Raw genomic sequence first — 72,089 nt, 5'->3', positions numbered from 1 at the left:
CATAATTCTTCATCGTCATCAGTCGTCCCATCAAGAAACTGCACATAATGCCTTAAAGATGGTACCTCGCTTCTCCGCAGAATGACGAGTAATGTCGGGGTGGGTGCTTCCAACTTCACAAAAATTATCGTTTGTGGCGTAGTGGGTACGTTGCTCGTGTAGTTGTATTAGCAGCCACAAGAGAGTTTATAACGGGCTCTAGAAATACCACTCTTCGAGCTTTCGCTGTGACTGTGCTGCGCTTTCCGCGCAGGCCTGGCGTTTTTTTTTAGGGGCGAAGCTCCTTAAGACTTAGCCTTGTCCGCCTTCCGCGTCCGTCACGGTACACGACACCGAAACAGAAAAAAATATCTGTGAAAAAAAATTACATGAGACGGTGCATCGAGAACTCGAAAAAAAACACATCTGTGAAAAAAATAGACGAGTGGTCGCACCGAAAACCGAACAAAAATTGAAACTGCAATAACAAAAAAAACGTGGTTGATCCCTCCGACATAGGAATCGGAATAACATGAAAGTAAAGCGTGCCCTTACAGATGTAACTGATTGTTGACTGCACATTGATATAAGAGAGTTTGCACAATGTTGGGGTCTGGCAGCTAACCATTTAACGTGGATGTGCCCACTTTGATGATTGGTGGTACATCTCCATCCCGACGACTAACGTCACTGCTAAATGCTTAAACAAACCCTCGTGGTAGCTGTAGCAGTTAACGGTGAAAGCGTAATCAGAGAACTAGGTGTGATAGCCAGAAGAGCGTCGCGTATTGGACGCAGAACTTGGTTGCCATCCCGCGGCATCTTAAAGGGGTCCTGCAACACCATTCTTAGTTATAATGAAATAGTCTCATTATTGACGTATGACTCTTCACGAGTCATATGCCGCAAAAATTTTTCGAATCCGTCAAGTCTAAGTGGTGTTACCAAATTATAGAGATCACGTTCCGCAGCTTTCTCCCTCAACTCAACGCCGCGAGCGCGCGGAGAGCTAGGCAGCGAGTCGAGGAAGCGAGCGCAGAGGAGCGAAGCTCCGCCCAAGAGCGCCGGCGGAATTTTTTTCTTCATTTTTTTCTCTCTGACGTCTGGGCGCAACCACGTGGTCTGTGCCGCCATTTCCGGTCGGCTTGCGTCGTTCTCGTGGAGCGGAGCCGACCGCACTGTGCATCGCGCGTGCTTGAAACTGCGCGTTGGTTTGGTAATGTTGGGTGTGCACCTCGAACGCCGTAGTGTTTTCATCGCCCTGCCAACCATGGAAGCAAACCTTCGCGCTCGTTTGGAACGAATGACAGCTGAGATCGGTTTCGGCCCATCCTCTCATACACCGCCTCGTAAGACTACACTGGCAGACGACCCCGAAGCACCACCATTACCGGACGCCAGCATTGTTATCGGAGACATGCTGCGCCCCGGCCTCGGTCGGTCGTGAGAACGTGCCGACGATGCAGTTCCCAGCTGACGAGGCAACACTCGAACGGCTGCCACTCTCAACGGCAACCGGCGATGGTCAAAAGCACAGAAATATTCACGTTTTCGGCACTGCGCATGGCGAAGAAAACGGAACCACGCAACTACGAGCAGACGAGCTGTCGGTGAGCCCGGAAGTGCTAATATTAATGTTTGTTCGGTGTTTTTAACGCGATAACAGAATATAAACATACATATTATCTACTTATTGAACTCAAAATTAACAACGAAAGTAATAATGAGGGTGTTATCGTGATTATAACATCAGCCAATGGTGGAACTGCCGACAATCGCGTCATATTTTGCGGACTAATACATCATTTGTCGAGAGAAGAGGAAGCGATTTTCAGCTGACTTTGAGAATTTATTGTAAATTCCAGGCCGTGCGCATCGCTATAATATTTGTCTCGCGTGTTCTCGGGAGCCTCGACTACCGATCGGCAGCGCTTTTTGAGCATGCTCGAAAAGTGTTGCAGGGCCCCTTTAAAATGGGATTGAAAACCACGGCCGGGCTAGAGGGAAACGCAAAGCGCGTCGTTCCGCCCCGGTAACCCGGCCGCTTTTTTTCTCGGGGCGAGCGCGTGAGCACGGAACGCGGTGTTACATCCAGGTGAGGCATGGCGCGCGTCGCAAAGCTATTTTTGGTTTGGATTAGCGTAATGCTATGAGCGAGGCCGACGCTCTTACGACGGTTACGACGCTTGGCTAAGCGCGCCACCTCGCGGTGTGTTAAGGCATTGGCAAAATTTAACTATTGAAAACGCGTCGAATGGACAAGTACTGCAGAATGGGCAAGTTGGTGCATTATGACAACGTATTGGTATAGCGCAGCTCCGTTTGAGCATAAAGAAAAGAGGCTTCAGCGAAGAAGGAAACACAGGCAACAGGATGAGCGCTAAACTTCCGCGCTTTCGAATGCATTGCTCCCAAGCTTTTCCTTCCGGACACCGGCACGACGGCTAGTGATCTCCACATTAAGTTTTTCTGTCAATGCCTGCACTTGTGCAAATATTTTTGAGAAAGAAGCACTCGCGTTCTTGTGGTCATTTTCAATTGTCTGCTGTACCGCTTCTACGTCGTCAATGGCAGCGCTCATGTCGATACTCCTCGTCTGCAGCTTCTGTGACAGTGGCAAAGTCAGTGCTAACACGTGATCCGCCACATGCAGGCTTACAAGGAACGCTGGTGACAAGAGTGCCAACATTAGACTGTTTGCCTGCACTGCACTTTCGCCATTTCCGTTAAACTTAATCTCCTCTAGTGCTGCGATCAACGGCTCAAAGAGGCTCAGAAATGAAAGCACTGCATCGTACATCTCGACCCAGCGCGTTTCGCATAGTCCCAAAAGGCGCTGCCTTGTAGACTCAGGACAGCTCAAACTTATCATTTTTTGCAAAACAATTTCGGATGTCTGCGACGGAGCATGCCGCACACAGAACTAGATTAAGGGAGTGACTGGCGCAGTCTGTGTAGAGTGCGGCCGGATATTTCTCACGAACAGCAGCTTGAACACAATTCGTTTTTCCGGCCATCGAGCTTGCAACATCGTAGCCTTAACCACGCAGATGCTACATGTTAATTCCTATGTCTATAAGGAACCTTATGATGGTGTCGGCGAGGGCCCGGCCAATCTGGTCATGAATTGGCACAAAGCCTAAGAACACTTCTTCGATTTTGTTCGCATCCTTATGAAGGTACCTTGCACAAACAGTAAGCTGCTCGATACCAGCAATATTCGTCGTTTCATCAGCAAGGAGAAGCAGCTTACAGCGTTTACTTTCGCGACTAGGCTTTCCTTGATGATTGCAGCAGATGTTTCTATAATCTCGTTTTGTACATCGGGACTTAAATACGAGGCATTATTTGGGCAACTTTCCAAATGCTTTTTTTTCTGTGTCGCCACAATCCGCTCGCATGCGAAGCAGCGCTCTGAAGTTGCCTGTATTTGTAGAGGATGCTGTGTTTGAATCCATGGGACTACTGTCTGTATGGCCAGCGAGAGCCAGACCTTGCCGCCCGCTAAAGAGAACACCCTGAGAAGATTTGAAGAAAATTATTGGCTATCATCTGAGCGTGAGTGTGATATTTAGTGGCTTCATGTGCACCGAAGACTTCCGAGGGCGCGCTTCCACTTTTGAAATGGCTTGGATACGAAGGCCCCAGTGCGCGCATGTTGGCCCTTGCAAACCTCACTTCTGCTAAAAAAGACGCACACTCGGCAAAACGCACCCTCTTGAAGCGCTGAGTGACTAAGCCATCGGTACCTGTCCAGCCAAGCCACCTGAAACCTCCGTTTCTGCTTCAAACCGATCATAGACTTAAACATGTAGCCTGGCGGAGGAATATTCCAAGGAGAAGTTAGCAGCTGATGTTTTGTCTGATCATCCATTTTTGAGGCATCTGTGTAGAGCCCGATATCAAACTTGCTTTTCCTAACATTTCGAGGGTCTGAAAAAGATAAATAATAAATAAGTAATAATAATAAGGCTGAAGCCCAATAAATCCCCCCCCCCCCGGGTGACGCACCTGGCCGGTGATGTATGAGAGCACGAAAAATTTTGGGAGGGGCTGAAGCCCCATAAGCCCCCCCCCCCCCTGGCTACGCCCCTGCCATAGCCGTCTTGGATAAACCGCAAAGCAGTGAGAGCGCCCCAACGTTTTAGGGGCGAAGCTCCTTAAGACCTCACGGTGCACGAAACCGAAACAGAAAAAGTTGAGTTCGTCGATATGCGTGCATTTTTTGGAAGACACAAGTATTTGTGATGAATATTGAGCACACTATATAGAAAGTGTGCACCGCGACTCTATATATATATCTAATATGCTTTAGCATATATATTGCATGTCGTATAATTAATGCTTGTTAAATGGTTAATTCGTAAAAAATAAATAAATAAATAAATAAATAAATAAAATAAATAAATAAATAAATAAAATCATGACTTCATGAAACGGTATAGAGCTGAGAAACTAAATTTGGTCATTTTATGCACTTCAGTACCAACGGATCCTGTCTTACTCAGGCCCTACATATTTGGTATAATAATAATAAATCGTATATAGGTCCTACAGTAAACCTTGTAGGTCCATGTAGGGCGCCCTGTCGAGGCCCTACATACGGTCTTCTGAGCCCTGTATTTGGGTCCTATATGGCACTGTATGGGTCTTTATAGGTCTTAGATTGGTCCTATATAGCACTATATGGGGCGCTTATAGGTCCTACGTTGGTCCTATATAGCACTATATGGGTCCTGTATGGGTCCTATATAGCACCATATGGGCGTTTATAGGTCCTACGTTGGTCCTATATAGCACTATAGGGGTCCTGTATGGGTCGTATATAGCGCTATATGGGTCCTGTATGGGTCCTATATAGCGCTATATGGGTCCTGTATGGGTCCTATATAGCGCTATATGGGTCCTGTATGGGTCCTATATACAATCTTATGTGTCCGGTATGAAAACATATGGGTCCTGTATGAACCATATAGGTTTTTTCAGTAGGGAGTGCTCTTTTCGAACAAGACATTTGAACTTACCAAATGTAGGATACATGTACACCCGGGGACAACAGTTTACGGAACTTGGGCTCCACTGAAAATGCGAATTTCTGCTGTGTTAATACACGGCTCTTCTTACCTAGCTGGTCGTTTATTTATTTCGAGGCTATGTTGTCAGACAAAGCGCGCATATAGATTTCTCGGAAATTTCGCGTTCCGCAAGCTTTTGGGGGGAGGGGTACACATGTATATATATTATTATAAGGGCGAAGCAACTCAAGGCCGAGACATGTCCGTCCGTGTGGCGTCCACGTCCGTGCTTACACACCTACTCGCCCACTCGTCATGATTTACTTCGTGGAGATGCGTAGTTTTAACAATAGGTTTACCAACACATAACATCACTCATAATTGTGAGAAAGCAATATGAAACACCTACAAGCAGAAACCCTTTATAGTAGTCGGCGACTTCAACGTAGACATTATGGACCTTAGGACCTAGCTTTGTCGTCGACTCTTTGTGTCACGTTACGTCACTTTATGTGACTCAATTTACATTATATGGGGCAACAATCGGGTAACGTTCGGTTACTCACCCGTACTAAACCCAGAGCTTCGCCCTCTCGTCATGATTCACTTTGTGGAGATGCGTGGATTTTTTGTTAATTTTTATATATACTTACAACAAAGAGGAAAGACGTAGCCATCACCAAGCAATGGTGACAACTCCTCCTTTTAGTGGCTGACTCCGAAGGCTGACTCAGAACTATAGTAAACCTCAGTGATACGAATCTCGCGCGGTTACCAAAATATTCGTATCATCCGAAATTCGTATCACCAGAAAACATGAAAAATTAGTATGCGACAAAAGAAAGTTGGCATACGTTTTGATTTAGTGTTTCTCAGGGCTGCAGCGACGTCATGAACAACTCTGAATGATTGCAGTAAAGTTTTTTAGACGTCAACGATCATACTCGTACTCGTAAATGTATGGTGCAGGCGCACGTGTGTAATTAATGAACCAGATGTGTTGTGCCCCGCGACCGCTAGTAGCCCCGTCCTAATCTTACTACGCTTCTCTGCATGACACCAAAGTACTGCGGCGAAAGTGACTTAAGAAGCGCTTTGTACACGATTGATAGAGGCCAAGCTCCTTCGCCATGACCGTCCGCTTCGTCTCTTGGGGTCTTCGTGCACGTTTCATGGGACATGAACGGACCCGCAGCTCAAGTTTCAGTCTTGTTTCATAGAACGTCTGATTGCGAGGACATGGCTTTCATCGACGTGGCAGGCACATTGTACAAAGACGCTGCAGCCTCGAGCACAGGAGCATGCGTCAACGCGTCCAAAAAAAAAAAAAGCGCGACGTCGGCGTCTTGTGTAATCTAAACGCGAAGTCTCATAGAGACCTCCAAGATTCGCGCGCACTATCTCGGAGGCAACGAAGCACCGTTGGTGGTCACGCAGCGCGCATGCCCGCGCCCGCGCGTGACTGCCGCGTCTTCCGCGACAGCACGGGCAGCACCTGTTCGCACCTGTGCGCTAGCGTACGTTTGTATCAAACGTCGCGGAGTGCAAATCGGTTCGCAACAACCGTACTCCAATACATTGCAGAATAATGGGCATTGGCCGGGACTACAGAAAAATTCGTATCACCCCGAAATTCGTACGAGCCGTGATCGTATCACCGAGGTTTTACAGTAAACGGTTTATTTCACTTTACACATATGTATAAGCAACACGCAGTCAGCTTGTTGTGTGTGTCATTCTTCGTGTTTAAGTTCGGTTGTTTTGTTGTGGTGCGCTGCTACACTGTAGTGTAACGAATACCAACTCACCCAAGCACTGTCTTGTTGCAATAAAGAAAACGTTGTTGCTCCTAAGTTTTCTTTTTAACTGTCGAATCAGCTTCATTAATATTCGACCAATTATTTGTGTTGCTCGAATTAGCTCTAGCGAACAGTTCTTGTGAAAGAACAATTTCTCACTAGGGGCCCCAGCCCATCGTCTATTAAACCTAGCTATTACCACGCCGCTATTAGAGCCGAAAAAGATCGGGAGGTGTCGCACTCTTGTAAATAAGGAACACCAAATGATGGCTGGACTCGCATAACACAAAGGCGCCACAACGAGCAGGTACGTTCTTATTGTATTAAATCAACACTCTGAAACCGTCATGCCAGCACTTTTGTCTTTGTATGTCCTTTTTCAAAGCCCTGTATTCTTTAGCGAAGGACGCACTACGCTTCCGTAAGGCAATATGCGCACCTCCGTAGCTGCAGTTTGTTGATGCTGTAGCTGATGATTGCTGAGCCCTTTGCAATGGGTGGGAAGCGTTACGCCACTCAGTCTTGACGCAATTCACATTGTGTGACATTTGGTGCGATCCTACGCTTTTGCCAGGGAATATTAGTCCGTTGACGTGACTCCTCCCTCCGACATGACCCATGCATACAGTCTTTTGTGAAAGCAGTTTCAAGCATTGGCGTGGCTCTGCAGTAGAAAAGCCATGCAGAGTGCCTGGGTTCAATTCAGGCTCGAATCTTGTTTTCTAAGGTCATGCTTGAGGGCTCACGTGAGTTTCTGTACCGAAGGCCACGTTTTTCAAGACCAGCGTATGATGAGGCACTTAACGTTTTTGCCTTAATAATTGAACTACGGCTGCCTCTAGCACACGAAAGCTCGGTAAGAAAGCCTTTCGCCTTGAATCCGTGAATAATTGAGCAGATAATTCTTCACTTTCTTCACACTGCCGTAAGGAACATCCCCCCCCCCCAAAAAAAACAATGAAAACGAAGTGTTCACGACATTTCAAAAATAATTCGCAGGAAGAACTAAATCCCAAGCAGTTCCTGTGCAAGAGGACTGCAAAAAGTTAAGAAGTAAATAGATGAATAACAACAAACTCTGGAAACGCAGCATTGCTGGGACCGTCAAACTGAACTAAGGTAGTGATTGTGGCCACTTGGCGGTGCTGTACAGCTGTAGACGTCTCGAGCTTAAGTGGGATGACCAAAAAGAAAGAAAACGAGAAGAACAGACAGCAAACACACAAAAGCACAGAGATGAAGGCAGTGGGGGAAGACAATAGCGTAGAGATGCAGTGCGTACGAGCGTCTACGCTTTGTTTAACGCGTGCCTATGTCTTCCTAGAAGAGCACCTCGAAGTGCGTCATCTAAAAGCCCAGCAGTACGGCTGTGCTACTCGGAGGCAAACTGCATTTAAGAGATCAGAAGGGCCTCTAGGGCTCCATCTCAATGGCCTTTTTTTGGAAATGCTACAATCTCTCGTCATTTATTGTCCGCTTATCGTGCCGAACAGAACACAAAGTTCACACTGATTTATTTGGACTATGTTATCAGTAGAGGCCTGATATTTAGGCACATAAAGCGAATTTTAGGCGTCAAAGTAGTGAGACAAAACAACATTTTAGGCACCAAATATAGGCAGGCAAGCACGTTTTAGGCCTCCAACGTCATAAATGTAGACACAATAAATTTTTACATAAATGCACAGAATTTCAAAACGAGGGCGTGCGCGACCTATGTCTACGACATGAAAGCAAAAAGAAACGTTATTGTATGATTCCACAAAGGCGCCACAGCTGAACATAGCCGTGCAATTGTTCTTTGTCCCGCACGGTTCGCAGAAAACGGTCTCTCCTTTTATTCGCTAGCATGGTGAGTGTAGTGTACGCTGTCCAGTAAACGCACTCCTTATAAGGTTTTTTTTAGATAGTCTATATATAAAGCTGGTTAAACATCTGTCGATAAAATGAATTTACGCTCTACAGCTGTGTTCTTTAAACTGGTCTATAGACAGTCTATAAATTTATAACCGCACTTGTTTTATAAAGTAGTCTATAGATTGGTTATAGGAGGTGTGTAGATTACTAAAAACCATGCTTTTAGAGCAATGTCTGCAGAATGTCTACAAACAAATGTGTATATGCTTATACACTCTAGTTCACTTTTTCAATAAAATATCCAAACACAAATGTCAATGACCATCGATAGACTATTCCTATGACCCAGTATATAGATTGTCTACGAACGTCTGGCCTCACAAATAGGCTGCGGTCTACAGATTGCCTAGATGCACTTGCTGTAGACTAGTGTATAGCTAATGCATAAATTTATCCCAATAAAGTTTGAAAAAAAAAACGAGGCAAAGCACGCAGAAAAAAATGCAAGCACAAGCGCTGACTTACACCTGAGCATTCATCAGAAATACATACAAAAATATACAACGTGGGAGTGAGCAACTGGGCGTGTTGGTATTGCATTATTCGAAATAGTAGGAGCAAAGAAGAAGACGGACGAAAAGGGAGACACACACAGGGCGCCTGTGTGTGTCTCACAAATAAACTTACGATAGGACGCGCGCAAAAAGTAAATGCCCACCCATTTTCGCACACAATGCAATAACGCTGCTTCGCTGCTAAAAGAATTTTTTTGAACAGAAGACGTATGCTTCATCAAACAAAGTTAATATGCAGTGGCAGGAACAGTATTTCCTATATCTTTCTCGCACAAATAAAAGAACTAGCAAAGCAGGCACTCGCTTAACAAGCTTAATTGAACTGAAACTCACATCCACCAAAGACAATTTACATATACATGGTGTGCTACTTCGAATAAATTAAATTTGTAGTTGTAGGTGTGTACTTACTGTTACTGCTAATTTACAGGGCTGGGAAAAGAAACTTTGAAATTGCATCGCGATACGATACAAGATACTCGGGCAAGAAGTATTTGAGATACAGATACAATATACTTCCAGAATAATTGTATCCGATACGATACTTCCCAAGTGTATCTTAAGCTACTTCGATACATTTGCAAGTTTGCTATTATAGATATACATAATGAAGTAGCAAAGGCCTATGTAGAAATGTGTTTACTTGAAAATTTCTTAACTGCGACCAACTTTGTTTAATTTTAACAAAATACATGTTTATATCACAAGATACAAACTTCCTTGCTCATGGCTTATTAGTTTCAATCATAAACAACCTATTGGGAATTGTTCGGCTACTTAACATGACCGGTCTTTGACCACTGCGTTGTTAGTGGTTCTTGCTCGACAGGTCTGTAATTTTGGGCGTGGATGCTCTATTTGGCGACCATCTAGCTGGTTGCCATCTACTTGCAAGAACCTTAACATGCCTCCGCACGATCGCGCAAATACCGCTGTGCAGCCTTACGTTGTCCGCAAGCGCATTATTAACGCGATAGCGTTAGAGAGCTCGTGTCGCAGAAATTCCGCTGTCGGCGTCGGCACCGTTGGTTGTGCGAAAAATCGTCCGTGATCGAAACATCGAGAAAGAAGCAAATGAAATAAAGAACAAAATCTTCGGTCCCATTGAGGATCGAACCCGGGCCGCTCGCGTGGCAAGCAGGTGTGCTACCACAAAGCCACGATGTTACTTGCAGCTGCTTCGGAAAAAAAACACTACATAAATGCCATGTAGTGGAATGAGTCTCAGCGCATTTTGTTCGGCAGGTGTCACGACGAAAACGAGCCAACTCAGCGATTTGTAGGCGCATTTGGGAGGCTATCAAACTACGTCGAAAAAGGCCGGGATAGTGCAGCCATCGCCGCTAAAAACACACACGAACTTTCAAACAAAATGAACAGGCATGTCCATCTAGCGGAAATATATCAAGCCAACGCCGGCTTGCGCAAGCGTTGATCAAGCAAACAGCAAACTCTAGATAATGTGCTGCCACTGTGAGGCATTGTGAGACTCTTCATGGCCTCCGAGATGGCGAGCGCGCGGAGTATATCTTGGAGGCCATGCGATTTTGCTTTAGATCAAAAACCTGTACCATTCGCACGCGCGCGCGCGTGTGTGTCTGTGTGCGTGTGTGTGTAACAATACACATTAAGTATGCACTTAGTGGTTGAAGTGCGCACTAGGGGCCGGATTTCGCTATCGCGTTCAACTCTTAAAGGCGAAGGTTAAGGGTCCCCCAATTTTTGTTTTCGTAATACCGCATCCACCGACAGGTGTACAGCAGCAACAACGTTGGTAGCGATATTGTTTGTGGCGTATCGTGTGAAGACGATGAACTACATAGTCGGAGCTCAAAATTAATTGAGGGCGTAAAACTGCAGTGCTTTTTCATATTTTATTTATCTGCCGGCGTAAAGTGTTCGTTAGCACCATATTCATCTACGTGCAATCTTTTACCATTTCTTTTTCGAGAGAACCTGAGCCGCCAGGAAACACCTCAGACATTCTAGCGGCACAGAACGTCGCAGGTTATCACTGCTATTCACACTATTGCCACTTCTAGCTCTGCTTACCTGCAGGTTTGCAACAATAAGAATATTTTAAGGTGACCTAAGAACAGGAAAACGAATATTCATTCATTCATTCATTCATTCATTCATCATTCATTCATTCATTCATTCATTCATTCATTCATTCATTCATTCATTTATTTATTTATGTACATATACAGCACAGGACTATAGCAGGAGTGGATAAGGTATACAGGACGAACACAACAGAGATAAAAAATATTTAAATCAAATAGGAAGGTGGTTCTATATTAAACGATCGAAGTGAATAAGTATAGAGGGTGTTTCACGTAAGTAGTACCAGATATATATAAAAAAAGCAAGTGGTTAACCTCCGCCTAATGAAACGAAACGTATACTGTCTACCGTCATGTAGCGCTCGTTATGGTATGTTTTGTACTAAGCTTAACTGGTTAATGAAACAAGGTCAATTATGCGATATTTTTAGTAGAGCGCATTTAAAAACGACCGATCAATTTTTTTTGGCGGCGTACATGCTGCGTGGTGAATATTTTAGGGTTTTTAAAGAAAGCCCGCGAAATAAGAAAGAAATCCACGTTCGCCGACAGTTAAAAAATAAGAATAAAGTAGAGAACGTATTTTAGCAGCTAATTATAAAGGACATATCACATAAAACAGCGCGCTTAGACAGGACAGAAAGTTACAAGAAGCACACAGACACAGCGCTCACTAACAACTGAGGTTTATTTTCCCGAAACGTGAAAAAATGGAGGGGGCGAAGGTAAACCTCAGTTGTTAGTCAGCGCTGTGTCTGTGTGCTTCTTGTAACTTTCTGTCCTGTCTAAGCGCGCTGTTTTAGTTCAAGATATACCAACCTGCCCGCGAACAATCATTGTCACATATCACAATAAACAGACGGCCGAAAAACTATGAAGATGACTAGGTAATGTAGGGGATGCAAACGGAGGGAAGCAAAGAAAGCACTTGAGATAACGATCAAATTAAAACTTCTCAAATAATTTAGCAGGAAAAAACAAAGACACAGTACGTCAAAATATTTCCTGTTACGTAAATGCTTGTTCTATTGCATCTCACGCCGGCACCGATAGTGGGACGGTTGTCAGAATCTCCTTTGCATGTAAGACGATCTCATCGTACTATGTAAGTCAAGCTTACATCCACAAGATCTTTCAAATCGCTGATGTGTTGTCAAAGCCGCCAGACGCAAAGCAGCCCCATTCATTGCAATGAAGCACCACGCATGCAGACTTCGATAGCGACAGTACAGCGGCATCAGAATTTGCGAAAGACGCCGCACGCATTGGACTACGCAGTAGACTGCAGTGGCTATGAACAAATGTCACGACATCAACACAACTGAAAAGAAAGAAAACATCCAGAAAAAAGGTAGGCTTCACGTAGAGGTTCGCACGCTTGTTTTTGTCGAGATATCTCGAGCGCCATCACGTGACTCTGTTCCACCAATAGTGACACTAAACCTCATCGCCTGTGCTCAATGGAGCGCTCTGGCGCAAATATGCACGAATGTCGCTGTCGTTAGTTTTATTCAGGTGGCTTAGTGGCAGGAATATCAGCTTGAGAACCGGAATTCCGGTCGACGTTTACTGTTTCGCACGATGGTGTTTCTATAGCAGTATCTTGTATCTTAAGATACACGATACATTATTGAATGTATCGGAAATACAGATACTCGTTTTGCGAGACGTATCGTGATACAGATACAAGATACCAAAAGAGTATCTAAGATAGTATCTAAGATACATGTATCTTCGATACTGCCGCCCCCCTGCTAAATAACGCGTTCCACGAAAACACAAAAATGAATTGCCTTCCAGTGAACCTCGTGTACAAACCTAATGAACGAGAGAAGGCGAATTTTCGAGGGCCTTGTTTCTTTGTTAGCCGCAACCAAATTAATCGAACAGACAATTAGGCCAGGGAAACCATAGGCGACATTAACTGTCGTCTTTAACTGTAGTGTAGTAAACATGGGGTAAGTTGAAATTGATTAAAGTGAACGAAAAATCACCCTTTCCGTCGGTGGGATCTAATTCCCGCGGACGTAATACAGGAAATCCCAATGCATACATAGATACATAATACCGACGTAAATATATAAATACATAAATACATACCCAACGAAGTGCACGACGATGCGCTTTCCGTCCTAACACAATCTGTAGATCATCGGGCGTTCAGGCACCATCAACGGAAGGGTGATTTTCGTTCAGTTTGTTCCATTTCAATTTAGGTCAGTATTACTACACTGCAGTATAAAAGCCAACAAATAAAATCCGCTATGCTTTCCCTTGGCTAATTGATTGATATGGTTGCGTCTGTACACATGTAAGTGCTACGAGCCGCGACCTTTACGCCAGCCTAAAATTCTAACTATAGAACAATTACATTCATTCTTCGCAAAAACGAGCGGATCAAACGAGTGCAAGCAATCGAGAGCATCGTAGATGCGCCGCAACGGGTATACATCCTCCCGAGTTATTTTATTCAGGCGGCGGTAGTCACAGAGAATCTGATTGGTCCATCCTTTTTGCGCACAAGCACAACAGGGGACGACCAGGGGCTCTGGGACGGCTGCATGACACCGCGCTTCAGCATGTCATCAACTTGTCCGTTCATATTACACCACTCTTCCACTGAAACTCGATATGGTCGTTGGCGTAAGGGAGCATGACAATCGGAGTCAATGTGGTGCATGATGCTGGTTGTGCGACCCAAAGATGGTTGAGCGCTCTCAAAGAGCGGAGCTGTCGAAGGCCTCAGAGTTCGCGTCGGTATGTCGCCGTTATATCAGCGGCAACAGAAGGGTGGATAAAGCCTGGAGTGGAAGGTGTGGCAACAGGTGGTGTCATGGCATTCAGCTGGAGTTGGTTTGCAGCAACTACAGAGCGCAAGCGGTTGTCGTCTTGTATGTGCCCAAACATTCCTCGCGAAGTAATGTAACTGAGCATGTCAGTGATTGAAACCAGCATAATTGTAGCACCCGATTCAACGGTGAGTACAACAAACGGCAGTCGTAGGACGCGACGGCGGGGAAATACTTCGGACGGACTAACAGAACAGTTTGTTTGGAGCAGCCTTAGAGGTCAGGGCTACAAGGGTGGACGCTTTCGGGCCTATATTTGTGTCCGCAGCAATGACAAGTTTGTAAGCGGCGGGAAGGGGATCCACCAAAAGGGCAGTTTGCAGCGGCATAAGGCGGCTTCTGCAAGGGAGCAGTCTATGATGGCACGATGACACGAATGGAACTCCCAGCCGAGAATAACGTCATGGAAGCAAGACGCGAGCACAAGAAATTTTATGATGTAGAGTTCGCCTTGAATAACGGCACGCGCGGTGCCCACAGCTGAAGGTGGTATGTAGTGCGAGCTAGCCGTGCGAAGCATTAGTCCCCAGAGCGACGTGGCCGCCTCTTTAGCTTGCGGAATAGGTACTCGCAGATTACGGAAATGGCGGCCCCTGTGGCAATAAGCGCTTGTGCGGCGGTTCCTTCAACATTGACGTCGACGACTTTTTGCGGGAAAACAGATGGATGCATTGGGCAGTTTTGCTCGCATGCAGCTCTTGCCTCCGAAGCTGCAGCGATCCGTTTCCCTCTTGCGTAGTAGGTAGCGACTCATGGGTGACAGGAAGCGCCGTCGAGGAAATGGTGATCGGTGTTGTCGTAGGGTCGTTGACTGTCAAAGGTGTAACTTAGTGGCGTCCTTGACAACGATGCAACAGGCCTGCCCACGGCGACAAACGGAAAAGGACATTGGCGACAGTGGTGGGCGACATGTACAGCAATAGCACAGGCGCTGCAGATGGGCCTATTGTCCGGCGTTCTCTACGCGTCTGTAAAATGGAGCCGAAGGTCTCGCGAAGGTATGCGATGCAGCATTCACGGTCTTCGGCAGTGCTGGGCAGTATCGAAGATGCATGTATCTTAGATACTACCTTAGATACTCTTTGGGTATCTTTTATCTGTACCGCGATACGTCTCGCAAGACGTCTATCAGTATCTGTATTTCCGATACATTGAAAAATGTATCGTGTATCTTAAGATACAAGATACTGCGATCGCACCACCACCGTGCGAAACAATAAACGTTGGCTGAGCTCCGTTTCTCTAGCTGGCACTGCTGCCACTAAGTCACCAGAATAAAAAAAGGCAGTGAAATCATTTTGTCTTCCGGCCAGAGTTTTCCAGCGAGGATCGGCGATGATTTCTGAGCGTACCTATTGGTTGAGCATAGTTACGTGATGGCGCTCCAGTCGTCTCGACAGACACGCGCAAACGTCTGGGCCCAGCCGGTCTTTTGTTTTATCTTTTTTTTAGTTCTGTCAGTGCTATGACACTTGGCACTTAGCTACTCTCCTGTTCCGCGTACTCGAACGTGTGCGACGTTTTTCACACACATTCTGATGCCGCTGTGGTGTTATTATCAAAGTTTCTTTTGCTTGGTGCTTCGTTACGAAGTCTGAAGTATGCAATAATTGTGGGTTGCTCTGCGTCTCGTGTCTTTCACGCATCGGCGATTTGAATGGTCGCGTGGAAGTAAGTTTGACTTACGTGCAATGCGATTGGCTTGTATGCAAATATGATTCTAACAGCTATAGCGCCGCCGGTACCGATTCTGGATCTAACAGGACAAGCATTGACCTGACAGACGCTATCTAGGCGTACGTCTCTTTTTCTTTCATTCAAAGAGTTTTTTAAATCATTTTTATTTTTAGCACAAGTTGCTTCTTAGCTGTTCTTCTTTTCCATCTCATACATTACCTATGTCTCTATTTTTTTTTCCTTCCTGCAATGAGCCTTTAGCGTGCTGCCTTTAACTTTGAACTGTCTGCGTCATTTCTGCTACTGTTTACACACTTATATTGCACTTGAATTTACTGTTATGTACAGGCGATGGTGAGAGCAATATATGTTATAATTCGAGCACGCCTGGAGTATACAGTAACTGAAATTGTGCTTACTACTAAATAACATAGCGAAATTGAGTTATAATAACGTAAGTTATTGGGAGCCATCCTTAGTGTCTTATCGAATTTGGTACATTCTTGTACCAAATGCTCAATTTCTCTCATGAGGAAAACGGAGCATTATTTCTCATCAGTAAGCGCTTTTCTATTTTACGTATATATGTATTTGTTTTTTTTGTTTAGCCTTCCCTAATTTCTTTTACTGTTAATAAGCACCTGGTAATCGGACCTACAAGTGGCAATAGTGTGAATACCGGCGCTGCCCTGCGGCACTTTGGGCAGTTGTAAAATACGTCTGAAACGTTTCCGGCTGTACATGTCCTTGGTGACGTACACCTCTCCGATGATCCATCATTGCGAAAACCGTAGTACGTTTACGGGCAAGGTGGAACTCCACATCAGTATTTGCGCCATCATGCGGAGGCTTTTTATTGAAGTTTTTATGATTAGATGGTAACCCGCTTGCTGGTAGGCAACCAGAGCAGCAATTCCCACCATTTACAAAAGCTACTAGTAAAACCGCTCTCAGCGAAGTGTATAAAGAACTGCAATGTTAAGCAGCAAAAACATCGCAAGTAAGTTGTTTTGGAATGAAACTAATATACATTGAACAAGAAGTACAAAATTTTGAGATACAAACAGATTTTTCATTCAAGTGAAACAAAACTGGTTGCAGTCAATAAATTTTCAAGCGAACATTGTTGTGCATAGGTGTTAATGCGACATTAATAAATACATAATAACAAACTTGAGAATGTATCGTATCGGATACAATCAGTATTGTAGTATCTTGTATTGTATCGCGATACAATTTCAAAGTATCTTTGCCCAGCCCTGGACTCATCGGGAATGCGTGGGGCGGCATGGCAGGTCGAGAATATGGCATAGGCAGCTGCGGGTGGGCAGCCACGGCGGCGTAGGTAAGCGACGCAGTGACGGGTACTTGTTGGAGAATCGGTGGGAGAGCTCGCAACTTGGGTCCGAAGGGCGTGTTGAAGGTCGGAGCCAAGGCCTTCGCAAGGCTTGTGCGTGAGTGGCAGTAATGAGATGGCGCGCTACCTCTTCGCGGATGACGCCCTAGATCGTGGACAGAAGCGGCTGCTGATCGACAGGGCGGGCAGCTAGCTGCAAGCTTAAGAGGGTGTCGGGCGTCGTGAGGGCTTGTCAGTCGATCGCGCGCTGCCTACGCGACTCGTCAAGCTCTGACAGAGTGAGGCGAGTGCCGCGATCATGGTAGGATTCTCGAGAACAGCATCTGAAAGGCGCCGCCCTCAGTGCCCTTCAAGATGTGCCTGATTTCTCCTCCTTAGTCATGGTGGAGTTGACGCGGTTGCACAAATTCAGGACATCCTCGATGCAGCCCGTGTAGCTCTCACCTGGTTGCTGCGCACGTTCACGCAAGCGCTGCTTGGCGTGAGGCGTGCGAGTCGTAGGCCGCCCAAAGACGTCAGTGATAGAAGTCTCGAAAGGTGACCAATTTGGAATTTCAATCTCGGGGTTGTGATACCACAGTTGCGCGATATCCACGTGATGAACGTGAAGTAGCGAAGCTTCATTTGGTCGTCCCATTTGGTTACTGGCGCCGACTCTTCGTACCTCAACAACCAATCTTCACGTCGGACTCACCTGAGCCAGAGAAAGTGGGTGGATCTCGCTGGGGATACACGGCGCCGTACGTGACGAGGACGGCCGAAGGCCCAGCATGGCGAGGGGTCACGTTGGCCATGTTGGGGTCATGAACACGGAGGAGCTTATGAGAGCGAAGTTCCAGGTCCTACCGGGAATCCACGTACCTCCACCCAATGTCACGTGGTTTATTCATGTACAAACGTGAAGTAACGACGACGAAAGCGAAGGGGCCAAAATCCAAGCAAACGCAAGATCGGGTTGCGTGGCCAGCACTGGAGATGTGGCTTGCTTTCTTGGCTGCTTCGTCGTCGTCTCCTATTGTTCACTACAGATGGATGTGTACTAATCTACGGCAATAAGAAGTCGCAAGTATTTCATTCAGAGCACATGCCTTTAACGTGCGATTATGTGAAACAATATTGCAAGACAATATTACGAGAGAAAACACAGAAGGCAGTGTGGTTTTTTCAGAAAGTTGTGTGTTTTTTAGCGTATAGCCGTTCAAAATACTCATTAAAGAAAACTTATTACATGCCTTGCATGGTGTGCGAAGCCTTTCGAGGCTACCGGAAATCACAAACCAGGCGCGTGTGTCCCACCGACGTCGCACTCATGACTATTTTGAACAGCGTTGGAGATATTGGAGCGCTACGCTAAGTCTTCCTGTCGCTGTCAGTTTTTTGCCGATTTGGAGAATTGCCGACTTTTAGAGTGATACTGCTACTAGTACCCTGGTTGGATGTTTTATGTCGTATTCGTCTTCCATCTCAAAAGAAACAAGAACAATTGGCTCCGTGTATGTCTGAGTATGCGAGCCTGACGAGAATAGGCAGATAAAGTGGAGAGAGACGGAGAAGAACGCAATATTTCTTGCTTTGCGGAAACTCCCAGCACATATCTCTTCAGCAGTTATATTAACGGATTCCTTGTCTGTGTGCACGGCATTAACAGGTTACAGCTGTCGAGCTGCCTAACAGAACTTTACTCATATACCCAATGACGTACGGCACGTCCGGTTGGTTGGGTACTAGGCCACACAGGACTGCTATTAAATGAAGCGGCGGACACTCTGGCGACAGCATCCCTTAAAGGACCGGTCATAAATGTTCTGAGGCGTCTTCTAATAAACGATCGCACGATTCCGAAATTTTTGTCTGCAAGAGGAACGCACTAAATCTTCTGTCCTAAACAAACATATTTTCAACCTTAGGTTTTCATGGAATAGCACGTGGTGTAGTACAAGCCGTTAGAAGTAACGTTAACTAGACTGCGATGCAGAATACCGTCACTAAATTTTTATTTACAGACCTGGTTTCGTTCCTTCCCTATCTTAATTATGTAATCAAGCAGAAACAATAGAGCACTACTTCACAGAATGTCGAAGATACCAAAACATAAGGCAAAGAATTCTAAAACCTCCTTTTCAAAAACTTGGCCTTGAGCTTTCCACATCGGCATTACTCTCCTGGGGCGTTGGCACTGGGGCAATGCAACAGGGGCATATATGATGCCAATTCATTTATAATAAAGAACAAAGAGACTGCATGTTAATATTATAAGTAGAAATAATCATTTCATTCCCTTACTTAAATTTTTGTAATTGTATTTTTAATTCTATTATTTAACAATCGTTTAATTACCATTTCATTAAAAAAGGGAAAGAAGATCAAAGTGCCCAAACATTTTTCTTTAATAAATTATTTTCGCATATTCATTTATTTTATTGTTCACAAAGTCTACTGCCGCACGCTTTGTGGCCGATCCCCCGTAGTGGGTTGAGCCCCCAGCGTGGGTATGAGCCACAGCTTCCAGGGTCTACTCTACTCTACTCTACTCTCTACTCTACTCTATTCCCCTAAGGAACCAACCAACCAACCAACAAGACACGGCGCGGAGCTCATGACGCGAAACCCGTACCCGGTTCGCTTGAGAATCACTCAGCGAAAGGAGCAACTGCACCTTAATGGTAACCAGAACTGCCTCTTTTTGGAGATTTCGGTTCGGTTCAACTTGTTCAGTCTTACGAGTGAAGATCATGGTCTCATCGATCGGCTACGCAACTAGGCGTTGCCATGCTGCATGCGGATGCAGTAAAATGGGCCAATCCCGGAGTTCTATACTGTGGGTCACGTGCTCAAATTAACAATATTCCTGATGGCATGATTGGCCAGCGACGATGTTGAACACCCTGACAAATGGTGTTCAACCACGTCACTATTCTGCTCTTCTCGCACACCAGTCCAAAGAGCCCGCAGTGAATTTAACCTACATTAGTTCAATAATATCCAACAATGTCCGTTTGACGGATCAGCTCAATGTGTACTGCAGTGATCCCAAAGCAGTAATCAACGCTGTAAAATGACTGTATATATGTGAACACTGTCATCCAGATCGCTGCGCTGTTAACCGTCATCGCTGTCTGTCGTATTCATATTTAGACCTACGTCTATGCTTTCCCGCTCTCATTCTTGAATATTTTTTTCTCGAATTAGTCATCTAAACATTTTTCAAGCAATAGCGCTTTCTCTCAAGCTCAAGCTCTCTCAGCTTTTCTAAGAAATGCTTGAGAGGCCGTATGTACATGCTTGAGCCATTCTATTATACTTCGACTTCAATTTGATAGCCGGTATCGCGAGAAAGTAGCGTTATTCTTAAAGAAAGGCAAGAAAACTCGTCTGCTATAATATCAGATTATGTCGGCTATAATATCGACATGAGTTAAACGAAAAGCATGCTGCAAATGTTATTTCATTATTTCATTATTAGTAATAAACACTGCAACAACAAATGCAACCAATGCGTTTATTGCCAATGACTCATATGAATTTTGTGGTACAACATAATGCGAGAAGGTTGACATTGCGGAATCCAGAAAGATGGCTAACAGTTCTTTCCGGGAGCTGATTGTACATTCTCTCGATATTCATTCGCAGTGAAGCAACCACTAACCTCCTAATTTTAAGAGCCCCGCTTTTGGAGCACAATTGCTTTTTAGTCGAAGGGAATATTGTTTGATACTAGTCACCCAAGACAGCATACGGAGCCAGCTAACTTACACCCTCTCCAAAGCCCATATATGAAGCATGACACGGAGTGCGTCGTCGTCAACGCACGTAGTACACTTTGCCTATGTTCATGCAGCTATTGTTCTCTTCCCTTTGTCTGTTAAGCTATAGTTTTCACCAAAACAGACCCAGAAGTTAAGAAAAAAGCGTATGACGTATGTGGCCGATTGACCTGCACGTGTTCGTGATTTAGTGGTACAATAATGACAACACAAATAGAATATGAAGCCAGCTTAGTCGCTCCTCTTTGCCAAGCCTATTCATGAAACGCGAAACTGAGTGCGTCATCATCCACGCAGTTAGTGCAGTTTGCGTACATTGACGCTGCAATTCTTCTATTGCACTCTTTTATTAAAAGCGTGTGCGAATATTCTAAACTTCGAATATTCGATTCGGATAGTTCGGTATTCGATTCGATTCGCAAAGCACCGTTACTATTCGAAATATACGAACATGACAGAACTTCACAAGTAATTTTGAAATCAGCACAAATAATTGAGCACCTGTGCTATATTTCCAAAATTTTAGGCACAAAGAGACAAACTGGTTTAAATTCCCACATGACTGATCTCCTCCTTAATGTGCTTTTGCAAATGTTGTACAAGTGTTAATGCGTAGCCTGGGATTCTGTATAACCCCTGGCAGGTCATTGTAATAGTGTCAAAATTATGCTGAACAAACCACCGAAACAAATGAGGTGCCATTGCAAAATTAAGAATCAATTTCAAAAGAAGGAAACGCAGCGTTTTTCTGGGTTATGTTATGAAGCACCTGCAATGAACGTCGTATCCATCAATTGTCATTGCCTCTCAGTGAGAGAGAGCATGCTTAGGGCATGACGACGAGATAAACACGTTGAACGTTAGTATGTCTAGTGTGTCTAGTTTTCGTTTTATGGAGGAATGGTGACGTGCACAACGATGTCGCTACTTATCGATCATACCAAGCTGCTATCCACTATTCGGGACATGCCACTGCATATCTGGTACTTTAAAGCAATGGTGTGTACGATGCATAAATTTCCTGTACCCTACATCCTGTACAAGAAACTTGCTTATGTCTGGTTGGTCGAAATTTCTTACTCGAAAATATTCGATTCCCAATTAGTTTTCATTATTCCAATTCGCTTCGAAGTTGCAAATTTGATATTCGCAGACCCCTATTAATAGTATTTCAAATGATGATATCCTCATGTGGCTGTGACGGTGAAGTACGCAGAACAAAAGCCGGTAAAGAATTAACATTTAATTAGGTGAGCCTGTGTCCAGCAAACGGGGCAACACTTACAGCACTGCGATAGTGGCGAGAGGAATTGTCGATCGCCGATCATGTGAACGTTGGTGAAACAGGTAGGCTTTTGTACATGCATGATAAAAATTCCGGCGTTATTGCAGGTGCCCATGTTAGGCCAAAATAAAACACGCCTACGTGCGTCGTGCGCTCAACATGTCAGAAAAATCTGAAATAATTAGAGAGTTTTCTGATCATTGTTGCGCGTCCTGCGCCGGGCGGTGAATGTTCTTGTGAACGAAATCATATTACATACAAAAAGAAGCGCGCGTAGCGATGCCGCGCTGTGAAAAGCATCTTACCGATGTCGCTAGGAAACCAATAAATCTAAAAACATGATTTCACTAAAAAAGCGAAAAAGGTTACATAAAACCACATATTGTTGGGGAAACAAATGTCATTTGTAAATCATAAATATTGCTTCGCCCTTCAATAAACTCGGTTTTTTTCGCTCTTAGTATTTGTTCCCTCCACACCTAGTCGAGTTTCAATAGAAGAATCCATAACTCCCCTTGTTGATGTAGCTGGCAATAGGTTCTGGACTGCTTTTCGCCCGAAGCTACGAGACCAATTCGGATCGACCTTGGCGAGCGTCCCTGGTGTCATTTGCGGCGCGATTTGCGGCCATTTACTTGTTTGTTGAGAGATTGTTTCTACCGATTACTGCTGGAAAATTTTCAAGCGTCTATTGTAAACAACAGTAACCTGGCCATTTATTATCTGTAGTATTCGATGAAGAGAAACGAGCTGCACGAGAATGCGCCGTGTGCGCCCTTGCTGCCTTCGCGACTAGAAATTTCCATGCTCTAGGTGGAATGAAAGAACGTGCCCAAAAATAAGTACGAACGTCCGCAGACACTCGTGTGGGAGGCGCAATGATCAGTTGACAAAGAGATAACGCGACATCCACGCTGACGTTACTGCACTGTTGAAATATTGACTGCGTGGCGGCACTGACACGTTCGGGAGCGGTGTTCTTTTGAAAACCGCAGAAAATGCCACACATGCGTCTGTGACGCCGTGCGCATTCTCTTAGCCATTTTTATCGACGCTGCTTTCGCATGCACCGCGCTGTCTTCCTGTCACGACCGCCGCAGTCCGACCTTAAGGCAAACTCGTGTTCAGGAGAAGCTCGCGCCATCCTGCATAGCACTCATGGTGGCAAGACAAGAGTGTGGTGGTGTGCGTTTGCGTCACACAAAGTTGAAAAACGCCAATAATCTGCATTGGTGCAAAAGGAAACGCAAGTAAATGCTTTTCACATGTTACTTTCTCGTGGAGTCACGGAATGAGTATTACTCTCGGCCGCACCGCAACCGCCAGTCTCACAGCATATAACTTTCATTAGCGCTGTGCCGTGTCATCTGCTGACAAGTTTTGTACGATGGCCGCACTTTCAAAATAGCGAGTGCTGAAGAATAGTGAACTATCGGAGAATCCGCATCAGATTGTAGAGCGCAGTGTAGGCGGAATGCGTTTGCACTGCCTGAACGTGACCCACTGCTTAAGCAAGTGCAGAGACTGCAGCGAAGTTGCGACCTATCATTTTCAGTATGGCTTAAACCCACCCATGTACCAGTGAGTAAGGTTGCACAAAATGAAAGAAAATTTATAAGTCATTCTTCTAAAGATAAGCGCGAATACGTGCGGCGGTCTAGCTTTGTGATTGTTTTTGCATTGCGCGCACGCCAGTCAAAGGGGAGGGGAGGGTGGCTAACAGCGTAGCATAGTGCTTTGAAAGTGGATATTTTTTCCCGCGCATAGTGAAAGAGCGCACGGCAAATTGAAGAAGGTAACATGCCTGAAGGCGTAGCGGATAAAACAATAGGAGACAAGATAACAAGAAAAAATGGATTATATTGCTCAGTTCTTAATGCGACTGCGTTAAGAGACCATTTCGAAGAAAATTCGGCGTGGGTGTAGGCGCGCTGACGTTGTCTGTGAGCGAAAAATTCTCTGGATGAAAAAGCTAAAGTCAAAGTTCGAGCTGGAATGTACTCCAGGTATTCCGCGTGGCAGTCGTATGTTCCAGCCCACAGCTCAGTTATCGAAACTGCTTCATAAAAATATGATATACACGCGTCTTGTGAGGCGAGGATGTGCGTTGACAGATGTAACATTGCATTGAAAGAAGCGTAGAAGCGCAGGATTCGCTACATTCGTGAATTGGGTAACTAGTGAATTCTTTAAAGCAACACCTGTAAGAAAGGAATTAGGCATATTTAATTATCACTAGCATCAACGACGTCATCGACAAAGGGTCCAGCTTGGTAGGCACGCGATATACAGAAGAAATTTGGTAACAGCATAGACAACGTATTCGTAGACGCAGATAGATACAGACACGCGCGCGACTACACAGCCGTGGTGACGAATTACCAGGGATTAATCAAATAAATACACAGCCGTGAAATCAATTACGAGCGCTACCGTCAGTGCACCATACGTATAGAAACCGCAGAGGAGATAGCTGTCGTGTTAGCGACAGCACGAACACAAGTGGGCGTAATCATTAGTGACTAGAAGACGGCGATACAAACTTCTCAAGTGGTCGAATCAGCCAAGAGGCATTACGAATCCTAAAACTATGTAATAACCAAGAAAAAAGTGCCATTTTATCTGGACGTCCGTTCACAATACCAACCCGGTAGCAATAAGGGGCGCACCGCATGGCTTGATGACTTACGAAACGAGCCTCGGGTAGCCCGCCTCTCGGGCTGCCTACGAGTCGGAGAGGGAAAATAGCATGACCACATTGAATGACCACACTAGATAGAGTGAACACACCAGTAAATACCACAAAATGCAGGGGCGTACAATCCCACCGCCTTACTCAAAATTAAGCAAAATGCAATCTGTCGAAAGGCGGCAGTTACGAGCTCAAAACTGAAAAACGCCTGATTCCTCAGAAAATATTTTCTATAGATATTCATCCGCAAGGTTATACGCACCTCTGCACCATAATGGTCAGGTAATCTACTTACAAGGCATGATGAGCCTGATTATTGGTTGATCGGACATGTAACTTTTATATGAAAAAACGACAAATACGATAGAAAGCCCGCCATTACCTCCCCCAGTCTATCTGCTATGATGCAAAAGATTATGTTGCCGGCGTGGCCGTTAGTTACAAGCGGCATCAATTCAATGGAATTTAATAGCAGCAGCTTCAACCTCTCAAAAAACAAGGGAGGGTAATTCGTTCACTGAAATGACATGTGAATTGCTTTAAACAATATTTATCAACAAAAAAGCGTTGTGACCTTGTAGGAAGGCAAGAAAAACATCGGCATTTTTCTTCTGACAGCAGCTGAAAACCTCCAGGAGATCAACTGTGACGTCACTGCAGTTGTATAAAAACACTGGCTCATTAGAACAACTTGTTGCCAGGAAGTTAGTATATGCCTCCTTGTTTGAGATGGATTCGTTCAAGATTACCGCCTTTAGCTTTCTTGCTGTCGCTTCACGCTTATCCATCAGTAAGTATACTGCCTTAGAAACATACATCTACTTAAGTAGCCAACACTTTTCTATACGCGTAAACATTTCTATGCTTACTCAAAGAGAAAACTGTCCGTTCGTGTGTCTGTCACATAAAACTATCGCCGCTATAAACAGTTTTAAATGCGAAGCATTTCTTAGCGAACCTCTGGCACTTTGAGCGTTTCTATCTACGTATCTATCTATCTATCTATCTATCTATCTAGCCGCCTACGTCTTGGTGCTCTCATGATCGCCTCCCTAACTTGGTGTAGACCAAAATTTGCATGGGAGGGTAAGAGGATTTGACGAATATGACTGCCGGGTCATGGCATGAATAACGTTAAAATCCTGTCGCGTACGTCGTCAAACCCTTTCCACTAGACACGTGTGGCACATACCCGTTTACCCCACGCTGCGGTGTACGGGTATGCGCCACAGGTGATTGACAGTTTATATCTACCCAGGAACGGGGTGAACAGACATTATTAACTTAAATGCTAGAGCGTTAAGGAAAACCAACATCGGCAGCGTTGACTCAACGAATGGAAAGAATGAAAATGAGGATCCCAGCGGTAATCGAACCCAAGCATTCTGCGTGGCAATCAGGTATTCTACCACTGAGCCACGCCAGGTCTATAAATTAGTTTGGAAAAACAGCCTACGCAGGCGTAAAACGGGGTGCAACGTCATTTGTGGTTGTGGGCTGGCTATCAATTTTACAAGAAAGCAATAAACAATACACGATATCCTACGATGTGTACTCCTACGATACAGGCGTCATATCAGATTAACGTCTGTAGTTCCAGTGTTGGCTCCGCTTTTATAGCAGTCTAAAAACATTACGTTTGTATTGCTATGATTCAGCAAGCTATATTGAAGCATTGCTCGACCCCGTAGGAATACATTAACGAAAGTTACATATGGTATCCACATCACCGCACCGTAAAGCGCACTTCGTCCACTAGAGCGACGCAGTGTCCTCTTCATTTCTTACGAGGCTGGGCGATGGCCTCATGAAAGTTTGAAAGTTTAACATAACATAACATTCATTTATTTATTTAACAAACAATGTATTGGTTACAAAAAACACACTTTTGAGACCCAACAAATTTGTTAAAGGGTCCCTACCGAAGTTAGCTCTAGTAAAAAACATCGATAGCAGCAGTTATTATACACATTGTAATAAGATCGAACAGAGGTGTCTGAGTTAAGTATAGCAAACAAGTATAGTACAAAAGAAAATTTCACACAAATTACAAATTTTTCGAGGAATGCTAATATAAAAGGCATCTTAAGAGGGAAAAAAAGGGAGGGAAAAAGGTAACTGTGAGCAAGTGGGATGCAGATTGATTGACAGCCGCTTTGTAGAATAGGCTACGTAGGCCACATACGCCCAGTTAGTCTACGAATATGACAAGCGCCATCCACTGATGTTGGTCTACGTAGCACTACCAGGCCTACCAGCCTCGACGGCCTATACCTCACCAACACGAAGGGTGGCTTCAGGTGCCGACATGTCGCCGGCTCTGTCGACAGACAATCTGTCGACGAAATGACCGAGGCATCCACGAATTCCAACAGCTCTACTATACCACATACTTCACTACACATAGACCCCTCGTCACCACGATCACGACCAGATCCTATACCAATTCATGACTAGCTGCTGGTGCTCACTGATCACGGTGATGATGCCCTTGTTCAAGAGCTGTCAAGAACTTCTTGCACACATGCACACGGTCGTGAAACGTGCGTGCGTTCTCGGGACACGTATAAGCACTACACATCAGCTTACCGCTTCCGGTGTTGGTAATACCCACGTTGCCATCGGCAGCGTTACCCAACCGTAAAGAGCTGGTTATACAACACATATGCGGCTCTTCAACATATATAAGTGTGCGTATAAATTTATACAAATCTTTAGCGTCATTTTGTAACGTGTCGCTCAGTAAAAAAAGTTACGCCACCGTCACCTACCCGCCGCATGCTTCGCATAACATCGACTCCACGGTACGTGGGTCTGCCGAATTTTTTTTTATGAAAATAAGTTTCCCTCTGGTGATAGAGTTTGAGCCGCACCCTCACGCTCCGAGGGCGATATCTTACCTACGTTACGCAGCTATGATTGCCATGTACCGATGTATGTGGCCTATATGAAGTGTTCAACCCTTGATGCGAAACAAATGCAGCAGGATAACACTCTCTGTGAATGCTTTATTGATTTTCGTAGGGTTCATATAAGCGCTTCGCAAGACAAGATTTAAGCCTGCAGGAAAGAGTTCACATCAGTAAAATACAAACTTTTGAAATTTGGTGCCAAAGACGCGTTTCAGTGGTCACGGGGCGCTTGCCACGGGGCAGCTTCTAGACGCCGTCCCGGTATGCGCAGAGTGCCAGAAAGATGAAACGCTGGCGATGCTATAGAGATATATCATACATGATGCCGATGACCATTAAATCATCCCCACATAAAGAATACAATGCTTACGCATTACTTCCATCTCCTGTGAGGTCGGTGCTGCGACAAGGGTTTGACGACGTGTTTTCCTTACAAGCGCATCAGGGCAAGTCCCGCGCCCGGTCGCAGCATCAGCGGCAGGCAGCTGACGCGTGTGCGGCGCATTGGAAGACGTCACCTGGGAAGTGGCTGAGTGCCTGTCTGGTGGGAACCATCTAGTCAAGAGCAGGCAAACAGCTGCCGGTGTCACAGATCGCGGTATGTCACCGATCACGGTATGCCACCGCAGGTTGCGATGATCCCGCTCGTTGACCGGAAGACGGGACCAAGGAGCTGGATGGCGCCACCATTGTGTGCAATTGCGTACTTATGAGAATGCCGTTTGTCGGTCGTTCTCCTCGTCTCTCCACACAGGTGTTGAAAGACTGAGGAAGGGAGAGAGAGGAGAGACCGTCGGCAGACGAATTACAGTTGGCCCAGGTGTTAACCTGGTTAACCAAAGTGTTAAAACCTGGCTCCCGGTTCCCCAAGGTAGTTCTTGTCGCAGGAGCGGTTCTCGGTGCTCTCGGCTCTGCCGTGTTATATCGCGACAGTTCTATTGTGAATAAGAGACGCATTTGCGGCTGGCGAAGGAAACAGAATAGAAGGTATGCGTCCCCTAGTAACAACAACCGGCTTTTTTTCAATGCCAGTGGAAGCTCGCAGCACAACCACATGCCATTTCATTTCCCGCTTACAACACGATACCATTTCAGCAATGCTTAAGGTGTGAGAGGGCGTCTCCGTTACGCTTGTATATGGTTCTGCAGAACATAGAAGCTTACAAAATTCGCGTGCACTGCGATTCATTGCATGTGGTACGCGGGAGTCCTCCATATACTGTGGGAGTTAGACGGTACCACAGATGCCTCAGCTGGAACAGCGTATGTATCTTCAACGTGCGCCGACTTCTGTCGATCGAGCGATACTAGACATTTAGTTGTGCTTCCGCAGCAGCACTGCGGACGCATGCTGCAAGCCATTTCCAATGGCAACCTGCGTCCGCGCAGCTCTTGCGGGCGCATAACTGAAACGGTCTACTAATTCATGGCGGCGACCGCGCACGTCGATCGTGACTGTTTTTTCCTCCTGGACATAGCGCCCTTCTCTACGGCGTCCAATGAATGTGGTCCCGCCGGAATGCCGAGTACCTACATTTATACACGGTGTTCACAGCTTGCTGTACAGTTTTCGTCCGTGAGTATGAGTGCTTCATTCATTGGTAACGTAGAAAATGTGGGTCACATATCTCGACTTAAAGGGGTCATGAACCACTTTTCCAAGTAATGATCTAATGGCCTCAGTATCGGAGTGTACTGCCTCCCGAATCGATTGCCCCAAAAATTTCTCGAATCCGTCAAGAATCAGCGGAGTTACCGTGGTTTGGCGCACGCTCCCAGCGCTTTCTCTCTCTTTCTCGTGCCGACGAGCGCACTGGAAGCTAGACAGGGAGGGATGGCATGGGGGAAAGAAGTTACGCCAGCGCGCGTCATGAAACGCGATCGCTCTCCCACTGTGATTCGCTTGCGCGAGTGCGGCTACCGTTGTACTGAGGAGTGCGGCGCCGGCAAGTGGCGGCACCCCGCGGCAAGAAGCGCATCTGATCCGAACGCCGCTCTAGATTTACGGGCTGTCGGCCAATAAGCATGCTATGTCTCTTGCGACGTACAGCGGACAGACGCCCGCCCACCGACGAGAGTGAGAACCGGCCTCTGTTTGAAAAGAGGGTGCCTGGGGAAACGGCAACTTCGCGCTCCGCTTGTGGCCATTACGCGGCGCGCACGACTGTAATATTTGGCAGAGCAGTTCATAGCCGTGTCAGCTTTCCGCAGGATGTGTTTTTTCAATCAGCCCAAGGGGTGCTTCATGACCCCTTTAATCTTTGAAGACGCTTCCCTTAACGCCTTCCCATTTGACGGTGCTGTCGTTGATTCACGAAGACCCCTTCTGTGTACCGGTGTGTGGAAACGTTGTAGCGTCATGTACGTGGTTAAGTTGAGGTGGTATGATGAAAATGCTTCTGGATATGCGGGAACAGAAGACAATGTCTCGATTGTCCAGTTTCCGACCATAACACGCCTTTAAGTTGCTGACCGACCAGGCCGAATATACTTAGTCGTATGTAGCACAGTCACTCGTCTTCGAATGCCATACTATTGCCATACTACACGGTACTTCTGCCGCTTATTTGTATAGACAAATGACTAAACATGAACTTAACCGACTATTTCATATCATATTTTAAATCTATGCTGCACGCCACCACTGAAACTGGCGTCTAGTACTCCCGTTTGTCACGTTCGCATAGCACACAGTCTCGAAATCTACGACTACCCTTTAACTGTTTTCCCTGCTTTGCTGCCGAAAGTTCTCCAGCACCGTTATTACGGTGCTCCCGCACCATCCTGGTCTGACTGAATGCTCCGATGTTTTCTATGGTTGCTCAACATGACGAGAAATGCCGACAATTGGTTTTTTGCCTTTACATCTCTTGACCGGGTCGCCAAGAACAGCATCTCGACGCTAAACAAGTCCTGACACTTTGGCATTTATATCGGCGTATGAGGCATATTCTAGAATGTCTTCGCCCCTCGAGTCAATTTTTCAGCAACTCTAAAGCAAGTGATGAGCATTTAAGTGAGCAATACAGGGCCTAGGAGTGGCCCTCAAGACGCCGGACGGCTTCTGGCGTGTGAACGAAAATAGGCTAAAGAGCACCGTGGCGCACATGGAGTGCGTTTGCACTGCCTGAAGGTGATTCACAGTCTAAACAAGGGCAGACCGCGCAACGAAGTCGAAGAGACCTATCATTTCTCAGTATGACTTGAACCTACCCATGCACCATGAATAAAAATACACCAAATGGAAGTAAATTTAATAATGCACGTAAGCCACTCTTCTCAACAGAAGCAATGAGCATAAATACAGGCATCAGTGTAGCTTTTAAATTTTTTGCATAGCGCAACGAGAGCGGCGGAGGGCTACGCGCACCTTTAGAAACAGCGCAGCAGACTACTCTGAAAGGGGAACTCTTCTTCATGCGTGTACTGAAAGTGCGCACAGCGAAATGAAACAAAAATACATGCGTGCAAGTGTAGTGGACAAAAAATAGGAGACAAGAAAAACAAGGATGACATTGGTAATTGGCGAGTATTTACGCAGGAGCGTTAAAGATTCCGTTTCGCAGAGAATACGGCGTCGGTGACGTTATCCGTGAGTGGAAATTCTGGGGACGCAAACAATGAATGCAAGTTTGAGCCGGAATATAACCGAGGCATTCTGCGTGGCAGTCATGTATTCCAGCACAAAGCACGGTCAGTTCTCGAAACTGCTTCATAAAAGTTGATATACAGACATCATGTGGGGCAAAGATTCGCATTAGAAGCCAATAAATTTGTAAGAACAATAAACGTCGTAGCAGTTTTTTTCCTTGAAACGCAGGCCGAATTTGATTGGTAGAGTTCACACAATACTGGTCTGCAGCTTCAAGCAGTGAAATCTAGTTGAAGATAAACAGTGCAGTTTCATCTTGTTAGGGATCTTTATTTTGACAAGTTGACACGCGAACACGCGCTGCAGACCAGCGTTAGAAATTTGCGCACATAATCACATAGATAGCGGTCCGGGTGCTCCGCCTGGTATCCGCACTTGTGAAACGTGCACGTAGCTTCCAGACAACTGCGCCACCCCGTATTTGCATGCACGCCACGCATTAATGCGCACCACCCTGCTGGGGGGGGGGGTGGGTATGCGCGCCCACAGCGGCCGACACCATAAAAGCTTTGAAACAGTGTATTTTTTGCAAATCATAAGAATGTCTATTTAGTGCGTCAGAACAAAGCTCAAAAATAGCCAGGAAGTAGCCATGGAGTCAAGCTGAAATTTTCGTCGCCAGGCAATGTAGTAAGGTAGCCAATTTGGGGCAATACAGCCACCAACCGCAACACCTGCGCACACACGTTCCTTCCCTCACGACACCGTTGATCTGTTCTCTGAGAACCGGAGCACGGTAAGCCAATGAGGAAGCGATGTGAACAGGGCCGAATAACGCGACCACATTTCACTCTAATAGCAGAAGCTTAAGTTAATGACAACACGAGCTATGTACGGAATAAAACGATATACTGCATCCTACACAGTAAAGGGATCCTATTACAAGTTGGACAGCACGGACGCCTACGTGGAGCTGTGGTGCCCATGTTCATCTGGTTCGCTCTCTCATTTGTTCAAATGTGCAATCACAATGCACTCTGTTGCAGCATAAAACGACGTTTTGAATCCGTATTTAGTGAGATAGACACGGGAGATAGACACCGGCTACTGCTGTTTTGTCTCGAATGTACACCTCTGTCTTCATATCAATTGAGTTGCACCTGATATTCTTCATCCATCGCTCGCTGCGAAATCCATTTCCGGCCCTTTTCCTCCACATGAGGCCACAAATGTGCCGTTGCCGCGGCAAGGGGGACGCCATCTTTCACAAACGCAGATGGATCGGCGGCCGGGGGATGTGCTATTTATAGCACATCCCCCGCATGCGTTCTGATCTGGGAGCAACTCGTGTTTCGGCGTGGCTACAATACATTCGCTTAAGAGCACATAGCGAAGACAGCAACCACAGTTAACGTTGGGAAAGCACGACCCCCACATTGCGTGTTAGGCAACCGTCACCACAACTGCTGCACTCATTACGATTTCTACTGCCCAATTGGTTGATGAGGGTTTGAGCACGTTTGTCTGTGTTTCTCTACTTGTGTAATGTCTGCACTAAAATCGCCAACGATAACCAGCGGTATGTATATTCCTTCTGTATAACCCACGCAAAATGTGCTTTTGTACAATTTTCTCTGTTTATTTTTGCTTTCTTAGTACATATAGACTGCAGCATGGTCACGTGAGCGCATTTCAGCGTACAAAGAACCGTGGTGTGCGGTTATGCGCCACACGCGATGGAGGGAGAACGTACACGAGGCGTGACTATTTACAAGTGTATTTACACTGATGTGCACACCATCGATCAAGATGGAGGGCAGCACCCACAGACAGACAGGCCAGTCCTCCTTGTCGTCTTCTCTACGCAGATGTCTGGCTCTTGATGGGTTAGCTACGTAGCATTACCCCCGGCGGTAAAAGCGCCGTTCTCGGTGCACTTTAAACATGTTCTTCAGAAGGAGGGCGGCATAGTTTTAGCCGGCTGACGTGCACAACGTCACTGGGCGTGTTTGCAGGCTGGTTAGTCTCCGAGACGGGAACGATCTCGTAGGTGACGTCCGCTACCTGGCGGACGATACGGTATGGACCCATGTAGCGGGATAAAAACTTCTTGGACAGGCCAACACGACGAACTGGGCACCACAGGAGAACGAGGGAACCAGGCGAGAAATGAAAGTCGACATGCCTGCTGTCGTAGAGGGTCTTCTGGGTGCTTGTGAAGCCGACAGCCTAGAGCGGGATCTTACGCGCGTAGTCGGCACGAGCGATAGCATCCCGTGCGTATTCGCTCGGCGGAGATGTAGCCGGAACTAGGGTGTCCAGTGGTAACGTCGGATCACGGCCATAGAGCATATAAAAAGGTGAGTAACCGGCGGTATCATGACGCAAAGTGTGGGATTGGGCTAGTTGGTATTCCATTATTAAACTGCTCAGCGCAAAAATTTTTACAAGGTACACATATAAAGGACGGGACAAGCGCAGACTTCCAACTGATTCTTATTACAAAAACGCACACATATATAGGCTACAGACCAGACTTTTTGTTTTAACACGAAAGTGTTTTATGCCGGGGTCCACCAAGACTTCAGTGACGTATTTCCGTCACGGAAATGACGTCGAAAAAATAGACATAGTCAGATGGCAAAGAAAAAAGGTACCGTCAACTGGCATCGAACCCACGACCGCTCGGTCCACAACAACAGATGCCGGGCACGCTATCCACTGCGCCACGGTCACAGACTCTGGAGGCTTTACGAGCGCGCGTTTTATATCTACCACTCTCGCGGTCGGCTGGGTGTGTTGACCTCTGGGAGTGGTAAATAAAGTAATTCGTCATTGCTGTGGTCTCCGCGACTAGCACCTGCACCGCGTTACGCGTCCGTACCATTCGGCGCGTTTTCAATAGAAGTTGAATTTTGTCAATGCCTTAACACAACGCGAGGTGGCGACCTTTGCCCAAGCGTCGTAAAAGCGTCGGCCTCGGCCAGCATCACGCTAATCCAAACTAAAATAGCTCTGCGACGCGCGCCTGCCTCACCTGGCTGTAACACCGCGTTCCATGCTCACGCGCTCGCCCCGAGAACAACCGCGGCCGGGCTATACCGGGGCGGCACGACGCGCTTTGCGTTCTCCTCTAGTCCGGCCGTGGTGTTCAATCACATTTTAACATGCCGCGAAATGGCGACCAAGTTCTGCGTCCAATGTGCGACGCTCTCTGGCTATCACACCTCGTTCTCTGATTACGCTTTCACCGTTAACTACTACAGCTACCACAAGGTTTGTTTAATCTTTAACATGGACGTTAGTCGTCGGGATGAAGATGTACCCCAGTCATCAAAGTGGGTGCATACACGTTAAACAGCGCCACTAGCTGCCAGACGTCAATACACATTGTGCAAACTCTCTTATATCAATGTACAATAAAGATTCAGTTACCTCTGCAAGGGCACGCTTTACTTTCGTGTTATTCCGATTCCTATGACGGAGGGATCAACCGTGTTTTTTTAAGTGCTTGGATAAGCATGCGATCTTATTCTGGTCTCTAGCCGATATATGTGTGCGTTTTTGTAATAAAGATCAGTTGGAAGTCCGCGCTTGTCCTCGTCGTTTGTATGTGTACCGTGTAAAATTTTGCGCTGAGCAGTTTAATAATGGTATCATGACGCGATGAATTGTAAGCGAAGGTCACGTGAGGTAGCGCCAGATCCCAGTCATGGTGGTCATGAGACATACATGGAGAGCATGTCCATGAGAGTGATTTAGGCGCTGGGTGAGGCCATTTGTTTGGGGATGATAAGAAGTAGTCAACTTGTGCTGCGTTGAGGGTGAGCGTAAAAGATCGTCAATTACTCGTGACAAAAATGCGCGGCCACGATCGGTGAGCAGTTGACGAGGAGCGCCTTGGTGTAGAATGACGTCGTGGAGCAAAAAGTCGGCAACGTCAGTAGTAGTGCTGGTGGGGAGCGCTCGAGTGATGGCGTGCCTGGTCGCATGGTGGATAGCAACGGCGACCCACTTGTTGCCAGAGATGGACTCAGGAAAGGGGCCGAGAATCTACACCAACACGGAAGAAAGGTTCGATAGGGATGGAGATCGGGTGGAGGAGTCCAGCAGGGGGTGCGGCAGGTCGCTTCCGACGTTGGCATTTATTGCAGGAGGCCACGTAATGTCGAACGGACCGGGCGAGTCCGCGCCAAAAGAAGCGGCGCCGGACACGGTCGTACGTGCGAGATATGCCCAGGTGGCAGGCAGTGGGCTCGCCGTGAAGCTCATGCAGGACCGGTCAACGCAAATGTTTAGGCACGACGAGAAGTAACTCAGGGCCATCGGGCAGAACGCTACGACGGTACAGCGTGCCATTCAAGGGACGAACATGCGGAGTGACGCGTCGTTAGGGGCAGATTCGAGACGGCCAATGAGTTATCGCAAGGAAGCATCGCGACGTTGTTCGTCACCAATCTGAAGAAACTGAGACACGGACACGACGCTGGCGCTAGGCTGCATGACCGATCCGTCTGGCTTTTCAACAGGGTAACGGGACAAGTAATTTGCGTCCAGATGGAGGCCTGCAGACTTGTAGGCAACTGAGTAGGATTACTCCTGAAGACGCAGTGCCCACCGACCAAGTCGTCCAGTAGGGTCCTTCAGTGAAGAAAGGCAACAGAGCGCGTGATGATCTGTAACGACACGGAATGGGTGGTCATACAAGTAAGGGCGGGATTTTGAAACCGCCCAGACAAGGGCAAGACATTCCCGTTCTGTTATAGAGTAGTTGCGTTCAGACTTCGAGAGAAGCCGACTTGCGTACGCAATAACACGATCAGCGCCCCGTTGAGTTTGGGCCAATACTGCGCCGATGCCGTGACCACTAGCGTCTTTGCGCACTTCTGTAGGAGCAGTTAGAGCGGTGATTAGCTGAGAAAAAGGCGTCAGCTTGGAGAGGACCCCAACAAAACGGGACGTCTTGTTTGAGAAGTTCAGTGAGTGGGCGTGCGAGTGCCGCGAAGTTTTTCACGAAACGGCGAAAGTACGAGCACAGGCCCACGAAAGTGCGAACATCATGGACAGAGCGAGGAACGGGGAAGTTCGTTACAGCAGGGACTTTGGCCAGGTCTGGTCGTACACCGGAAGCGTCAACGAGGTGGCCCAACACATTAATTTGACGAAGACTGAAGTGGCACTTCGAGGAATTGAGCTGGAGGCCAGCTTGTCGGAATATTGATAGAATGGTCGAAAGGCGTTCAAGGTGTGTTGCGAAGGTGGATGACAAGATGATTACGTCGTCCAAGTAACACAAGCACGACCATTTAAATCCTTGAAGCAGCGTGTCCATCATTCTCTCGAAGGTTGCTGGAGCGTTGCAAAGACCGAAGGGCATGACCTTGAATTGGTAAAGGCCGTGAGGGGTAACGAAGGCGGTTTTCTCATGATTCATGTCGTCTACAGCAGTTTGCCAGTAGCCAGATCGGAGGTCGAGAGATGAGAAGAAGGTGGCGCCATGGAGACAATCGAGTGCGTCGTCAGTACGTGAAAGAGGACACACGTCTTTCTTGGTAATTTTGTTGAGGTGCCGATAATCAATGCAGCAACGCTAGGAGCCGTCTTTCTTCTTTACTATTTTATTTATTTATTTATTTCAAATACTTTCAGAGCCCGATGGCATTACAGAAAGGAGTGGTTAATACATGTACAAGTGTGCATACATACCTAATAATGCATAATACATATACAAGTGTGCAGTAATACATACAAGTGTGCAATAACATTTTCTGAACATAAAAGTTAACAAAATAACGTATCCTGAATGGCATTTTTAAAGTTGGAGTCAGTGATTGCAGCGATGGAGGCGGGAAGGTGGTTCCATTCCCTGCTGGTTTGGGGGATAAAAGAGTCGTTGTATATGTGAGTTCGGCAAAGTGGGACACCAACTTTAAAGTTGTGGTCCACGCGTGATGAAATGTAGTCAGGTTGAAGAAAAAGATGGTTTCTTAACTCTTCATTTTGATGATAAATTTGTTGAAAGAGGCAAAGACGAAACATTTACGACGTAAGGACAGATCAGGTAGTTGTAATGTCTTCTTCATGTGGATACAGAAGCGTAGCGGGAGTAATTGGGCAGAATAAACCGGGCTGCACGATTTGGAACAGATTCGAGTGAATTGATTAGTATGGATTGATTCGGATCACAGATGCTGCAGGCATATTCTAGTTTTGGACGGACTAAGGTTGTATATAGAACTAATTTTAAAGAAGAGGGCGCTTTAGAAAAATTACGGCGCAGGTAGCCAAGAGTACGGTTAGCATTGCGGGTTACGTAATCAACGTGCATTTCCAGGATAGGTCGTTAGTGATATTAACTTCGAGGTATTTGTAGGAGTTGACGGAATTCAAGGGGGCTCCTTTAAGGTGGTAGGGTAGTGTGTGCTGTGAAAGCGTCGGGTTATTCTCATGACCTTACATTTACTAATGTTTAGTTGCATAAGCTATTTGTCGCACCATAGGGATAATTGGTTAAGGTCATTTTGGATATTTAGTGAATCAGAGGAGTTTGTAATTTTGTGATAGATAACACAGTCGTCTGCGAAAATTTAATTGATGAAAAAACAATACTGTTAGGGAGATCATTTATATAAATAAGACAACAAGGCCCAGCACGGACCCCTGTGGCACACCGGACGCAACAGAAGAAAGAGTAGACGAATAATTGTTAGCAGTGACATATGGGTTCTGTTCGAAAGAAAATCTTTAATCAATTGAATACGTTAGCGTCAATATTCAATTTACTTAGTTTGAAAAGAAGCAATTCGTGCGATACCGAGTCAAATGCCTTTGCGAAATCGAGAAAAATGCAGTCTATATCGAAACCAAGATCAGTAGCTACAAAGAGATCATTAGTAAACGTTAGTAGTTGGGTCTCACATGAAAACATTTTCCTAAATCCATGTTGGGAATTATTAAAGAAAGAATTGTCCTCCAAAAATTGTACTAGGTGCGAATATATGATGTGACTAATACCACGGGGGGGCCCAAGGGCTAGACGATGGCTCGATTATGTCTTTCGCTAGCATTTTGGCCACTTCTTTTCGAATCACTGCTCGCTCTGATGTAGACACGCGGTAAGGCCGACGGTGGATGCGCGCAGAGTCACCTGTGTTAATTTGGTGAGTGACAATTTTAGTCTGGCCCAAGGGATGATCATGGATATCGAAAATGTCACTATAGGAGGCCATAACCTGGGAGAGAGCGTCGGCCTGATCAGGAGAAAGGTCTGATCCAATCATGTTTCGAAAAATGGCGGCGTCAGAACCGGGTAACCGTGCGACTTCAGCTTGGTCCGAAGCAGTTACGGCGACAACGTTGATGTCACCATCGGTTATAGCTGTGAGTTGGGCGAGCGACTCTGGTAGGGCAAAACTTGGGGAATGAGGCCAAAATTGAGGAGCGGAAGGAAGAAGGAGTTATCCACTATGGTGGCGATGGTATGCGGCACAGTAATATTGAGCGTAAGTAGTGCGTCAGTTATAGGTGTAACGATGTAGTCGCCGTCGGGAACTGGAGGGGTCGATGACAAACAGACGTACGTCACTGCTCGAGGTGGCAGGCGAACAAAAGTGGTTGGGCTCAAGCGGCTGACGGGCTTTTCACAGTTATCGGCGAGAATAGGAAGATCGAGGCTGAGTGTACCAGAAGAACAGTCACTTAAGGCCGAGTGTGCCGAAAGGAAATCAAGGCCAAGTATGAGGTCATGAGGGCAACGAGCTAGAACGGCGAAAATGACGGTGTGACGACCGGCAATGCTGACACGAGCAGTGCACATTCCGATTACTTCTACAGCACCGCCATCGGCAACCAACACGTATTGCCTGTGTCGTGGACGGCGTCATAATCTTCTGCAAACGGCGGCGAAGAGGAGCGCTCATAATAGACAGGTGCGCGCCTGTGTCAACGAGGGCGGTCACAGGAACATTGTCGACTTTTACTTCAAGCAGGCTATAGTGTGGTGGCAGCGTCAGTAGAGGATTTGCAGGCGTCGATGGCATTGCAGCATCACCTCCATAAGCTACAATATCTAGTTTTCTTGATGCGAGCGTCCAGAGAAGGTCGGCGAGGGAAAGCGTCGAGGCTGCGGAGAGCGGGCTTGGCGGCGTTGCGGCGACGGTGAGCGGGAGCAGGGTCGAACGGGCGAAGTGGCGTCACTCGTGAGTGGGTTCGTGAGAGGACGAGTAGACAATGGAGGGTGCAGCGGCTGAACGTGTAGAAGTGGTAGGGCGCATGTAGGTAGGGTAGGTCTTGCGTGGTGGGTTTGACCAACGGCGACGGCAATAGCGAGAAGCGTGCCCTTAAGGTTAACAGCGCGAAAATAAGACACGGCGGACAGGAAAAAGACGAGACAAGCGCTGACTTCCAACTGAATTTTTATTGACACGAATGCTCTTATATACCCGGGTTAACAGAAAACAATCGGTAACAGAAGGTGAAAACATAAGCAAAGATATGAAATAACTATACATCAACTATCACTGAGCCTGCTACGTCAACTCCCGCATCCCAAAAAACAGAGCTCCCTGTCTGACAATGCAATTGATGGCTTGCTTACGCACGTGCCCCTTTCACGCGCCATCTGAGCTGCCTCAGAGATTATACGCTCATGCTCTTCTTTAATCTTATCCACGACTGTGGTCCTTTCAAACTGCGGAGTGCACCCACACGTGCTCACGTGAAGCGCCAGGAAGCCATCTTTGCCATTACGAACGTTATTGGCGTGTTCCCGTAAGCGCTCGTTCAGACATCTGCCCGTCTGGCCCACGTAGCACGCGCCGCAGGACAATGGGATCCTGTACACCCACCCTGCGCGCAGTCGACAAACTGCGTCCTGTGCTTGACCACGCACTGTTTACCGCGCCTCTTCACGGGGCAGGTCCTATTAGCCAACTGGGCCAATTTGTCTGGAGCACTGAAAACAACTTTCACGTTGAGGCGTTGTCCTATTTTCTTTAGGCGATGTGCAACCGTGTGCATATACGGAATGACCGCCAACTTTTCCCGCTTCTCCGCTGTGTGCGCTCTTCGTTACGGTCACTGCCCTTACGTTTTCTCTTTCTGTGCATTGTTTTTTGGGATGCGGGAGTTGACGTAGCAGGCTCAGTGATAGTTGATATATTTATTTCATATCTTTGCTTATGTTTTCACCTTCTGTTACCGATTGTTTTCTGTTAACCCGGGTATATAAGAGCATTCGTGTCAATAAAAATTCAGTTGGAAGTCAGCGCTTGTCTCGTCTTTTTCCTGTCCGCCGTGTCTTATTTTCGCGCTGTTAACCTTAAGTATGCACAACCAACTAGCCCAGTCAGCCACTTTATTAAGCGTGCCCTGGCTGGTGACAGGAAATGCATATAGGCTGGTCATCGGGTGTTCGCCATTCCGTAGGGTTGCGGAAGGGCAATGTAGGAGAGGATCGGCGAGCGTTGCCTGGGGAGTAAGGCCGTACTGCAGGGCGAGGGGACATGCTGAAGGAAGGCCGAGGTTTTAAAACTCATGCCTGACCACAGCTTGAATGAAGGCCACCGATGGCTGTGAAGGGTCAGTGGTGTGTTGTGAATACTGGTAGTTCAATGGGAGCAGGACAGGTAGCTTCAATCTCCCGACGAACAATGCGTGTGACATTGTCATAGGTGGGCGGCTGGCGAGCGGCTTCACAAGATGAGGTTGCGGCCGTGTTGGGAAGCCGCGTAAATCTCTGAGTTATACGGCGGCTCTTGGCTTGTTCAAACCGTCGGCACTCTTTGATGATTGAGTCGACGGTGGCAACGTTGGTATAAGAAGCAGGTTGAAGGCATCGTCTGCGATGCCTTTGCACATGCGACACCTTCTCCTTCTCCGACTCAGGCATGTGCTCATAATCCTGGCGACAAAGGGAGATGACGTCGTGAGTGTACGCTACGTACGATTCGGTAGAGGTCTGAGCTCGAGTTGCCAGTTGATTACGTGCAGCCAGCTGCCGTCCAGCGGCGTTGCCAAAAAGGTCGCGGATTTTCTCTTTGAAAGAATCCCAGCTCGTAATCTCAGATTCGTGCGTCTCGAGCCACACCTGCGGTGGGCCATCAAGGTAGAAAAGTACGTTGTCGAGCATAAGGGTCGGGTCCCACCTATAGCTGGCACTGGTCCGTTCATAGAGGTGATCCATTGTCAATGTCAACGCCATCCTGTCCGGAAAATACGCCAGGATCACGAGCAGGAGGTAGGACTACGTAGGTCGAAGCCACGGGAGGGGCAGGCGGTGACGACGATGTTCCGTCAACTTGTGACATGGTCGGACCCGCGATGATACGGCCGTTGCGGAGATTCGTGATGGGTACAGGGAATACCCAGCGCCTCCACCACAAGATGTTGCGTAAAATAACACGAGGCGTGACTATTTACAAGTGTATTTACACTGATGTGCACAGCATCGATCAAGATGGAGGACAGCACCCACAGCAGACAGACAGGCCAGTCCTCTTTGTCGTCTTCTGTACGCAGAATGTCTGGCTCTTGATGGGTTAGCTACGTAGCAATATGATGACCTCTCATTCGCACACCTGATACCAACGCCGCCTCAAATGAACACACTCATGGTCCCCTATGCCAATCGTGGTAGGTACCAAAAACCAAACATGCTCGTGGTTCTGCAAGGCGTAGCAGATAGATAGATAGATAGATATAGATAGATATAGATAGATAGATAGATAGATAGATAGATAGATAGATAGATAGATAGATAGATAGATAGATAGATACGAAGCGTGTCGGACCAAAGTGCCTTTCGTCCGCCACGCATTTGTCTGCATTTATTTAAGTGGATTCTTAGCAAAGAAACACTAATCGAAAACACGTTAATGAAGCTGTACGATCCGCTCACTACGCGGAAATTCAGTTTTTGAGAATCAGTGTGTTATGACGGCAATGTGCGTGGTTCATGTGTCACTTTCAGTGCTCGCAGGAGCCACATTTACTGTTTTTGCAGGAAATTGCGCCTATCAGGAATTTTTCTGGGCGAACTTCACGGCAACTTTAATTACTGAGGCTATTTTACAGCTTTAACATGAGTGCAGCTCTAGCTTGGAAGCATGGCGTGCTGCTGGGATCGCTGTGGCAATTTTGTCGCAGGAATGCGTCTTGCTTTTGTCGTGAACATATACTTACATACAGGGTGTCTCAGATAAAAAAAAAACACCAAGTAAATAAAAGCATAGGCGCTACGCGCCTCCAGTAAGCGCAGTATTGGTGGGGGCCATATAGAGCCCGACAGAATATTTTTTTCCAATCCACAAAGTCCATAAGGTAAAAAGATTGTTTAATGAACTTTTTAAATAGTAACTCGAGAGAAAATCAGCGATGCAAACTTTGCCGCACTTGTTCAGGAACTTCTCAATTTTCAATCAATTGTAAGATAACGCGCATAATTTTTTTCTGGCCTTTGTTTAAAGCTCGCGAGTTCAAATATATATATATATATATATATATATATTATATATATATATATATATTATATATATATACCACGTGACCGCCGCCTAACGCTCGATGTGTTTGGCGCCCTAAAATTTAAGTTGAACGAAGGATCAAAGGCTGCTTCTGGCTAGACGTTAGACGCGGACATCGATTTCACAGGCTAGACTGCGATAGACGTTAAGCGACAAAATGAGCACACCGTTTCAACAACAGCAAAAAATGTTCAGCCAAAAAGCGGCAGCGACGAAGCAAACGCCACATATGACCGTAGGCAGCATTCGATGCAGCATAGGCGTTTTTTTTTTCGTTTCTTTCGCACCAATGAAGAAACAGATTGAAAGGGACGGGAGTGACAGTGTGATGAAGAACCGTGATAAAAGATTCACTCACACGTGGCAGGCTGTTTCGTAGTTTGTTTTTTTTTAGTCGGTATGCCCCTCACATCATTTAGCGTCCATCGCAGTCATTGATAGCCTCGTCAAAATCGACATTCGTGCGCTGAGCAGCCTTAGATAATTCGTTCAACTCACGCGTGAGGGCACTAAAAGCGCGGAGCCTTAAGGCGGGAGTCACGTGGTATTTTTTAAAAATTCGCGCGCTTTAAATAAAGGCCGGAAAAAAATTAAGCAGGGAGTAATCTTGCCACAGATTGAAAAAAATTTGATGGTTCCGAACAAGTGCCACAACTTTCTTATCGGAGATTTTTCTCTACAGTCACTATTTAAAAGTTCATTAGGCAATCTGCGTTAATTCTGAGCTTTGCGGATTGGAAACAATATTCTGACGTACTGTATATGGCTGAGAACAATACTGCACTCAATGGAGACGCGTAGCGTCTATGCTTAATTTTTAATACATCGCGCTTTTTTCTGCAACACCCTGTATACTTCCCGCCATCTAAGTAATATGATATTGTGACGTGGTAGCGACGTTGACGAAGGCAGCAGTCGGCGTGTTCAAGATGAAACTCTTTATTTGAGCGAACCTGTGCCCCGGAAATAAAAACTCAAACTACAGCAATACACTCTGTACTCTAATAGCCGCGAGGAGTGCGTCGGCCATCGATAATCTAATTTGCGGCTAAGCGCGCCGCCATTTATAGATATGGCATCGAACATTCAAGTCTCGTCGCTGGTGGCTGCGCGCTACTTACAGATCAACTGACCTGTTCACGTTTGCGCACTCAGGCCCATCACAAGATACCCAAATAATCTGAATGGTTTCTCGACATTTGGGCGCGGTTTTCTAAAGGCAGTGGCTATACGTGTCACGGCTAGGTTGATAGAAATACAACATGAGTGTACGTGGCAACGCCCCCCTTCCTGAAGAATCATCGTCTTGATGCTAAAACCAGAATACAGAAGGGGAAAATATGCATACGCAACGAATAACAATAAAGAAAGCAAAAAGTACAGTTCTCCGGTTAGCTAAGGCGTATAAAGTGGTTTAAGGCGCATGGCATGGGCAACTTTCGTAATACCATCCGGGAAAACCGCGTTCCAGAGCGCCAACATTGGGCCGAAGTATCACCGGAGTCGTTTTTCGCTGAGTACACTTCGGCGTATCGGTGTCCAGACCCAGACACGGTTGCCGGGCTGGTATTGCACGAAGCGTGGCCGAAGATTGTAACGGCTGCTGTCGGTCGTCTGCTGATTCTTCATGCGTAGGCGTGCGAGCTGTCGGGATTCTTCGGTGCACTGAAAGTAGAGGGCAATGTCCAGGTTGTCCTCGTCAGTGATCGTCGGCAGCATGGCGTCGAGCGTGGTCGAGGGCTCCTTCCGTAAACTAGCTTGAACGGCGTCATATGCGTTGTTTCTTGCACTGCAATGTTGTAAGCGAGTGTTATGTACGGAAGGATGGCGTCCCATGCCTTGCGTTCAACGTCGAGTACTTACATGGCCAGCATGTCGGCGATGGTCTTCTTTCGGTCCTTGGTGAGGCCATGGTCTATGGGTGGTAGGCGGTGGTATGGTGGTGGCTTGCCTGGCTGTATCCCAAGATCGTCTGGGTTAGGTCAGCAGTAAGGGCCGTACCTCTGTCGGTGATGAGGACCTCTGGGACGCCATGACGAATGACAATGTTCTGAACGAAGATCTTTGTTACCTCGGCGTCACTTTCCTTGGCAGAGCCCTGTTTCGGCGTAGCGGGTGAAAGAGTCCATGGTTACGACGATCCACTTGTTGCCGGACGACGTCCAAGAAGGCTTCAGCAACACCATCCGGATTGGCTGAAAGGGTTACGAAGTGGATGGATTGGCTGAAGAAATCCCGCTGGCCCTGTCGGCGGTGTCTTGCGTCGATGACAGTTCCGGCATATCCTCACGCAACGAGCGACGTCAGCGGTAAGACGTGGTCAGAAGTACTTTTCTCGGATCCTCGCGCGTGTGCTGAAAAAACCGAGGTGGACAGCCATCGGGTGTCGTCGTGCAGGGCCTGCAATATTTCTGGTCGCAGTGCCGAAGGTATAGCGACAAGCTAGTTGGCTCGGGCTGGCGAGAAGTTCTTCTTACGAGGACGTCATTCTGCAAGAAAGTGACGCCAACCCTCGCCTGAATACCTTGGGTACAACAGTGGTCCTGCCTTCGAAGTATTGTGCCAGACTTCTCAGTTCTGGGTCGCTTCGCTGTTGTTCGGCGAAGTCGTTGGCACTTATGCGACCCAAGAGGCCGTCTTCGTCGAGATCGTTATACAACGCCGAATGAACTGGTGCGCGGGACAAGCAGTCGGCGTCAAAGTGCTTGTGTCCAGACTTGTAAGCAACGGTAATGTCGAATTCAAGTCTGAGACTCCATCGTGCGAGGCAACCTGAAGGGTCTTTGATGTTAGACAGCCAACACAAAACGTGGTGTTCTCTCACAACTTTGAAGGGCCTGCCGTAGAGGTATGAGTGAAACTTTGACGTAGCCCATATGACGGCAAGACACTCCCTTTATGTTGTGGAATAGTTGGCTTCCGCCTTGCATTGCGACCGGCTAGCATAGCTGATTACCCTTTCCACTCCGTCAGTCTTCTGCACAGGGACGGCGCTGAGTTCTACGCTGCTAGACCTGTGCCGTTTTTCACAACTCGCCGTCGGTCTTGGTCAGTTTAGTGAGTGGCTTGGCGATGCTTCCAAAGTCTTTGACAAAACTCCTGTAATAGGCGCACAGGCAGAGAAATCGACGCACAGCCTTCTTGTCGGCGTGCTCTGTCGGCGTGTAGCGATGTCGGCTTTCTTCCGCGGGTCAGGGCGGACTCAAGAGCGCCTCTTCCAAGGCGAAGTCGACGTGCCGTAGAGTGTGCTCACAGGTCCAGGTAATGAAGGGCGACGCGGTCATACGGTTCAAGCCAGCTTTCCGGGTCTTTAAATGATGATCCGACGAAGGTGGGCGGCTCCCTGCGTTGTAGCCCGACTGCCGCGGTCGGTGGCACAGGGGCTGCCATCGTTGCCCCCGCCTTGTTCATGGCGTTTGTCTTCTGGGTCTTACCGGGCAGTAGCCCGTACTCTGGGGCTAGACCTCATTTCCTGCGGCTGATTTCTTCTTTGCGACTTGCACTGGGTTCACGGCTTGACGGGGGCGCCCGCAACATGAACGAACAGCACTTCCGCCAGATGTCACGTGTTCGTGACGTTGAGGAAGGCAGCAGCTGGCATGTTCACGATAAAACTCTTCATTTGGAGGAACCTGTGCCCTGGAAATGGAAACTCAAACTACAGCAATGCACGCTGTACGCTGATAGCGGTGAACAGAGCGTCGGCCGTCGATAATCTGATCTGCGGCTAGACGCATCGGCATTTATGCATGTGGTATCGAACATTCCAGTCTTATCGCTGGGGCTGCGCTAGTGCCAGAACATACTCAATTGTTCGCGTTTGCGCGCTCAGGCCTATCAGAAGATTCTAAGATAATATGAAAGCTTCCCAGACATTCGGGCGCGGTTTGCGAAAGGCAGTGGCTATATGTGTGGCTATCGGTTACATAGAAATACAAAAAAGAGTGCGCGTGCCAATATATAACCATTGACAATGAAAACGTGAGCGTATGTAAAGTTCAGTCGTCGGCGTTCGCGTTAGCTACAAGGGGCATCCATTCCATGAAATTTGAGCAGCAGCAGCTGAAATTTGTGAGAAAAACAAGGGCGATTGATTCGTCCACTGAAATGACAGCCGCATGCTTTATACACATTATTTATGAAAAATAAAGCATTTGGCCCGCTTCTAGCAAAGCAAGGATGACATCGTGCATTATTGTGATCGCGTCTGACGACTTCTCTAAGAAGGGCAACAATATAGTGTGACGTCACTGCAGCTGTATGAAAACACCGGCTGATTAGAACAGCTTGTTGCCGGGAAGGCAACTTTGTGCTTTGTAGTTTGAGATGCTTTCGTTCAAGATTACCGCCTTCACCTTTCTTGCTGCGGCTCTCACGCTTTATATCAGTAAGTATACGCCCCATAAAAACATACACCCAGTTCAATAATCAGAATTTTAACACGAAAGTGTTTTATGCCGGGGCCCACCAGACTTCACTGACGCATTTCCGCCACGGATACGACGTTGTAAAATGTACATAAACAGATGATAAAGAAATAAAATAAAATAAAAAGTTCCCGCACTGCTAATCGAACTCACGATCGCTTGCTCCAAAGCGCTCAGCGCTAAATAACTCGGCCACATAGTGTAGTTCCAAGGCGCACTAACGACGAGCTATTTCTATACACCATTTACCACTGGCGGTACTTGGAGCTCGGTGCCACTTCAACGCGCTCTCGTTATCACCAGCGACATGGCGTGAAGGGCGCTTTCTAAAGGTCGTCGCACCGCTTGTTGCGATGCTCGCGATCTTGTGTAGAGGGGGACGGGGGTGTTGTACGTCTTGTGCGTTCACCGCAAAGGCTGTGTTGAAGCTACAGAGCGCACGAAGGTCACTTCACTGACTGCAGCGGCCGCGTTCGCGAAAGGAGTACGCTGCTGAAACACGAAAAAGTAACAACTGTAACAGTTGTTAGCTGGCACTCGTACTCCGCATAATCGTTCGTTCGTTTCATGCGTCCTTCGTTTTGTTTGACGGTACTATAGCTGCCAAACACAAATAGATATTCTACAAGCTTTATATATCAATGCACAATAAACGCTCTGCTACCACTGTGAAGACCCGTTTCACTTTCGTGTCATACCAGTTCTAATGACGGAGGGATCAGCCATGCTTTTTTCTTGTGTTTAGCATCTTTGTTTGTGAGCCACAATGGCTGCAAGTTTCTTTCTTTTGAGCGTACAGTCGAGAAGTCATTCAGAGGTTTGGTGAAGAAACCAAACATCCTTTAGCTCGAAAGTTCATTTGCGCTCGGGGCGCTTTTTCATTACATGTGTTATCCCAGCGTACATGCGCGGAATGATTTGTAGCTTGATTGTGCCGTTTTCATGAACGAAATATTGCTGCCTGTATTTCAGACAACTGTGCAAGGCAGGTGAATGCCTTAGCGAATTGAGGTTAAAGGGGTCATGAACCACTTTTTCAAGTAATGATCTAATCTCCTTAGTATCGGAGTTTACTGTAGAGCACTGCACGGGCTCGGGCCTACCCGAAAACCCGGGCCCGGCCCGGCCGGCCCGTGGGCCGGGCCGGGTAAAGTAGTTCTCACGGCGGGCCCGGGCCGGGCTCGGGCCTGAAGCTCCGGGCTTAGGTCCGGGCCCGGGTTTGAGGTCGCGGGCTCGGGTCGGGCCGGGCTTGGACTTTGCTGGGTTCTTAAATAGACACTATAGTGAAGCACTGAATCGGTTTAGACTGATAAAGTGACGTCTAAGAACTCGAATCTCATACATTTCACCATGGTAATTTTATTATCAGACGAGAAAATCAAGGCCAAAATTCTATTTTTTAAAATTTCGCGCCGAAATATCCGAGCCTGACACCACGGATTTCAAACTGTGTTTGTCGTATTTGGGGACATTGGCTCTATAAAATTTGCTGAAACTTGGTATGTTAAGTCTATGGCCCCCTCAGAGGTCAACGTACTTCATTTTTAGTGATTAGGAACTACGTAGACCCCATTAGACGCCGTCAGAATATAAGATGTCACGATGTCTGCTACGCGAACTTAAAGCGGGCGTCGCCACCCGCATTTACCCTTTTGCGCGTTTTCTCACTTACCAAGACTCTTGTCCCGGCGAACGTGGTGATTTAGGAATTGCTAAAGAGTAATTTACTGATAATAGAGAAATTGTTTTTCTTTCTAGTGCCCCTTCATATTTTTCCACATACGTTGTGCATACGTACATATATGTTTGACATTTTCTCTCGAAAAAAACGCTTTTTTATGTGGGGCAAGCTGTTTAGAGAATTTTATTAGAGACAAGTACTGAACTTCTTTTGCTCTTTGCATATGGGGCTACTTGATTTATCTTAAACGGGCGAGCTAAAAGAAGATATACCAGGCGCTTATATAATTAGCATGTCGTTATTCCGTGCTTTATTTGCATTCGTTATGATTTTATATCCCAAATGTTATTCTGTAATCACAGTAATAAATGTGATATAATAAATATACACGTGTAACTTATCGCAAAGCGATTATAGAGCCCATAGCGAGGAAACGTTTTTGAAGTTTCCAGCCCTCCACTAAAACGAAAGGACTGCACACAATCTCGTTACATAGAATTCCTATACAGAGACATTCTTTTTCCGCGGCTTCGTCACGGCCCCGAGTGGTCATGTGACGCGATATGGACGTGCACAGCCTGCTTGATGTGCCCAATTTGTTAATATTTGCACTTTCGCCTTTTTTCTCTATATCAGGTGTCTCAAACCCACCTCAGTTAATGGGCCGCATTCACGAAAATTTACTCCGGCAAGGGCCAGGACAGTAATGCAGCTTAAAAGCGCGGGGAGGGGGGGGGGGGTTAGAGTAGCTAGGTCATACCAAATGTCAGCTAACGTTGCCATTTAAGAAGAGCTTTCCCATATGTCACATATAGGTCGTTTGAAGGGTATTTGGCGGCAGAATTCCAACAACATATCAATACCTATCTTCAACATGACTAAAATCAGGACGCCGATTTTGAAATATAGAGTTTTGTTTCACGGTTACGTATCAACACACGGTGGCCGCAGGGGATGCCTCACGACAGAAAAGCTTCAGACTTCTCATGGCTGTGTAGCTTAAGTACATACTTATAAAGAAAATGAAAAATTCGGACGAAGACAGTCATGTGCGGGCCGCGGGCCTTTAGGGACAGGCCCACGGGGCGCGTGTTTGGGTCCTCTGCGCTATACAGGTATAGTGTGAGAACTATATGACACTGCCACAACACCGTTGGAATGTGCAGGAATGGCATAGGTTCAAACAGCATAAGGCGTGAGGCGAAATGTATTCGCTTGACGAAATATCAGGCTTGAAAAAAAGACAATTACGAATTCCGTGCCGGGTGATGTCCCTTCACCTCGAACCATAGGCATCCAATGAGTAAGCGTCGAGAAGCTGACTCGCGCCTTTATTACCAGACTGTAACGAACACCAAAAATAGATCGAAATAGCTTCGTCCACCTCTTGCCAGTCCTACCCGCGTAGTGCAGGGTCACCTTCTACCAGTACAACATCGTTAAGAAGGCATAGAGTATTATGATACGGAAGAAAGAAGAGCGCAGTGCAAGCCGTGCATAACATACACTGCTGAAAACTTCAAGCAGAGGCGCTCAAAGAGGAGTATTATAAGTGATACTGAAGAGTGTGACGACGTTCGGGAACGATAGAAATGAAGGGATAAGCTGCACAGCTACATTCATTCTGCAGATGTCCACAAAGACATCCTAAATTTGCTCCAGTGGTGGAAGTTAAGAACGACTGCCGACGCCTTCACATTTCGCAAGGCAGATGTGCACCCCTGCGGCTAGCGCATGCAGTGCAAGAAACTTTAGCGCGACAGGATATGTGATACAACGGTAGATGGCGTGCTTAAAGCCGGAGTCTCTAGATAGTTTGATTTTTTGAACAATAACACGTGAATAAATAAACTATAAAATATGCCACAAAAGACTTGTGGACTCTATATAGCCCTGGTGATATATGAAATACATATGATATATGAAAAGAATGCTACCACAAATATTTTTTCGCCCTTTCGGCTGCCTATACGTATTTCTAAAAGTACACGTGGTGCACATGGTTTGTTCTTTTTATCTAGATTAGTGTACATACAGCAAGGTGATAAACTTGGCTTTCTTCCTCCATCTTGCTGTGGCAAGGTGCCGCCATGCTGAAGACAGGTGTTACATATCTGAAAGGGTGCTCGATTGGCTTTGTCGTTAGAGCATGTTTTTGTTTCAGTAAAGCGCAATAAGGTGTTGTGTTCTCTGTCTCCTCTCTTTTTATTGCAATTCTTATCGAAACTGAACTCATGCTGCAAATCACTTTCCGTGCTACAATATCTGCTACAAAACGCTCTTGATGATCCGTATTGCATTAGCAAGAAAAAAAAAGTTATAGTATACCATTGCCGAACAAAAGTTCATTGCACCCAGTATTTCCACTCAACTCTTTCCAATGAGTCCCTTTTTACACGAAATTACCGTAGGTTAAAGTAGATTGTTAGCGAAATATTCGCCAACAAGAGTAGATATTTGCTACTTAAAACCCTTGCTGTAGGTTCTACGTTCTGGCAACACCACCTATATTATTGGCTCTCGGGCCTCTGTCGGGCCTGATCTGCCGTCGGGCCGGGCCGGGCCGGGTAGGCGAAATTTTTTCTCGGTTCGGGCCGGGCTCGGGTCGCGTATTGAATCACCGGCCGGGCTCGGGCGGGTAAACTTGAACGAGGTCCGGGCCCGGCCGGGCCCGGGCCGGAAATCACGGCCCGTGCAGTGCTCTAGTTTACTGCCTCCCGAATCAATTGCCGCAAAAATTTCTCGAGTCCGTGAAGAATCAGCGGAGTTACGGGGATTTGGTGCAAGCTCTCAGCGCTTTCTCTCTTTTCTCGTGCCGACGAGCGCACTGGAAGCTAGACAGGGAGGGATGGAACGGGGGTAAGAAGTTACGTCAGCGCGCGTCATGAAACGCGATCGCTCTCCCGCTGTGATTCGCATGCGCGAGTGCGGCTACCGTGCAAAGTTAGCAGACTGAGGAGTGCGGCGCGGGCAAGTGGCAGCAGCCCGTGGCAAGAAGCGCATCTCATGCGGCTATCGGCCAATAAGCATGCTATGTCTCCGCGACGTCAACGTGCAGACGCCCCGCCCACTGACAAGAGTGAGAACCGGCCTCTCTTTGAAAAGAGGGCGCCTGAGGAAACGGCAACTACGCGCTCCGCTTGTGGCCTTTACGCGGCGCGCACGACTGTAATATTTTGCAGAGCAGTTCATAGCCGTGTCAGCTTTCCGCAGGTTGTGTTTTTTCAACAAGCCCAATTGGTGCTTCATGACCCCTTTAAGAGATAATGAGGCACTGTGATCCACCGAATAAATATTGCTGCCAATGAACTACGCAGCAGTGGTGCACTATTGCTGGTTCCGGGAAGATACTTCGTTTTGATTGTTGTAAAACTTACAGCGCGATGCTTCGTACGCCTCGTGCATCTTTTTCCGTATGCCACGTGCGACTTGCGGGAAGCTCTGGAATATTTTCGGAGTACTTTAAATTGCTGTCAGTTGCGCGTACTGAGGCTTCGCAGATACTTTAAATCTTATGCATGCCAAGGCAAAAAATGCCATATTTCAACGAAAAAGGTGAATTAGTAAGCGGTATGAGGTTTCTCATCCAGTTGGCACGGACATAGGACATAATATCTTGCTTTGTAACTATAACTGTTGAAAGCAGTAACATATCGTAGAAACCGCCTTTTTACCTCCATTTCCTGGTCTAGTCATCGAATCGTATGAAGTCACCAGTGAGCATTGTCTTCAAGTGAAAAGTGGCTCTGTGTCATCAGTAAGCATGCTGCCTTCAAAAGATACATATAGTTAAGTAGACAACAGTAATTTAAAAGCGCAAGTATTTCGATGCTTACTGAACGAGCCACGGTGGTCTAGTGGTAGGGCGCTCGACTGCTGACCCGAAGGTCGCGGGATCGAATCCCGGCCGCGGCGGCTGCATTCGCGATGGAGGCGAAAAGGTTTAAGACCCGTGTACCTAGATTTCGGTGGACTTTAAAGAACCCCAGGTGGTCAAAATTGCCGGAGTCTTTCACTACGGCGTCTGCCATAATCATACCGTGGTTTTGGGACGTTAAAACCCCAGATATTATTATTCAACGAGAAAAGTGTCCGTTTTGTCTGCTACATAAGAGGATCGCCGGTCTCAAGAACTTGATGAAAGTAAGTTTTAACTCTAGTGATTGAGTTTAAACTGCGCCCTCACGCTCAGAAGGCGAATATCTTAGCCCGTACGCTACGCTTCTACCTATGCTTGCAAAGTACGAACGGATGTGACCAACATGTGCGCGTAATACCCGTTTTCAGGGCTGTCAGGTGAAAATGAGAATAAATAGCTAGAAAATGGGAAAGTCTAGCTAAAAAGTAGGCAAATTTATGCCGATGGCAGTAAAAGTAGCCAAATGTAGCCACGAGCGCCTGAGGACAGCGACATTCTTATTTACATAAATAAGTTCAAAAGCCTTTTGGCAAGAGTGTTATTAAATACAACATGAACAATTCCAAATTTGCATTACGGTTATTCAACGATAAATTCTTGACTCCAGCAACCATTTCATGTAGGTTAACAAAGTTAAAAAAACCAAATGTATCTCTCTTAACGCGTCTTGCTTAATTTTTCTTAAAATGACTATAATAATGCCCTTGTGGTGACAATAAAATATGTACCGCATGAATGTGCTCAAATCACAGTTGCTTCGATTGAAGCGCAGATTACAGTCATTTTCGCAATTTTCTCTTACGTGATGATGAAGTCGCATTCCTGAGTCGCAGTCCGAACTTGACCCTAAGAAAATGTAAAATGAGTTCGCGGGATATGAGATTTCTAATGCCGATGAGTGCAGAGCGCCTTGGATGCGGAGCACTTTCGATTACCTTTACACTGCCAATTATAGTTTAAAGTCGCATTAAGAAAAACGTGGTGTGCAAAATGAGGTGCCAAGCAGTACTCCTCGAGTCTCAGCCACGTATCCAAAAACATTCCATTTTGTGTAAGTCAAGTGCGAAATTCAATTTTTGGAGCTGAACAGACGCATAAGACGCCATGTTTTGTTGCCGCATACTGGAAAGTCAGCGGCGAAGACGTCCACAGATATCGATAATTTTGACAGTTTTGCTCAAATCGGAAGGACAAGCGACATCTGAACATTATCACACAATTCGAATCGCAGCTGCAGTTCAGGTGTAATATGCTTGCGTTAATTTTGGCAATCGTTTCCGGAAGATGTTAAAGCTGGTTGTGCTCACGTTCTTCAGTTGCAGCCACATCTTTATCCATAGAATCGAGACCAGCAGGACGTCATTCTTTTTTATGGCGACTTTTCTTCAAGGTTGTCAATAAAGAAACTCGCGGGGCTTCTGCCTTTGAGGTCAGCAGGCGAAGCTGCTTAAGAGGGTAGGTATTTGGCATTGTATGCGACATATTCATATTGTAAAGCGTATAACTGAAATGAGAAGGACGACACAGGGAGTAACACACACACAAGAGCTAGCGCTTGTGTATCTTACTCTCTGTCCCGCGCTTGTCATTTCAGTTCTGCGCTTTGCAATACGAATATGCTGCTTAACAGGTTCCTCGTGCACTGCGGCTGGCTTCGCCTATCGTATCGGGGCTGTCGGCGTTTCGCTTGTTTCGCGAAGCCTGCAATGGTCAGAGTGGTGTGAGCAGCAGTTGAGCGTTGCCGATGGCGTTTCGCTTGTTTCGCGACATATGCGATGTAGAGAGTTGTGTGCGTAGCACTCGAGCGCAGTCGGCGTTTCGTTTGGTTCGCGACACCTGCAATGCACAGCACTCGAGCGCTGGCAGTTTCTTTGGCAATATGTAACTAATGTTACATTGCTACAACTGAGGATAGCCAAAACTTCAAACGCTGCTGGCGTTGCCCCAACACGAAGCTGCGCAGAATTCGCAAGGCAGTATCTTAATCGTCGGTAATATTTTACTAGTGTTTTCTGACAACAGTTTTGGCAACGAACATGCACCTCACATGCTTATCATAGCTATCCAGTAAACGAGAATACCAAAACAGCAAATATTTATGTATCCATACCGTGACTCATACTGTGGCGCAATGTGGTCTGCTACCGACAGCATGCGGGACGCCTGTGCTTACAAAGTAGCGAGTGCAGGAGAAGCTTCAACTATAATGCTGACGTTTCTTACTCAAAGCCAAATAGAAGAACGTCGAGCAGGAGACACTCACGGCACGATCAAATACAGCAAGAAAATGTGCTGCTCCTGAGCTACGGTGTAAAATCCACCGCAAAAACGCAAGCCTATGTCATGAGTCTCTTCAGCTACGCTGTACTCTGAACTAATTCTACAGAGTGCCGTGAAAGTGCAGTAGGGTGCTGCTCAGAAAGTGTAGGTACTGTGACTACACCGACACTGCACGGTTATATGAAAAAATGAGCAGAAATATGCAAGACTTCTTTTCTATTCGGCGCATTTCGCGCATTTCCTCATCGAAGTTAGATACATTTCCAGGAATTAAGTAACATAGGAATAAAGAAACAGAAACATGAAGACGCGGAAAGAAAAAAGGGACAGCAGAGCCATGCTGTTCAACTGAGTTTGTTACACAGAAGGAACGATTTTTATAGGTAGTTAACATACGTCAACAGATGCTGCAACAGCGAATGTGGCGCGTGCCTGAGTCACACTACAGTATGGTACAGTACGTTTTGGAAAAATAAATATGTTTCTTTTTGCGACAGCACGATACAGGCAGTGCTGATTCAGTTCTCATTTTCTTTTCTAATGCAGAAGGCCCGATGAACCAGACAGATTTTTTTAGCCTTATACTTGCTGCGAACTTTCAATAGCCTATAGCAACAGCCATCAGAGACCTCGAGTATATACGGGGTCCGAGGATAGTCATAAGCGGTCAATGCTGTGGGGCGACACGATGACGTATGCTAGCGTGGTGAGCAACGCCAAGAATGCCAAGACGTCTCGCCGCCGCGAAGGAGTAGTATGGCTTGCGCCGGAAGCAAAGCTCTGAGCTGTGATCATTGCCGCCAGGTTGCCGTTTAGTGGTGGTTCTCGGCAATCGAGCCGAGCACGAGGCGCTAACTGGGCACGAGAAACAGATGGAATGCGCTCTCAATGACCACACTTCTTACTTGGGTCGTTCTCATCAGATGACGGCATGTGCACGGCTCCTGCATGGCAGCACCGCAACATATTGCACCCATGAAAATTGCCAACCTTCGAAACCGGTAAGAACGACTTCCTTAACATGCCGTCGTTTACAAGTACATCAAGAACATTTTTTTCACTTATGTGTGGCCATTTATTTGTAAGCGCTAAAAACAAGCGGTCAGTGTTGTTTCCTGTACAGAAAGCCGCATGCTGGCGGCTGCCATATGCTAAACTTTTATTGGGATAGCAATTATATGGACACTCTCGGCTGGTTTTTACGGTCGCCGTCCGGGCCCGTATATGTGTGTGTATATATATATATAATATATATATATTATATTACACACACACACACACACACACACACACACACAAAGCCATTCAGAATTACGTTCCGACGCGCTGTGAAACTGTGACTTTTTTGTTCCTCTCTTGATATTCCACAGCTTATGCAGCTCTGAGCGCACAACTGCAGCCCAATTTTGGTGGTGATAATGTGCGCCGCAGCTGCCGGTGCCGGTGGGGACCGTGAGCGATGCGAAGCCGGAGCACTTGCACGATCGCGTTTCGTTGGCGTTCATTGGGCATGCTACCGACCTCGCGTCGTGGAGGGCGAAGAGGAACGCTACGTGCGTCTTTTCTTCCTTCTAGCCTGGTCGTTAATTCTCACAGGGCGAGCGGGCAACGCGGTCGACAGGCGTGCGAGAGGGGGGCAGCGTTGGAAAAGAGAGAGAGGGGAGGGGACGCGCATGCGCTGGTGCTCATCGCGGCGTTGTGCAGGAGAGAATTTCGGCATGTCTAGCCTGCGTTTCAGAGGAAGGGCGGAAAGGGAGGGGTGAGGCGAAGTGGAGACGGATATGGGAGAGGGAACGGCGACAAGCGAAGTGGGGAGGGGAAAGGGAGTGGGAGAGAGTGAGTGGAGAGGGAAGGAGAAAGGGGGAGAGGACAGGAGGAATGGTGAGGGGGAGTGGAGAGGAGGTGTGGAGAGGGTATGCGCATGCGCAGTAAGGGTGGTCACGCTGCACACACCACCACTACCACCACCGGATTGAACTCCGCCATAAGATACTTCGCATCTAAAATCCAGCCAGCTCCACTTCGCGAACACTGTCGAAACAGCGAAGCTTATGCCCGTCCTTCTTCAGGCTATAAGTACTTTTGTGTTTTTGAAGTCTTCCGTTCGTTGGCACTTAACCTCGGCCTTTCTTGCGCGAACATTGCGGTTGGCTCAGCGACGACACGCCCGTTCTCACGTCAGCTCTCGCTCACGCTCACGTCGGGCAGCTTCTTCATCGGGAGAACGAGAACTCGTGAACACTGAATCTGGAGCACTATTTTACACTCCACTGTGCCTCACCGCAACCCACCTTGGTGCGTTTCTCGGAGGTCCACCACTCGGCATCCTCCGCCCTCGCCTCTCGCAGCACGCGCACGAAATCCCTCGCCTCTCGCATCACACGCAGCCCTCCCCTTCCTACCGAGCCTCGCTCTCGCCACACTGCGGGGCCACGTGATCACCGCTACCACAACCCTGGACATGAAAGTCTCGACTAAGAAGGGCTTCGCTGTTAACCTAACCTATAAAGGCGTCACTGTAAGGCGAGATGTCCCGTTTGAAAGTGTAATATAGCGTGGCAGGTGCAATACCACAGCTGTAATATTGCCCTTCAAAGCGTGCAATCACACCACTTGTCACACCAGTGAACTGCGAGGCGAGTGGGCGGTTCGCAGCTGCCCGCCCATTATGAAGGGCTCAGCCATAACTCAGCATCATCATTAATAACAACCACAGCACCAATAAACTTTCAAGCTACATAGAAAGTGCTGACTTTTTTACATTCGTTCGACTTTCATTTGCTGGGAAGACAAGGTCCATGCACAAATCAGAGTGTGCATTGGGTCGCGAGTAGCGCCTGTTCGGAGCAGTATTTTCCTGGGTTGCGTCGACCAGGCCTTACAAAAGCAAATATGTGGCCTTGCCACAAAGATAGCGCGCTACGTAGACGATTACCTGGTCTTTGTTAACAGCGACAACTTCAACTGCAGTGCCGTGAATGTCTTTAAGCTATTTTGTAGACAAAGTCTAGGACTGAACTTTTCCTTTGAAATGCCACCAGATAACAGAATTCAGTACCTAGATGTGCAAATATATTCCATGACTCTCGCATATGATGGAGTTCTTTATCCTGGTCCGTGAAAGGTATGCTGACTTTTAGTTCCAGTGATTCCAAGCTTGTGAAAATGGCATTGCTTTGTCGTGTATTCGCTCCGCTGTAAACAGGTCCTGCGAGGATCTCATACCACACAGCGTCCATAACCAGTGCGCAAGTTACGAGGCGCAGGATATCCTAGTTTTGTGATTCCCTCTGCTGCTCAGAAGGCTCAAAAGTTGGCCAAGGTGAAGGCGAAAGCAAGCAAGCGAATGAGCCGCTCGAGAAATGTCCCTTTGTGCTCCTTATAAGCACGAAATTTCACACTGCTTGAAAAATGTGGGTAATGGCTATGTGTCCAGTTTTACAGAAGCCCCTTGACACTAACGAGCCCGCAAAACGTACTGTCAGCCACAAAATTTTGCAGGATCTGCAGCGCGTCGGCGGAGCGACGGAACACTAAAGTCCTTTAACGGAACACTGCATTGCTGCGTCACCTACCGTCACGCGGCCGGTATCGAGGCTATCGGCCTCGGCGACTAGCGACGGCGCGTTTAGACAAAGTGTCGTTGCCGGATCTAATCGCGGAGGCCACGGCCGATAGCCTAACACCCGCCACGTCATGGTAGGTGACGCAGCAATGCAGTTTTCCGTCGGCCTATTCAGTATTCCGTCGGCCTATAGAACGGCCTATTCCCACCTTGCACTACACTGCCGTGATTGCGGATGTGGACCTGCGCTATATGACACTTTTATTTTCAGATGCGATAATCAACTAACACGGGAAATTGTGGAAGCCTTTAAAATAAAAATGAAACGCGAGGCATGTGTGACCCAACCTTCACTGAGTGTGCAGAATAATACATTATATATTGCAAAAGTCGTGCGTCATATCACAGTGACTTTGTTGATGTTATTTATGGGTGATTTGTGAGCCGTATGCGCAAGTGTGCGCACATGTGCGGCGTCCAATGTGGTTCTTGTTTTCGGTCTTTTTAACACGAAAGCGCTTTATGCCGGGGTCCACCAAGAATTCAGCGACCTATATCTGTCAGGAAAATGACATGAAATGAATCATGCGATCACATGGTAACGAAAAAAGTTACATCACCGGAAGTCGAGCCCGCGACCTCTCGATCTGCGACAACAGAGGCCGGGCACGCTGTCCACTGCACCACGATCACACACTGTGGAGGCTTCACAAACGCGCCTTTTTTTATCTGACACATTCCTCTCGCAGTGCATTTGGCCGGCGGGGTGGTGCTAGCGTCTGGGAGCGGTAAAGTGAATGCATCATGGTCGTGGCCTCCGCGATGAACTCCTTCAACGCGTCGTTGCTACGCGTCCGTCCCATTCGCGGTTTTCTATAGAAGTGCAATTTTGTGAACGCCTTAACACACCGCGAGGTGGCGATATTAGCCCATGCCTCGGCCTCACTCATAGCATCCATCCATATTAAAATAGCATTGCGACGCGCGCCTGCCTTGGCCTGCCCTGCCTCGTCTGGCTGTAACACCGCGTTCCCCGCGCTCGCCCCAAGAAAAATCATGGCTGGGCTAGAGGTGAGACACGACGCGCGTTGCGTTTCCCTCTAGTCCGGTCGTGGTGTTTAATAAAAATGGCGACCTTAGCCAATGTTCTGCGTCCAATGAGCGGCACTCTTCTGGCTGTGACACCGCTTTCCTGATTACGCTCTCGCCGTTAACTCCTACAGCTACCACAAAGGTTTGTTTAATCATTCATCATTGACGTTAGTCTCCGGGATGGAGATGTGCCACCAAGCGTCAACGTGGGTGCGTCCACTCAACGGTGCTATAGCTGCCAAACTACAATAGACATTGTCCAAGCTGTGCTATATCGATTACAACAAACATACGACTATTTGTCAAGGACACGTTTTACTTTCGTGTTTTACGGATTCCTATGATGGAAGGATCAACTGTTTTTTGTATGAAATTCAGTTTCAAATCAGCGCTTCTGCTCTTTTCCGTCTGTCTGTTTTTCAGCGCTGTGAAGTTATTCCATCATGTCATACAAGCTCGCCCAAGCTTCGGTGCTCGTATGCACACATTGCCTTATATACGTGTAGTGGGTGCTTGCTGGGTCCAAATCATGAGAATTTATGCGCAGTTGGTATCTCGCAACTGTCAGTGCTGGGCAGTATCAACGATACATGTATCTTAGATAATATTTCAGATACTCTTTGAGTATCTTGTATCTGCATCGCGATAGTCTCCCATGTGTATCAGTATCTGTATGTCGGATACGATAAAAATGTATCGGTTCTTAAGATATAATATCCATCAGTACACACCGTGTAAAACAATTAACAAAGGCTGTACTACACTTCTCAAGCTAATACTACGCCACTAAGACACCTGAATAACACTAAAGGCAGCGACATTCTTTTATCTTCTGCCAGAGCCTCCAGCGAGGGCAAGTGATGATGTCAGCGCGTCCCTAAAGTGGTGGAGCAGAGTCACTTGATGGCGCTCGAGCCATCTCGAAAAGTACAAGTGCAAACGTCTACGCCAAGCTGACCTTTCGTTTTCTTTTTTTTAGCTGTGTACTGCCAGGACACTTGCTCTTAGCCACTGTCCTGCGCGTGTACCTAATGCGTGGGCGCCTATGCGAAAATTTTGGCGCCACTTTAGTGTGGTTATCAAAGTTTATCTCGCGTGTGCTTCGTTATAGCGTCTGAAGAATGTTAGATGGGGTTCCTTTGCTTTCACACACCAGTGATTTGAAGGAGCTCGTGGATTTAGGTATGACTTTTCACGCTTTGACATTGACCTATATGCAAATGAGATTCTAAGAATTATAGCAACACTGGTAGCTATGCTAGATATAGTGTTTAAACGATGGCGATCCAGACACTGCGATCAGACTGAACTCCGTCATAAAGGCACAAGTAAAATATACATTTATTTGAGCTGCGTGTGGAAGCGCTCTGCTTTCAGTTCTGAGCGTCCCCGCCGCTCGTGCTCTCGCGCTCTTCTTCTTCCTCGGTTCCTTGACCCAGCCCGGAACGTGCAAATAATCAACATTCCCGGCCACGCCAAAGTTAGGTACGCAATTCAAGCGGGTAGAGTCTGTATCGGCCTGATCACAAGAAGACCTCCTTGCAACTTGATCTTGCAGGAACGAATGAGGCCGTCGGCACTATGGTACACTTCCATGACCCTTGCAAGCTTCCATAGCTGGCGTGGCGCGTTGTCAGCATGCACGAGCACGACGTCCCGTTGTTTCACTGCTTTGGTTGATCTGGTGTCAGTACAGTGCGCAGATCGTAGTTGCAACAGGTATTCCTTTTGCCACCGCTTCCAAAATTTTTCAACTAGTAGCTTTCTATAGGTGTGTCTGCGTATGGCATCTGCTGGTTTGGAACTACCGGCGACTTCATCGACGGTCGCATACGGAATAGAAGTCAACCTTCGTCCAAGGAGAAGTTCAACTGGCGTCAACGTACAAGGTTCTCCAGCATCTGCCTCGATGAAAGTCAAAGGCCTAGAGTTTATGACTCCTTCGACCTCAGCCAGCACTGACGATATTTCCTCAATGTTTAGACGAGCTTTTCCGATAATTTTTCGCAGAGGAAGCTTCACTGATCGTATGAGGCGCTCCCACCATCCACCCCACCAAGGGGCATTTGGCGCTATAAACTTCCACGAAATGCCGTTGGCGCTGAGGTGACCAGCTACTTCCTCTTCAGAGACCATTCGGTGTAGTCGTCTCATGTCTGCCGATGACTTGCGAAAGGTTCGTGCGATCACGCTAGGTATTCCTCATCTAGCTATGAATCGCCGTAGGCACAGTAGGAAAGCCTCGGATGTCATTTTCGAAACGAGTTCGAGGTGTACGGCTCTTGATGCGGCGCACGTGAAAAGTGCAATGTAACACTTCGTGTCGCCTGTTTCCGTGCGGGCATAAAGGGGGCCGGCGAAGTCGACTCCTACCACCTCGAACGGATTCGTCGGTGACAGTCGATGGCTTGCCATTGGAGCAGTCTCAGCTCCTGGGCCCACACTGAAGCGCTTACATACGTTGCAGTCGTGCAACACTCTCTTCACCAAAGTGCGAGCTCTGCAAATCCAGTAGCGTTCTCGAAGCTGGGTAAGCGTGTCTCTAACGCCTCCATGTAGGACTTGATGATGGGCTCTGTTTGCCAAAAGGGCCGAAAAGTGGTGGCTTGACGGCAGTATGATCGGGTGCTTAATGTCTTGCGTGGAATGCATAGCGATAAGCGTCCTCCAACCCGAAGAACCCCGTCTGTGTCTAGGTAAGGGCGCAGCTCAGCGATTCGTGATGTGAACTCTACTGGTTGGCCCTTCGACAAACCGGTGATCTCTGTAGGAAAGCCTTGTTCTTGAGTACGCTTGATCCAATGCCGTTCAGCGTTCGAGATTTCTGTTGCCAGGAGATGTCCAGTTTGATCTGTCCTCTTCCTGCAGCGGTCGTTAAATCTGAACACCAAGGCAGTGACTCTGAGTAGGCGCTGAAGCCTGCTATGCCGTTGAATGTCGATGATTGGACTTGAGAAGCGCTTTACTACTGCGACGTGTACTACCGCGACTTCACCTTGTGTGGCTTCCTATATGTCTGGTTCGTTGAACTGTAGCGGCCATTCGGACATAGGTCTGTGTAGCCACTCAGGACCATGCCACCATTTAGAGTTGCACAGCAGTTTCTCGAGCGTCACACCACGCGTGAGCAGGTCAGAGGGTTGTCCGTCCCAGGGCAGTATCTCCACTTTGATGGATCTGTTTTGCACCTGATTTCATTGACTCTGTTGGCTACGAACTGCTTCCATTTCGTGGCGTCACCTTTTATCCATGACAACACGATCACTGAATCCGTCCACATCGTGTAGTCAATTTGAACACTTTTCAAGCCACTCCTTACGTAGGCCAACATTCTTGAGCCCAAAGCTCTAATCGCGGCAGCGTCGTCTCCTTAATTAATGGGTGCTACACGTGACTTTGCAATGAACAACGTCGGCTTTTCAGGACTTGGCACGACGTATTGCTGCTCCGTATGCTGCTGGACTGGCGTCACAGAAGACATGTACTTGAAGCACGTTGTGCATCCTGCCTCCGCCACACAGATAGCGGGGAACAGCAACGGCTTTCAGTTGGGGTAGCTGGATGACCCAATCATGCCATTCCTTTTGCAGGTCATTAGGTAGTACTTCATCCCAGCTGATCCCTTGTTTCCACAGCTTCTGAAATAATCAAGATAGATTTACCAGCGAAAAAAGACAGGACATTTAGGAAGGACACATACACATAGCGCTGCACTCACACTGATTTATTACTTCGAACGCAGGGCCTTTTGTAGGCACGCGTCGAAGCAACAGAAAGATAACATCGAGAAAAGAAACGGTGGGAACCACGTGACACTGCTTGCCGAAAAGACAATCTACCGACGGTAACCGCGCAGTCGAAAAATTGTTACGCTACAAAGTACGCCCCCGATATGAAAGAAGTGACACTATAATTGATCTTAAAACCAACCGGCAAGCCAGATAAGCCAAGGCAGCCACACAAGAAAGATAAAAAAAGGTATAAAACGTTAAAACTAAAATGAAATATAAGAAATGTGTAGAGCACATGGTAAAAACTATTGTGTAAAGGACAGGGTAAAAAACTATTAAAAAGGTAAGCGCCGTAGGTACCTGACTTCCTTATTTGAGAGGGAAATGCAAGGCCTGCTGACACATTTGTCACCCAGCCTCTCGATTTCGGCTGCCTCTAAAATCTCTCTAACAATTTGCTCGCTATTTAATAGTTTTTACCCTGTCCTTTACACAATAGTTTTTACCATGTGCTCTACACATTTCTTATATTCATTTTAGTTTTTAACGTTTTATACCTTTTTATCTTTCTTGTGTGGCTGCCTTGGCTTTTCTGGCTTGCCGGTTGGTTTTAAGATCAATTATAGTGTCACTTCTTTCATATCGGGGGCGTACTTTGTAGCGTAACAATTTTTCGACTGCGCGGTTACCGTCGGTAGATTGTCTTTTCGGCAAGCAGTGTCACGTGGTTCCCCCGTTTCTTTTCTCGATGTTATCTTTCTGTTGCTTCGACGCGTGCCTACAAAAAGGCCCTGCGTTCGAAGTAATAAATCAGTTGTGAGTGCAGCGCTATGTGTGTGTCCTTCCTAAATGCCCTGTCTTTTTTGCGCTGGTAAATCTATCTTGATCATGAACCAACTCGCCCAAGCAGCCGTTTTAGCAAAGTTTATCTGAAATAATATTCGTATGGCAATGGTATATGACCCGACAAGTCCCAATGGGTCAAATGTTCTTGATGCTGCATGCAAGACAAATCTATTTGTGTCCCTCTGTGCTGCCATAAATCTGAGTAAATTTTCAACCGAAAAGCTGAATTCGTCTATTGCAGAATACCACACCAGACCCAGGAACTTGACGGATGTTTCGTGAAGGACGACCATTTCGTTATTACTCTTGCTGACGTTCAAGAGTTCGCATCAAATTTTCTGAATTCGTTGTCCACTTGCGCAGTGTCGTGCCTGCCGATTTCATTATTGTTTGCGCTTCTCGGCAAAGTTTAACGGCCTCCTCTTCTGAATGGGTACCAGTGACCAAGTCGTCTACGTAGAAAAACTCAGCAAGAGTTTATGCTTTTTGTGCCATGGCATCCGTTGCTCTTTTGACGTGGTAAAGAATGGTGTGAGCAAGAATGGGCTACACGTGGCTCCGAAAGGTACTCGTGTCATCCTCCACTCTTGTAACTTGGCCTTGCATAAATCTCCTTCTTCGAACCAGAGAAAGCGGAAAGCATCTCTGTCTTCTTCCCGTATCGAAATCTGAAGGAATGCCTTTTCGATGTCTGCGATCATTGCCACCGGTGCGTTCTGAAGCGTAGCAAAACTTGCACGAGGTCTTGATACAAGTTGTCACCTTTTTCAAGGCAGTCGTTAAGTGACTTGCATCCTTTGGCATGTGACGAAGCGTCAAACACCACTCGAATTTTCGTGGTCAGCGCTTGTTCACGTATGACTTCCTTGTGCGGCATATAATATATTTTTGTCACGTCAGAAGGTGCGTAACTGACGACTTCAGCTTGTCCTGCCCGCAAGTACTCTCTTATGGTACAGTCATACGTTTCGAACAGTCCCTTCTTGGCGCTGAGACGGTTGACAAGCTTTTCTAGTCGAGTAATGGCGACTTGCCTGTTCCTTGCAAGCTCGAATCCATCCTTCCAAGGGAGGGCCACTTCATATCTTCCGTTGAGAAAGGTGATGGTTTTCTCAAATTGTATCATGGTCTTGCTCGTTTCAGGAAGCTTGCCTATCGTGTCTGTAATTCTTATGTTCTAAAGTTCCCAAAAGGAACGCAGAAACTCTTCGGAATCGGTAGCTTGAACTTCGAGCACGCCACCATCATTCGTGTAGCTGTTGTTTGAGACATCAAGTGCGATGTGCTCCCCTGGAAGGCCCATCCAAACTTGGAGTTCAGTGCAATCAAGGATTCGTTCTTCGCATCTTGAAACTTCGCCGGTCAATATTTTCCACATCTAATCGGAACCGATCAGTACACTGATACCATTGTTCGTTATGACAGGTGTATCAGCTCATCGGCGACATCCTTTCCAAGCTTCTTAAAAGAAGCGACGAAGGCTGCGTCCATTGTTGTCTCTTCGATGTCCTGGCAGAGTGTGGGATCTCTATATCTCCTGGTCGGAAAACTGACTCCGCAGTCGCAGTTCGACGACCCGACGCCTCTTAGCCTCTTGGTCTGATGCACTCGCGAAAGTGTTGAGTGCTATCCGAGTAGTTCCCACACTTTTCAGCTGAAGGTGCTTGGACAAGGCTTCAGTTATGAAGGTCCTCTGACTGCCGCCATCAAAAACTCCTAGTATGTAGCGACCGTGTCATCATTTATGGCACATGCTCGGAAAGTCTGGAGAAAGACGCAAGCGATGGAACCTTCATTTGGTGGTCGTTTTCCAAGTGATGCGCAGACTGTCGTAGTTTTTCCGTCGTTCTTGTTGACATAGTCTGTCTTCCGCGAACACCTGTCTGGATGACACATGCTTGTAGCGTGTCGCGCTTGGCATCTCGAGCAGGAGATCTTCCTTTTGCAGTCCCGTGCCCGATATCCTTTGGTGGTGCAGCGGAAACACCTCTTGTCATTGGACAGTAGTTATTTTTTCTGCGTCAGTGGTAACTCAGATGTGCACAATTCAGGTTTGTGTTGACTGGACGAGCAGAAGACGCAGTTGTCCGTTTTTGGTTCCCTTGCCGCGTTGCTGTGAAGCACAGATGACGTAGGTTTCCCACGGCGAGAATACGTCAAATGACTTGCCGCGGGCATTGTTCCGTTTTCTCGTCTTCCAGCGTCATTGAAATCGTTCTTCTCTAAGCTTTGCAGCTCAATGCCCAGGAAGTTGAGCAGACCATCCAGTCCCACGGGTGTAGCATCACTTCTCGAGTCACATGCCACCTGGACGGCACACGACCGATGATACTGAACGACTATGTCCCGTGGAAGAGTACGCAGTAGAATGTCGCAGAGCATAGATGAGAAGGATGACTTGTGCACACCCAGAGCATCGGGTCCGCGGATATTGACGAGAACGTGGTCGTACAAGTTGCGTAGGGCTTTCGTGTCATTTGATGAACGAACAGGGGTCAACATCCGTAGTTTAGCAAAGTACTCTTGTTCCAGGCGCGTCTTGTCACCAAAGCGCTTCTGTAGCATGATGATGGCGTCGTTGTAGCAACTCTCAGTCGTCGGAAGTCCCGCAATTACTGACGCAGCATCTCCTTTCAGATACAGTCGTAGGTAATGAAACTTCTCTGTTGCAGTGATTCGGACATTACTGTGAACAATGTGGTCGAACTGTTCCCAGAATTCCGTCCACTTGCATAGGTCTCCAGAGAAAGGAGCTATTGTCAGTTTAGGCAATCTGACTCCAGTTCCGTCTAATGGTGCTGCGACCGTTTGGGCGACCGTTCCTTCGGTTAGTGTCGACGACTGTAGCATGCGACCTTTTTTACTGAAAATCTCTGCGAGAGCTCGCGTCGCATTGTCTTCATATTCCAGGACGGCGTTATACTCGGCCTCGAACTCTTCGTCGGGAATATGCTGCTCGATCTGGTTGTTCAAGTTCTGAAGCTCGTCGTTGTTAGCCTTCAGCCTCTCGTATATGGAATTGAGCTGGTCATAAGATGCAGAGTCGTTAGCGAGAAGAGCACTTGCCTCGTTTATAAGCCTCGTGTTCTGTGCTCGCCGCGACGTCCGCTTCGACTTCAGTCGGTCCATGCCTGTGCAGTTGATGGTAGCCGTCCGCTGTTTCCTGGCTTCAATCCCGGTTCTTCGGCACCAAATGTTTAAACGATGGCGATCCAGACACTGCGATCAGACTGAACTCCGTCATAAAGGCACAAGGTAAAATATACTTTTATTTGAGCTGCGTGTGGAAGCGCTCTGCTTTCAGTCCTGAGCGTCCCCGCCGCTCGTGCTCTCGCGCTCTTCTTCTTCCTCGGTTCCTTGACCAGCCCGGAACGTGCAAATAATCAACAATAGTGTAGCAAGCATTTACCTAACAGAAGGTATCTTGACGTACCGTATGATTTTCTTCCTGCCATCTTTGTTCGAAGTGTCACTAAAATTAAACATAGATTGCTAGCAACATAAGTGCTTTCTTCTTGTCCTTCTTTTGTATCCCATATAGAATCAGCAATGAGTAAGGTAAAGACACAGTATACTGTACTGATGGGCGACTTTAATGCAAAGGTAGGCAAGAAGCAGGCTGGAGATCATGCAGTTGGGGAATATGGCATCGGTTCTAGAAACGCCAGAGGGGAGTTACTAGTAGAGTTTACAGAACGCAATAATTTACGCATCTTGAATACGTTCTACAGAAAACGGGCTACTCGTAAGTGGACGTGGAGGAGTCCTAATGGCGAAGCTAAAAATGAAATAGACTTCATAATGTGCGGCCACCCGGGCATTGTACAGGATGTGGAAGTAGTTAACAAGATCCGATGCAGTGACCATAGAATGGTAAGATCTAGAATTCAACTAGACGTGAGGAAGGAACGGCAGAAACTGATACGCAAGAAGCCGATTAATGAACTAGCTCTGAGAGGGAAAGTACAGGAATTCAGAGTTTCACTTCAGAATAGGTATGCGGCTTTAACCGAGGAAACCGACCTTAGTGTTGACGCAATAAATGATAATCTGACTAGTATCATTAAGGAGTGTGCAGTGGAAGTCGGGGGTACAGTCGTCAGACAGAACACTGGTAAGCTATCCCAAGAGACGACAAACCTCATTAAGAAACGTCAAGCTATGAAAGCCTCAAGTGCAACAGACAAAATAGAGCTGGCGGAGCTTTCGAAGCTAATCAATAGGCGTAAAGTAGCCGACATAAGAAAGTATATATGGAGAGAATTGAGCATGCTCTAAAGAACGGAAGAAGCCTCAAAGCTATGAAGACAAAACTGTGCATAGGCAAAAATCAGATGTATGCATTAAGGGACAAGGAAGGCAATGTCACAAACAATATGGATAGAATAGTTGAGGTAGCGGGAGAGTTCTACAGAGATCTGTACACAACCGGACAGTCAGGATGATACCGTAAGAGCATTATTAGCGCAGAGGAATCTGACATCCCACCAGTATTGACAGGAAGTAAAGAAAGCCCTAAAGGGAATGCAGAGAGGCAAATCAGCTGGTGAGGATCAGGTACATCAGACCTGTTGAAAGACGGTGGATAGATTGTTAGAAAAACTGGCAACCTGTATACGAGTGTCTCTCGACGGGTAGGATACCAGAATCTTGGAAGAATGCCAACATTATCTTGACCATAAAAAGGGACGTCAGGACCTGCAAATTACGGCCCATAAGCTTACTGTCCGTTTCACAACCTATTTACAAAAGTATTGCTAACAGTATTAATACACATTAAGTTCAATCAACCAAGGGACCAGGCAGGATTCGTACAGGATCTCAACATAGACCTATCATACTATCAAGCAGGTGTTAGAGAAATGCGCGGAATACAACCACCCCTAGACATAGCATTCATAGATTACAAGAAGGCATTTGACTCGGTGGAGCCTCTCACTGCAGGCACTGCTAATCAGGGCATCGACGAAGCCTACATAAACATATGGAAGAATCTACAGCGGCTCCACGGCCACTAATACCTCCATAAAGAAAGCGAGAGATCCCAATAAAGAAGGGCGTACGGCAGGGAACACGATCTCTCCAATGTTATTCACCGCGTGTCTCAGGAGGTTTTCAGGGGCCCTAGATTGGGAGAATTAGGGTATAAGATTAATGGAGAGTATGCTCGTAACCGCGATTCGCTGATGACATTGCATTGATGAGTAACGCGGGAGACGAATTACAGCTCATGAGACTGAACTGGATACGGAAAGTAAAGAGTAGGTCTGAAAATTAATATGCATAAACTAAAGTATGTGCAACAATCTTGGCAGAGAACAGCGCGTTTGCGATAGGTGGAGAGACACTGGAAGTTAGAGAGTACGTCTACTTACTACAGGTAGTAACCGCGGAGCCGAACATGAGAGTGAAATAACTAGAAAATAAGGATGGGATGGGTCCATTCGCAAGCATTCTCAATCATGATAGTAATCTACCACTATCCCTCAAGAGAAAGGTATATAACAGCTGCATCTTCCGGTACTTACCCACGGAGCAGAAACCTGGAGACTTACAAAGAGGGTTCAACTTAAATTGAGGACGACGCAGCGAGCGATGGAAAGGAAAATGATAGGTGTAACCTTAACAGACAGGAAGAGAGCAGAGTGGGTCAGGGAACAAACGGGGGTTAAGGACATCATAGTGAAATCAAGAAGAAGAAATGGATTGGGCCGGGCACGTAACGTAGCACGTCGGCAGGATACACGGTGGTCGTTAAGGGTAACTGACTGGATTCCAAGAGATGGTAAACGCGTGAGGGGGAGACAGAAATTAGGTGGGTAGATGAGATTAAGAAGTTTGTAGGTATAACGTGGCAGCAGAAAGCACAGGACCGGGTTGATTGGCGGAACATGGGAGAGGCCTTTGCCCTGCCAGACAGGCTGATGATAATGCTGATATTTCCTAGGTTTCTGCAGGTTTTTGCGGTCTGTTTATTGCAATATGTCTTTTGTAACGTGCTGCCAAATAAGCTCTCTGCTTTATGTTACTGCAGGGCTGGGCAAAGATACTTTGAAATTGTATCGCGATACGATACAAGATACCGCAACACTGATTGTATCGATGCCGATACATTCCAATTGTATCTTAAGATACTTCGATACCTTCGCAAATTGTTATTATATCTAGATAATGTAGCACTAAACGCCTGTGCCCAAAAAAGATTCGCTTGAACATTTATTACTGCCACCAATTTTGTCTTTGAATGAAATGTCTGTCAATATCTCAAAAGCTCTGTATTTTGCTCAAGGCATATTAGTTTTTTTTCAGAAAAAACTATGGGCGTGCTTTAGCTGATTGGGTTTTCTTGTCGCTGTAATTGGTGGTAGTCGCTGCTCTGCTTGCGACGAGCTTGCGGCTGCCATCTAATCACCATCATCATCATCAGCCTGTCTACGCCCACTGCAGGGCAGAGGCCTCTCCCATGTCCGACAATCAACCCGGTCCTGTGCTTTCGCTGCCACGTTATACCTGAAACTTCTTATCGCATCTACCCACCTAATTTTCTGTCTCCCCCTCACGCGTTTGCCATCTTGGAATCCAGTCAGTTACCCTTAATGAACACCGGTTATCCTGCCGACGTGCTACGTGCCGGCCCCTATCATTTCTTCTTCTTGATTTCAAACTATGATGTCTAACCCCCGTTTGTTCCTGACCCACTCTGCTCTTCCTGTCTCTTAAGGTTACACCTACCATTTTTTCCATCGTCGCTGCGTCTTCCTCAATTTAAGTTGAACCTCTTTGTAAGTCTCCAGTTTCTGCTCCGTAGGTAAGTACCGGTAAGATGCAGTATGTTATATACCTTCCTCTTGAGAGATAATGGTAGATTGCCATTCATGATTTGATAATGCTTGCCGAATGAGCCCCACCATCCTTACTCTTCTAGTTATTTCACTCTCATGGTTCGGCTCCGCGGTTACTACCTGTCCTAAGTAGAGTATCCTTTACAATTCCAGTGTCTCGCCACCTATCGCAAAGCGCTGTTCTGCCAAGATTGTTGCACATTACTTTTAGTTTTATGCATATTAATTTTCAGACTACTCGTCTACTTTCCGTATCCAGTTCAGTAATCATGAGCTGTAATTCGTCTCCCGCTTACTCATCAATGCAATGTCATCAGCGAAGCGTAGGTAGGTTACTCAGATACTCTCCATTAACTTATCCTAACTCTTCCCAGTCTAGGGCCCTGAAAACCTCCTGTAAACATGCGGTGATAACATTGGAGAGATCGTGTCTCCCTGCCGTACGCCCTCTTTATTGGAGGGTCGTTTGCTTTATGGAGGACTATAGTGGCTGTGGATCCGCTGTAGATTTCTTCCATTATGTTTATATAGGCTTCGTCGATGCCTTGATTCCGCAGTGCCTGCATGACTGATGATGTCTCCACCGAATCAAATGCCTTTCGTAATCTATGAAGGCTATGTATAGGGGTTGGTTGATTCCGCGCATTTCTCTATCACTGATGATAGTTGAATATGGTCTATTGTTGAGAATACTGTACGAAATCCTGCCTGGTCCCTTGGTTGATTGAAAGTAGAAAGTAGGTTGATTTCGTATTTATTCTGTTA

General features: G+C 46.9%; 1 protein-coding gene across 1 annotated transcript; it reads right to left on the bottom strand.

The window, feature by feature from the left end:
• Positions 1-44,800: 44,800 nt before the first annotated feature.
• LOC119378379 (uncharacterized) lies at positions 44,801-67,611 on the bottom strand. The gene is made up of 2 exons (XM_037647543.1): positions 66,652-67,611; positions 44,801-44,896 (listed from the first exon to the last, which is right to left on the bottom strand). The coding sequence occupies exons 1-2, from the start codon at positions 67,609-67,611 to the stop codon at positions 44,801-44,803; spliced, it is 1,056 nt and encodes a 351-aa protein (XP_037503471.1).
• Positions 67,612-72,089: the final 4,478 nt, after the last annotated feature.

This window comes from Rhipicephalus sanguineus, unplaced genomic scaffold, assembly GCF_013339695.2.
Source record: "Rhipicephalus sanguineus isolate Rsan-2018 unplaced genomic scaffold, BIME_Rsan_1.4 Seq811, whole genome shotgun sequence".
Taxonomy (NCBI): Eukaryota; Metazoa; Arthropoda; class Arachnida; order Ixodida; family Ixodidae; genus Rhipicephalus; species Rhipicephalus sanguineus.
The sequence above is the reverse complement of the archived record's forward strand: the minus strand, read 5'-3'. Positions and strand labels throughout refer to the sequence as shown.

Excerpts from the sequence above, each read along its gene's own strand:
- LOC119378379 (XM_037647543.1), bottom strand. The coding sequence starts at position 67,611 with ATGGACCGACTGAAGTCGAAGCGGACGTCGCGGCGAGCACAGAACACG. Across the intron at positions 44,897-66,651 it reads AAAACGGAACAATGCCCGCG|CCAGGCAAGCCACCACCATA; the intron begins GCAAGTCATTTG and ends CTTGGGATACAG.